Genomic DNA, 58,390 nt, shown 5'->3' with positions numbered 1-58,390 from the left:
CAGCGCACTCGTTTACAGAATGACACCTCACCAGAGAGAAGCATCAGGGAGTGTTTTTTGTTTGTTTTTGTGTTGGAGTTGCAGGTCCGGGTGTCAGAACCGGAGCTACCTGGGAGGCCTCAGCCGGTTTGTCGGATTCCCATGCCTCGGCGGGTTCAACGGGTTCCCCTGCCTCAGCTGGCTTGACGGGTTTCCGTATCTCAGCGGGATCGATAGGCTCCCATGCCTCAGCTGGCTCGATAGGCTCCGATGCCTCAGCGGGTTCGATAGGCTCCCATGCCTCAGCTGGCTTGATAGGCTCCCATGCCTCAGCTGGCTTGATAGGCTCCCATGCCTCAGCTGGCTTGATAGGCTCCCATGCCTCAGCTGGCTTGACGGGTTTCCGTATCTCAGCGGGATCGATAGGCTCCCATGCCTCAGCTGGCTCAACAGGCTCCCATGCCTCAGCTGGCTCAACAGGCTCCGATGCCTCAGCGGGTTCGATAGGCTCCCATGCCTCAGCTGGCTTGATAGGCTCCCATGCCTCAGCTGGCTCGATAGGCTCCCATGCCTCAGCTGACTCGACAGGCTCCGATGCCTCAGCTGGCTCAACAGGCTCCGATGCCTCAGCTGGCTCAACAGGCTCCGATGCCTCAGCTGGCTCAACAGGCTCCGATGCCTCAGCTGGCTCAACAGGCTCCGATGCCTTAGCTGGGTGAACAGGTTCCCGTGCTTCGACCGAGGCAACCGGGGAGGTCTCAGTCGGCTCATCAGGCTCTCACGCCTCAGCCAGTTTGTCAGGTTTCTGCGCCTCAGCGGAGGTGACTGGTCCGCTCCTGGTCCCCGGGATCGTCCCTTTGGTTGGTGTCCTGCGGCTGGAGCCGAACGCACCAGGGAGGGGGGTACCGTCATGTATGCTCTCTCTCCGGCACTCTAGGTCACCAGGCTGCTCGTTATGGCGCACACCTGACACCATCGTTACGCACACAGGCGCGTCATTAGACTCACCTAGACTCCATCACCTCCCTGATTACCTTCCCTGTATATGTCACTCCCTTCGGTTCCTTCCCCAGGCGTCATTGTTTCTGTTTCTGTGTCTTATCTGTGCGTTGTTCGTGACTTCTTGTTTTGCATTATGCTACGTTTATTTATTAAAACACTCACTCCCTGAACTTGCTTCCCGACTCTCAGCGCACTCGTTGCAGTGCAACATATCAAGTTCCGACATACAGTAGCATGTTGGAACTCCACATAGGCCTCATTTGTCAGGGCAGCATACAAGTCTCTTACCTGAAATGAATGAACAGTCACTTAAAGGCACTCTGATTCATTACTGCATTCCATCAGAGTAGGCCATCAACACGTACAGCAAATGCATCTTCACATACAAGTAGGATGTGGTTTCTATGACAGATCTGTTTATCAAAACAGGAATTTGGTTATGAACTTTTGCAGACAAAGTAGACACATTATAGAATCAGAATATAAAAATTATTACTTACTGTCCTATGAGGATAATTGAATGACAGGTAGGTACATGGCCCTCAGTGAAACACCACTCTCAAGCTGCAGGCTGGTTATCTGCTTGAGTAATGAGCAGACCACTGTAGTCTGAGGCTGGCGGGGTGTGCAAGACCAGAGCATGTACCTGACCAATGACACTGCTTACGGGTCATACTGGCGCATCATGCACTCGGCCTGAAAGAAGAAAAGAGTTAGTCATAAAAAGTTCCATTAAAAATACACAATTAATCTGTTAACAGAATGGAGCAAAAGCTACACATTTTCTAATGCAAATATAAATTGTTTTCTTTGACATATCTGTGATGCGTATCGCAGTGCCTTACCCTGAATCCATTGGCTGCCAAGCAGAGATGCATTGGGTCCCGCTTTTTAAAGTCTTTGGTATGACTAAACTGGGGATCGAACCAAACCTTCCAATCTCAGGGCCGACAGTAACCCCAAGGCCACTGAGTTGATGGGTGCATTATGCATTAAATAAACAACTTCCACTGCGGTTTTGTCAGCTGCTGTAACTCAAAACTGAGGATTTAGGTTTTCTTCTTGATATCACCTTGAAACGAGTTGTTTGAGGGCAATCGCTTACTGAAACTGTCTTTTTCACTTTTAATATCTGCAAAACCATGCCTTCCGAGTTGTAAAAGGGTGGCCAGCCACATAATTTGTTTTAAAAGTCTCCCATGACAACATAAACTATCCCAAAGACTATATCCAGTAATAGTTTATTATTGTTCTAGTTATGATATCATAACACACTTACATTACTACAATTAAGGCATAAGCCATAATCAAGGGGTATACACTGAGTATACCAGACATTAGGAACATCTTCCAAATATTGAGTTGAACCCCCCACCTTCTGTCCTCAGAACAGCCTCAAGTCGTTGGGGCAATGACTCTACAAGGTGTCAAAAGCGTTCCACAGGGATGCTGGCCCATTTTGACTCCAATTCTTCTCACAAATGGATGTCCTTTGTGTGGTGGACCATCCTTGATACCGGTGCGTCTGGCACCTACTACCAAAGGCACTTACATTTTTTGTCTTGCCCATTCACCCTCTGAATGGCACACATACACAATTCATGTCTCAATTGTCTCAAGGCTTAAAAATCCTTTAACCTGTCTCCTCCCCTTCATTTACACTGATTGAAGTGGATTTATCAATAAGGGATCAGAGATTTCACATTGATTCACCTGGTCAGTCAATTTAAAAAATATGTCACGCCCTGACCTTAGAGAGCTGTTTTATTTATCTATTTGGTTAGGTCAGGGTGTGATGTGGTGTGGGCATTCTATGTTTTGTGGTTCTATGTTTTGGCCGGGTATGGTTCTCAATCAGGGACAGCTGTCTATCGATGTCTCTGATTGGGAATCATACTTAGGCAGCCTGTTTTGCCACCTTAGGTTGTAGGATGTTGTTTTTTGTTAGCTCTGTGAAGCCTACGTAACGTGACGTTCGTTATCCTTTTGTTGTTTTGTTTGGTGTTCTGAGAAATAAAGAATCATGAACACGTACCACGCTGCACCTTGGTCTACTTCATACAACGAGCGTTACAAAATATATATATTTAACCTTTATTTAACTAGGCAAGTCAGTTAAGAATACATTCTTTTTTACAATGACGGCCTCCCCCAGCCAAACCCGGACGACTATGTCATGGAAAAGACAGTTGTTCTTAATGTTTTGTAAGTAGGTTAAGAACAAATTCTTATTACAGTGACGGACTACCAAAAGGCAAAAGGCCTCCTGCGGGGATGGAGGCTGGGATTTTTTTTTTTACCCCTCCAAAAATAATAATTTGAAAATACAGAACTTGTTCTGTAATAACAACATTTTGAAAAACACGAAAAAAATTATGTAGAGATCAAGTTGAGAGGTTTATGTTTACTGTAAGATATTACTAACAAATGCTTTATTACTTACCAAAGTCATCAAAAACCCTCAGAGGTCTACTGTGGAGTGAGCACTTTTGGCTATTTCTCCGCCTCCAGTGCCATTCAAAACCAAAGGGAAGGGTCCTTTTAAATAGACCATCCTAAAGAGGAAGAGTATTGGTTAAGAGTTTGGGCTTGGTTTCAATGATTTAGCCATGGCTAAAAAGCATGACCTGGTGAAAATAAGTAAGTTGTGGGTGGAAATATGTATCAGAGAGAAACAGAGAGAGTGCAACTGAAAATAGTACAAACGCTTGGTTTTAAGGTGATGACAGTGATCCTTCTTAGGATAAACTTCCGTGAAGGCCTTCGACACTAACAATTTAATTAAACTTATGCTTGAGAAATACAGTTTATTTGTCAATTGGGCACATGATCAAACTTTGTAACTGATAACTACCTGCCACATCTCCAGGTAGTGGACAATGTTTTTGTCTTTATGGGTGGTAACCACACAGTCAGAGCAAAATATTGTCTCAGCCTCACAGTCAGTGCACAGCCATATTATCTCTGACTCGATCCCACACGGAGCAGATGGATTCTCCACAAGAATGTTGTGCAGCTGCTCCCTCATCTCCCTCCATGCAGCCACTGCTTCCTCTTTCCTCCTCTGAGCACTGGTAGTCTGGGTATCACTTGCAGCTGGACTATGGTCATCCCTTTGGGCCTGAGAAGGTTCAGAGCCGGAGGTGCAGCACTGAGGGACAATGTGCTTCTTTCGCCTTGCCCAAAAATCTTTTGAAATTCCATTGAGAGGCATTGTTGCATAATTCTGAAACAAGGACAGTTATGAAGAATCTGATAAAATATATACAGTGCCTTCAGAAAGTATTCAGACCCCTTGACTTTTTTCACATTTTGTTACGTTACAGCCTTATTCTAAAATTGATTACATCGTTTTTTTCCCCTCATCAATCAAACACAATACCCTATAATGACAAAGCAAGAACAGCTTTTTAGAAATATTTACTAATTTATTTAAAAAATTAAGAACTGAAATATCACATTTACATAAGTATTCAGACCCTTTACTCAGTACTTTGAGCTCGTGCTACTAGGTGACCTAAACTGGGACATGCTTAACACCCCGGCCATCCTACAATCTAAGCTTGATGCCCTCAATCTCACACAAATTATCCATGAACCTACCAGGTACAACTCCAAATCCGTAAACACGGGCACCCTCATAGATGTCATCCTAACTCGCCCTCCAAATACACCTCTGCTGTTTTCAATCAAGATCTCAGCGATCACTGCCTCATTGCCTGCTTCCGTAATGGGTCTGCGACCAAACAACCACCCCTCATCACTGTTAAACACTCCCTAAAACACTTCTGCGAGCAGGCCTTTTTAATCGACCTGGCCGGGGTGTCCTGGAATGACATTGACCTCATCCCGTCAGTAGATGATGCCTGGCTATTCTTTAAAAGTGCCTTCCTCACCATCTTAAATAAGCATGCCCCATTCAAAAAATGTAGAACTAGGAATAGATATAGTCCTTGGTTCACTCCAGACCTGTCTGCCCTTGACCAGCACAAAAACATCCTGTGGCGTTCTGCATTAGCATCAAATAGTGCCCGTGATATGCAACTTTTCAGGGAAGTTAGGAACAAATATACACAGGCAGTTAGGAAAGCTAAGGCTAGCTTTTTCAAACAGAAATTTGCATCCTGTAGTACTAACTCAAAAAAGTTCTGGGACACTGTAAAGTCCATGGAGAATAAGAGCACCTCCTCCCAGCTGCCCACTGCTCTGAGGCTAGGAAACACTGTCACCACCGATAAATCCACTATAATTGAGAATTTCAATAAGCATTTTTCTACGGCTGGCCATGCTTTCCACCTGGCTACCCCTACCCCGGTCAACTGCCTGGCACCCTCCACAGCAACCCGCCAAAGCCCCCACCATTTCTCCTTCACCCAAATCCAGATAGCTGATGTTCTGAAAGAGCTGCAAAATCTGGACCCCTACAAATCAGCCGGGCTAGACAATCTGGACCCTCTCTTTCCAAAATTATCTGCCGAAATTGTTGCAACCCCTATTACTAGCCTGTTCAACCTCTCTTTCGTATCGTCTGAGATTCCCATAGATTGGAAAGCTGCCGCGGTCATCCCCCTCTTCAAAGGGGGTGACACTCTAGACCCAAACTGCTACAGACCTATATCTATCCTACCCTGTCTTTCTAAGGTCTTCGAAAGCCAAGTTAACAAACAGATTACCGACCATTTCGAATCCCACCGTACCTTCTCCGCTATGCAATCTGGTTTCAGAGCTGGTCATGGGTGCACCTCAGCCACGCTCAAGGTCCTAAACGACATCATAACCGCCATCGATAAAAGACAATACTGTGCAGCCGTATTCATCGACCTGGCCAAGACTTTCGACTCTGTCAATCACAGCATTCTTATCGGCAGACACAACAGCCTTGGTTTCTCAAATGACTGCCTCGCCTGGTTCGCCAACTACTTCTCAGACAGAGTTCAGTGTGTCAAATCGAGGGCCTGTTGTCCGGACCTCTGGCAGTCTCTATGGGGGTGCCACAGGGTTCAATCCTCGGGCCGACTCTCTTCTCTGTACACATCAATGATGTTGCTCTTGCTGCTGGTGATTCTCTGATACACCTCTACGCAGACGACACCATTCTGTGTACTTCTGGCCCCTCTTTGGACACTGTGTTAACTAACCTCCAGACGAGCTTCAATGCCATACAACTCTCCTTCCGTGGCCTCCAACTGCTCTTAAACGCAAGTAAAACTAAATGCATGATATTCAACCGATCACTGCCCGCACCTGCTCGCCCGTCCAGCATCACCACTCTGGACGGCTCTGACTTAGAATACGTGGACAACTACAAATACCTAGGGGTCTGGTTAGACTGTAAACTCTCATTCCAGACTCACATTAAGCATCTCCAATCCAAAATTAAATATAGAATCGGCTTCCTATATCCCAACAAAGCATCCTTCACTCATGCTGCCAAACATACCCTCGTAAAACTGACCATCCTCGACTTCGGTGATGTCATCTATAAAATAGCCTCCAACACTCTACTCAACAAACTGGGTGCAAACACACTGGCTACAGGTTATCTACAAGTCTCTGCTAGGTAAAGCCCCGCCTTATCTCAGCTCACTGGTCACCATAGCAGCACCCACTCGTAGCACGCGCTCCAGCAGATATATCTCACTGGTCACCCCCAAAGCCAATTCCTCCTTTGGTCGTCTTTCCTTCCAGTTCTCTGCTGCCAATGACTGGAACGAACTGCAAAAATCTCTGAAGTTGGAAACACTTATCTCCCTCACTAGCTTTAAGCACCAGCTGTCAGAGCAGCTCACAGATTACTGCACCTGTACATAGCCCATCTATAATTTAGCCCAAACAACTACCGCTTCCCCTACTGTATTTATTTATTTATTTTGCTCCTTTGCACCCCATTATTTATATTTCTACTTTGCACATTCTTCCACTGCAAATCTACCATTCTAGTGTTTTACTTGCTATATTGTATTTACCTCGCCACCATGGCCTTTTTTGCCTTTACCTCCCTTATCTCACCTCATTTGCTCACATTGTATATAGACTTATTTTTCTACTGTATTATTGACTGTATGTTTTATTTATTCCATGTGTAACTCTGTGTTGTTGTATGTGTCGAATTGCTGTGCTTTATCTTGGCCAGGTCGCGGTTGCAAATGAGAACTTGTTCTCAACTAGCCTACCTGGTGAAATAAAAATAAAAAATAAAAATTGTTGAAGCACTTTTGGCAGCGATTACAGCATCGAGTCTTCTTGGGTATGACGCTACAAGCTTGGCACATCTGTATTTGGAAGGTTTCTCCCATTCTTCTCTGCAGATCCTCTCAAGCTCTGTCAGGTTGGATGGGGAGTGTTGCTGCACAGCTATTTTCAGGTCTCTCCAGAGATGTTCGATCGGGTTCAAGTGCGGGCTCTGGTTGGGCCACTCAAAGACATTCAGAGACTTGTCCCGAAGCCACTCCTGTGTTGTCATGGCTGTGTGCTTTGGGTTGTTGTCCTGTTGGAAGGTGAACCTTCGCCCCAGTCTGAGGTCCTGAGCGCTCTGGTGCAGGTTTTGATCAAGGATCTCTATGTAATTTGCTCCATTCATCTTTCCCTTGATCCTGACTCCCTTGATCCTGACCTGATCCCAGTCCCTGCTGCCGAAAAACATCCGCACAGCATGATGCTGCCACCACCATGCCTCACCGTAGGGATGGTGCCAGGTTTCCTCCAGATGTGACACTTGGCATTCAGGCCAAAGCGTTCAATCTTGGTTTCATCAGACCAGATCATCTTGTTTCTCATGGTCTGAGAGTCTTTAGGTGCCTTTTGGCAAACTCCAAGCGGGCTGTCATGTGCCTTTTACTGAGGAGTGGCTTCCGTCTGACCACTCTACCATTAAGGGCTGATTGGTGGAGTGCTGCAGAGATGGTTGTCCTTCTGAAAGTTTTTCCCATCTCCACAGAGGAACTCTGGAGATCTGTCAGAGTGACCATTAGGTTCTTGGTCACCTCTCTGACCAAGGCCCTTCTCGCCAGATTGCTCAGCTCTAGGAAGAGCCTTAGTGGTTCCAAACTTCTTCCATTTGTCACGTTCGTTATAGCGATGAGACCAAAGCGCAGCGTGATTAGAATGCATCTTCTTTAATCAAGAAAGGACACAGGACGAACTATACAAAAACAACAAAACGAACGTGAAGCTATATAATCATAGTGCTGACACCAGCAACTAAACATAGGACATAGATAATCACCCACAAAATACTCAAGGAATATGGCTGCCTAAATATGGTTCCCAATCAGAGACAACGATAAACAGCTGCCTCTAATTGAGAATCAATCTAGGCAACCATAGACATACAAAACCCCTAGACTGGTAACAACCCCATAAACATACAAAAACCCTAGACAGGCCAAAAACATATAATCACCCATGTCACACCCTGACCTAACCAAAATAATAAAGAAAACAAAGAATACTAAGGTCAGGGCGTGACACCATTTAAGAATGATGGAGGCCACTGTGTTCTCGGGGACCCTTCCCCAGATCCGTGCCTCGACACAATACTGTGTCGAACATCTACGGGCAATTCCTTCAACATCATGGCTTGGTTTTTGCTCTGACATGCACTGTCAGCTGTGGAACCTTATAGTTGAAGTCGGAAGTTTAAAAACATCTTAGCCAAATACATGTCAACTCGGTTTTTCACAATTCCTGACAATTAATCCTCGTAAAAATTCCCTGTCTTAGGTCAGTTAGGATCACCACTTTATTTTAAAAATGTGAAATGTCAGAATAATAGCAGAGAAAATTATTTATTTTTGCTTTTATTTCTTTCATCACATTCCCAGTCGGTCAAAAGTTTACAGACAGTCAATTCGTATTTGGTAGCATTGCCTTTAAATTGTTTAACTTGGGTCAAACATTGCGGGTAGCCTTCCACAAGCTTCCCACAATAAGTTGGGTGAATTTTGGCCCATTCCTCCTGACAGAGCTGGTGTAACTGTGTCAGGTTTGTAGGCCTCCTTGCTCGCACACACTTTTTCAGTTCTGCCCACAAATTTTCAATAGGATTGAGGTCAGGGCTTTGTGATGGCCACTCTAATACCTTGACTTTGTTATCCTTAAGCCATTTTGCCATACATTTGGAAGTATGCTTGGGGTGTTTGTCCATTTGGAAGACCAATTTGCAACCAAGCTTTAACTTCCTGACTGATGTCTCGAGATGTTGCTTCAATATATCCACATAATTATCCTTCCTCGTGATGCCGTCTATTTTGTGAAGAGCACCAGGCCCTCCTGCAGCAATGCACCCCCACAACATGATGCTGCCACCCCCGTGCTTCACGGGTTTTTCCTCCAAACATAACGATGGTCATTATTTCCAAACAGTTCTATTTTTGTTTCATCAGACCAGAGGACATTTCTTCAAAAAGTACGGTCTTTGTCCCCATGTGCAGTTGCAAACCATACTCTAAAGCAGTGGCTTCTTCCTTGCTGAGCGGCCTTTCAGGTTATGTCGATATAGGACTTGTTTTACTGTGGATATAGATACTTTTGTACCTGTTTCCTCCAGCATCTTCACAAGGTCCTTTGCTGTTGTTCTGGGAAAGACTTGCACTTTTCGCACCAAAGTACGTTCACCTCTAGAAGACAGAACGCGTCTCCTTCCTGAGCAGTATGACGGCTGCGTGGTCCCATGGTGTTAATACTCGCGTACTATTGTTTGTACAGATGAACGTGGTACCTTCAGGCGTTTGGAAATTACTCCCAAGGATGAACCAGACTTGTGGAGGTCTACAAATATTTTTCTGAGGTCTTGGCTGATTTCTTTTGATTTTCCCATGATGTCAAGCAAAGAGGCACTGAGTTTGAAGGTAGGCCTTGAAATACATCCACAGGTACACCTCCAATTGACTCAAATGATGTCAATTAGCCTATCAGAAGCTTCTAAAGCCATGACATAATTTTCTTGAATTTTCCAAGCTGTTTAAAGCCACAGTCAACTTAGTGTATGTAAACTTCTGACCCACTGGAATTGTGATACAGTGAATTATAAGTGAAATAATCTGTCTGTAAACAATTGTTGGAAAAATTACTTATGTCATGCACAAAGTAGATGTCCTAACCGACTAGCCAAAACTGTAGTTTGTTAACAAGAAATTTGTGGAATGGTTGAAAAACGAGTTCTAATGACACCAACCTAAGTGTTTGTAAACTTCTGACTTCAACTGTATATACTGAAATCATGTGACAAATCAAGTGACACTTAGATTGCACACAGGTGGACTTTATATAACTAATTATGTGACTTCTGAAGGTAATTCGTTGCATCAGATCTTATTTAGGGGCTTCATAGCAAAGGGGGTGAATACATAAGCACGCACCACTTTTCCGTTCTAAATTTTTTATAATTTTTTGAAACAAGCAATTTTTTTCATTTCACATCACCAATTTGGACTATTTTGTGTATGTCCATTACATGAAATCCAAATAGAAATCCATTTCAATTACAGGTTGTAATGCAACAAAATAGGAAAAACGCCAAGGAAGCTGAATACTTTTGTAAGGCACTGTACCGCTTTAGAGTGGCTGCAGTTAACTTCAATGGAGTCAGTGAATTCAGTAGAGCCTGCGCAGCAGTTGAGGTTATCGAGAAAATTGGTGAGTTAGGAGCAGTAGCCTAGCCTATGGAATAGGAATTATTCTGCATTACCACTAGAACTCCTCCCACAAACTAACAAAATCGTAGCCTACACATTCACATTTTTCCTTCATTCGTTTTTTATTTAGTTTGAAAGATGAATAATTGCCTGTCTTTTACCACAGAAACTCCTGATATTGAGCTTCATGATGATATGACCAAGACCATTTGCCTGAGAGCTGGAGGTTCTCTTCGTCTCTTAGGCACGGTCACTGGACGACCAATTCCTGCAATTACCTGGAGCAAACCTGGCGTCAACCTCAACAACCGTGGCTTCATTGAAGTCACTTAAACTTCCACACAAATCATTGTTGACAAAGTGCACTGCTATGATGCTGTAAAATATTCCACTATTCCAAACTCGTGATGTCATTTTGGTGCGCGAGGTACCTATGCCGTCAGCGACACTGGAGGTTGTGGATATCACCAAGACCACAGTAATACTTGGATGGGAGAAACCAGAGCATGACGGTGTAAGCAGACTCACAGGCTACATCATTGAAGCTTGCAAATTTGGCACAGACACATGGATGAAGGTGACAACAGTGAAGACAACTGGATTTGAGTTCACTATGACTTCTCTGACTGAGAACGACCAGTTTATGTTCAGAGTCAGAGCTATTAACAGCAGGGGAGCCGGTGCACCAAAGGAGATTGTCGCAGCCGTAACAGTCCAAGAACAAAGAGGTATCACATTTTTTTACTTTATACGTGCTTCATATACATCTATCTATAGTACGTCCAACCAGCCTCACAACCGCAGACCACGTGTAACCACGCCTGCCCAGGACCTCCACATCCGGCTTCTACACCTGTGGGATCATCTGAGACCAGCCACCCGGACAGCTGATGAAACTGAGGAGTATTTCAGTCTGTAATAAGTGGGTGGGCCTATGCACTCCCAGGCCCACCTATGGCTGTGCCCCTGCCCAATCATGTGAAATTCATAGATTAAGGCCTAATGAATTTATTTCAATTGACTGATTTCCTTATATGAACTGTAACTCAGTAAAATTGTTGAAATTGTTGCATGTTGCGTTTATTTTTTTGTTCAGTATAGTTAAACTAACGCATCAGTTATACAAGCACATGTCTACATAACATATCTTTCTGTTTTACAGTTCTAGCATCTGTCTAGCATTCCACAGAAGTTTGTCAATGTGTTGGCTGGTAAACCACTTGAGCTGTATTTGCCAATAGTTGGTAGACCTCCACCAGTTTGCTCATGGTACTTCAATTGTAAGAAGCTGAAGATCACTGAGCGTACAAAGATTCAGACCACTGGAAAGTTCTCTCAGCTAACTGTGCTTGATACAACCATCGATGACAGCTGTAACTACACTCTCGAAGTGAAGAACATCACAGGAGAGAACTCCGAGATCATTAAAGTGATCGTACTTGGTACGGACCTTCTAACATAACACAAACTGAGGTTGTCACGTACAGTTATGAATATAAGACAATGACAATAACGTTCCTCTCTTTTTTTCCCAGACAAACCTGATGGGCCTAAAGGACCAGTCAGGCTCGATGGGGTTGATGCCACCTCAGTGACCATCAGCTGGGATCCCCCAGAGAGAAATGGCGGTACCCCTGTCAGCGGCTACATTGTTGAGCAGCTTGATGCCTACCACGCTGGATGGCTGGCAGTGTCTGACTCTGTCAGCAGATCAACATTCGCCTTCGTCAAACTGACAGGAGATGAATACGTGTTCCGTGCCGCAGCAGTCAATCGCTACAGTGTTGGCAACTGGCTGCAGACTGAAGTTGTGATGTGCAAGAGCGCAACGAGTAAGACATGTTTTAAACTATATCATGTATCATAATTGAGTCATTGTTCTTTATTTGAAAAACATAAAGAAACAGGAATGAATATCATATGTATATTGTTCTTTGTTTAAAGACATCCCTGGACGTCCAGGCAGACCGACGTGTCTCGTAATGGCATGACCATCGCATGGCTGGAACCAGAGGATGATGGTGGATCCGAGGTGTCTGGATACATCATTGAGCGCAAGCAGGTCAGATCTGGCAGATGGGTGTGTGCTAATAAGAACCCAGTCACCATGACCAGATACAGATCAACAGGTCTGATAGAAGGCATTGAGAGTGGACATAGAGCAATCAACAGAGGTGTTGGAAAACCAAGTGTTGTCTCTGCAATGGCAGTGGAAACCGATCCCGTTGGTAAGTACCATTTAATGGATTTAATTCCACCTGGTGAAAACTCTATCCCACAAAAACAGGCTGAAATTTCAAGCAGTCTTTTCAAACAGCTCTTACACTAAAAGGGCATTATCACATTTTTTAAAAGTCTGTCACACCCTGGCCTTAGTATTCTTTGTTTCCTTTATTATTTTAGTTAGGTCAGGGTGTGACATGGGGAAGGTATGTGTTTTTGTATTGTCTAGGGTGGTTGTATGGTTTAGGGGGTTAAGTAGAGTAGATGGGTTTGTGTTTAGTGTAGGTGTCTAGCTGTGTCTATGGTTGCCTGAATGGTTCTCAATCAGAGACAGATGTCATTAATTGTCTCTGATTGGGAGCCATATTTAAGACAGCCATAGGCACTAGGTTAATGTGGGTAATTGTCTATGTTGTACATTTGTAGCTTGTGTGTGCACTTACGTCTATAGCTTCATGATCGTTTGTTGTTTTGTTTCAGTTTGTTAAAGTGTTCGTTGCGTGTTTTTCCTTTCTCTAAAATAAAAGAGAATGTATTTTGCACACGCTGCGCCTTGGTCCACTCTCTCTCAGCAAGACGATCGTGACAAAGTCAAATCAAATTGTATTTGTCACATGTTTTGTGAACAACAGGTGTAGACTAACAGTGAAATGCTTACTTATGGGCCATTCCCAACAATGCAGAGAGAAAAAAAGAGAAATAATTGAAAAATATTGAAATAATAATACAAGGAATAAATACACAATATAAGGGCACAAGGCGAGACCCAAATGCAGACACAGGAGGCTGATGGTTGATATTTATTATAGCAAAAGAAGTAGGAAAAAGGCAGGTCGGGTACAGGCGAGAGTTCATAAACCAGGTCAGAGTCAAAACGGTACAAGACGATAGGCATGCTCGAGGTCAGGGGCAGGCAGAGTGGTCAGGCAGGCGGGCTCAGAGTCAGGACATGCAAGGGGTCAAAACCAGGAGGGCGAGAAAAGAGACACTGGAAAAAGCAGGCACTGAGACACAAACTAACTTGGCTATATACACTCGGTACTAGTACCGAGTGCAAGTGGACAAAGGAATGCAAGTGGACAAAGGAAGGTGCCGACGTGCCTGAGAAAGCAATGATCGGTTCCAATGACGATTGCACTAAGCTGGTGATCAAGGGTGCAGAAAGAGCCGACTCTGGCACTTATGACCTGCTGCTTGAGAACAAGTGTGGCAAGAAGAACGTTCACATCAAGGTGAAGTTTATCGGCCGTCCAACTGCTCCAGAGGGACCACTTGGATGTTTACATATCTGGCATTACTCATCTCATGTGTATATACAGTTTTCTTTACTATTCTACGGTATCTCATTCACTTAATAATGCTTACATATCTTGCATTACTCGTCTCATATGTATATACTGTTTTTCTATACTATTCTGCTGTATCTTAGTCCGTTCTGCTCTGACATCACTCGTCCATATGTATATAGTCTTAATTCATTCCTACTCAGATTTGTGTGTATTGGGTATATGTTGTGTAATTTGTTAGAAATTACTTGTTAGATATTACTGCACTGTCGGAGATAGAAGCACAAGCATTTCACTACACTTGCAATAACATCTGCTAATCACGTGTATGTGACCAATACAATTTGATTTGGATTCAAAGACGTCCAGGCACAATCTGTTACGTTGACCTGGAAGGGTCCTTCAGATGACGGTGGCTCTGAAATCCTTGGATACATTGTTGAGAGACAGCAGCTTCCCAAGACAGCCTGGTGCACTGTAGACACCAGGGTGGTGGACACATCTCTGGTTGTGAAGGGACTGGAGGAGGGACAAGAGTATCACTTCAAGGTGACAGCTGAAAACACATTCGGTATCAGCGGATCTCTGAAGTCAACAGAACCCCTCATCCCAAAGACTCCTCTTTGTAAGTATTACTTTATTGATTCCTCATTGAACTGAGTGATTTCATAAGTTTGCAAACATATACACTCACTGGACAGTTTATTAGGTACACCCATCTAGTACCGGGTCAGACCCTTTGCCTCCAAAACAGCCTGAATTATTTGTGGGCATGGATTCTACAAGTTGGAAACATTCCACAGGGATGTTGGTCCATGCTGATGTAATGGCATCACGCAGTTGCTGTAGATTGTATGACGGTACACCACCACCACCAGCCTGTACCGTTGACACCAGGCTGGATGGGTCCATGGACTCATGTTGCTTATGCCAAACCCTGACTCTACCATCACCATGACGCAACAGGAACTGGGATTGGTCGGACCAGGCAATGTCCAGTGTTGGTGATCGCATGCCCACTGGTGCCGCTTCTTGTTGTTTTTAGCTGATAGGAGTGGAACCTGGTGTGGTCGGCTGCAGCAATAGCCCATCTGTGACAAGGATTGACGAGTTGTGCGTTCCGAAATGCCGTTCTGCACCATTATTTATCTGTTTGTCACCCGCCTGTTAGCAAGTACGATTCTTGCCATTGTCCTTCGACCTCTCGCATCAACAAGCTGTTTTCGCCCACACAACTGCCGCTGACTGGATGTTTTTTGTTTGTTGCACCGTTCTTAGGAAACCCTAATAAACTGTCCGGTGAGTGTATACCTGTATTATGAATATATACTCTAATTCATGCTTTTTCCCTGATTAAAACAGGTCCCCCAGAGACATCAAGCATCCCGCCAGAGGTTATGGATGTCACTAAGAGCTCGTCCTCTCTGTCTTGGTCGAGACCTAAGGATGACGATGGCTCTGCCATTACTGGATATTTTATTGAGTACAAAGAAGTGTCCTCTGACACATGGGTCCGTCATGAGAAGAAGGTAGTTTCAATCCAGTTTGCCCTCCCTAGACCGACTGCTGACACCGAGTATCAGTTCCGTGTTATTAATCAAAATGATATTCCAGACAGTGAACCTGGATCTGTATCTGAACCAGTCACATACAAAGATCCATTTGGTGAGTTTGAAACAGATAACCATGTCTGATGTCATGTCATGATTGATGCCTTAGATAACCATGTCATTATTGATGACTTAGATATACATTTAACTGCTAAGTTTTTACATTTGCCCTACTCTATTCTTCCAGACAAACCAAGTAAACCAGGTGAGATCGACACAGTAACTGTCACAAAGGACGCTGTCGCCATTAAGTGTGCGGCGCCAGAATGTGATGGTGGAAAGAGGGTCCTTGGTTACTGGATTGAATACAGGAAGTCTGCAGAAGCTACCTGGAAGAAATGAAACAAGAGGCGCACCAAGGAGAAACAGTTCACCATTACAGGTCTGGACGAGGCGACTGAGTATGAGTTCAGAGTGATGGCTGAGAATGAGACCGGAATCAGCAGACTACGCAGAACAGCCACATGCATCAAGACCAAACTGGGTGGTAAGTAACTGAAACATTTAATTATTTCACAATTGTATGGATGAACACTACAATGCCTTTATTTATTACTTGTTTATAACACCTTGAGAAAGCAAGGTGATACAATTCCAACTGTTGTTTTTTCCAACAGCTGGAACTTAACCAAGCCTGAGGAAAGAAATGGATGAAGTTACCACTAAATTATACCAACCAGGAGTGATAAAATGCCAGATTATTGGTAGACCTCTTCCCGATAACAAATCGTATAAATCTGGCAAGGAGATCATCTCGTAAATATGAGATGAGCTCTGATGGCCGTAACCATTCACTGATCATTATGACAGACCAGCAAGAGGATGAAGGAGAATACACATGCAAGGCTATCAACGATGCAGGGGAAGCAGAGACCAGTGGCATTCCATTTTTGTTAGCTGCTCCCCAGTTCAATCCTGACTTCCCATTGAAGAATATCTACTATGCCGAAAGCGGCACCACTCTGTGTCTGCATGTTGCCTACATCGGACGCCCTGAGCCTAAGATCCTGTGTCTTTATGGAGCTACAACTGTGGTGGCTTCTGAGAATATCAGCATTGAAAACACAGAGCATTACACACACCTGGTGATCAAGAATGTGCAACACATGGTACATGGAGGAAAATACAGAGTAAGACTGCACAATCACTTTGGCAAAGTTGACACACTCATCAATGTTGAAATCCAAGGTACTTTTACACTGAATTCGAACAAATCTACAAATTGTTTATGATCTACAATTTGTTTTACAATTTGACTACAAACTAAGTGTGGCTAATGTACTTATTGTTTTCAAGTAAACCTGCAATGCCTGAAGGTCCCATCATACTTGATGCCCTTTTGAAGAACTCTTTGATTATTAGCTGGAAACCACCAAAAGATGATGGTGGATCAATGATCACAAACTACATTGTGGAGAAGCGTGAAGACAAGGAGTGCGATTACTGGACACTCGTTTTCTCATCCATCACAGGCACAAATTGCCGTATTGCCAACCTTGTTGTAAATGCTGGGTACTTCTTCCGTGTGTATGCTCAAAATCGTTATGGAAACAGTGAGCCACTGGAGATCCCCACTCGCATCTTTATCAAGAGTTCAATGGGTAAGTTGAGTCTCACAATATAGTTACAGTACAAGATCATGTATTTGCACAAATATGAGATTAACAAAGTTTTGGATCCCTACTAACGTTATGATGTTATATTTACAGATAAACCTTCACCACCACTGCTGGCAGTCGTCTCTGGTGTGACTAACCTTTCCTGTGTCGTGTCCTGGACACCTCCTCTCACTGATGGTGGCTCCAAGATCAAGAGCTACTGCCTTGACAAGAAGGAGAAGAAGGGTGAATGGACACCTGGCACTACTGATGAAATCAAATCCACCATCTTCTCTGTCAAACGCCTCACTGAGGGAAGCGAATACATCTTCCACGTGAACTGTGAAAACCTTGCTGGAGTGAGTGAATGGAGTGTGGAATCTGAACCAGTCATTCCAAAAATGCCTGTTGATGTCCGTGCTCCCGCCTTCAAAGAGGAACTGAGTGTCAAATAAAAATGCAACGCCACCTTCATTTGCAAGATCACAGGACAACCCAAGCCTGTTATTAAATGGTTCAGACGTGGCAAGGAGATCCAGTCTGATGGAAAGAAACTGAAGATTCAAGAACTCAAGGGAGTCTATCACCAACTGGTTATCTCTGCTGCTGATGAGGAAGACTCTACTGTCTACCATATCAGAGCAACCAACCTGGGAGGATCCTTCTGCACCACTGTCTCTCTGGATGTTGAAGGTAAGATCACTAATGTGTATGCAATAATACTTACATAGTATACAGTACATGTAGAGTTGTACATTTACATGAATACAATTCCATGTATTTGTTCCACCTACAAAGAATATTATCAGTACATTTATAATACTTATTTGTTTGGTATTTATGATGTGAAATCATAAGAGGCAATCCCTGCCCTCAGTGGAGAGATTTTGAATATCAAGATTCCATTCAGTGGCAAACCCGATCCTGTCATCACCTGGCAGAAGGGACAAGATCTCATCGATAACAACGGATACTACCAAGTCATCGTCACAAGGTCATTCACATCGCTCGTGTTCCCCAACGGAGTTGATAGGAAGGATGCTGGTTTCTACATCGTTTGTGCCAAGAACAGATTTGGCATTGACCAACAGACAGTTGAACTGGATGTTGCAGACGTGCCCGACCCACCATCAAAGTAAGTGATGTTTCAAGAGACTCAGTATCTCTGAGTTGGAAAGTACCTGCTAATGATGGTGGAAGCAGAGGAACCAGCTACGTTGTGGAGAAGTGTCCCACAACAGCTGACCGATGGGAACGTGTTGCCCAGGCTCGTGATACTCGCTACACTGTCACCTGTTCAGAGGAACCAGGTACCAGTTCAGAGTCATAGCCTAAAACAAATTTAATCAAAGTCAACCATGTGAACCAAGCGGTCCCGTTACAACAAAGGAGTCCTTGGCTATGGCAGCGAGGTTAGTGACAGAGATGTTCCCAAGCAAAAGGCTCCCCATTCAAGTGCCAAGAATGTGCATAACAAGTACATGATTGCTGAGAAACTGGGACGTGGCCAGTTTGGTATTGTTCACCGTTGTGTTGAGACCAGCTCTGAGAGGACATACATGGCTAAATTCGTCAAGGTGAGGGGTGCAGATCAAGCATTCATCAAGAAAGAAATTGCAACACTGAACCTGGCAAGACACAACAACTTCTTGTGTCTTCATGAGTCCTTCGACAGAACTGAGGAATTAGTCATGATCTACGACTTCGTCTCAGGTCAAGACATCTTTGAATGGTTTGGCACAGGAGACTTCGAGCTGAATGAGCGTGAAATCGGCAACTACATCAGACAAGTATGTGAAGCTCTTGAGTTCTTCCACGACAAGAGTCATTGTCACTGACATCAGGCCTGAGAATATTGTGTACACCACAAGAAAGGGCAGTAAAGTCAAGATCATTGAGCTAGGACAGGCCAGACACCTGACTCCTGGGGACCAGATCAAGGTTCAGTATACTACAGCTGAGTACGCTGCTCCTGAGATCCACCAGAATGACATGGTCAGCAGTGTTACAGATGTGGCCAGTTGGTGTTCTAGTCTATGTCCTACTCAGTGGACTCAATCCATTTAGTGCTGAGACTCCTCAGCAGATGATTGACAACATCTCAAATGCTGAGTACAGTTACGATAAACGAAACCTTCAAGGTGCCTACTGTTGAAGCATTAGACTTCATCAAGAGTGAACTGAAACGCATTGAGTTTGAAGAAAAAACTAGAACCGTGAGGAAAGAGAGAACTACAACTTATCATGTGGCAGGTAGCCTAGAGGTTAGAGTGTTGGGCCAGTAATCGAAAGGTTGCTAGATCGAATCCCTGAGCTGACAAGGTAAAGATCTGTCGTTCTGCCACTGAACAAGGCAGTTAACCCACTGTTCCTAGGCCATCATTGTAAATAAGAATTTGTTCTTAACTGACTTGCCTAGTTAAATAAAGGTTAAATAAAAAATAAAAAAATGTGGCAACTAAGGGGAGAAGGTCACCCACCCCTGAAAAAACCTGTCCACGTTCCCCTAGACCTGTTGCTACGGCCAGATCAGCCTCCAGGTGGAGACTGTGCAGGTGGCCAAAGTTGACTACCTGGCAAAGTATGGGTCAAGAAAAGCCATTCTGAGATCCGAGAGGAGATCAGTAGAAAGGAAGGAGGGTGTAAGTATCCCTTCAGCCTTGACCATACCCCATGAGTCACTGTGAGGTTGCGTTCCCACTGTGTGCCATGCGGTCAGCATGCCAAAGTTACACTGAATGTCCAATCAAAGCCAACCGCTGAGGTGAAGTGGTACCATAATGGAAAATTGATAACAGAGAGCAGGAGGTACTGTATGTCCAACCTGAGTGGAGTTCTGTATCTTCAAATTCTTGACTGCACCACAGAGGACAGTGGCACTTACCGTGTCGTCTGCACTAATGCAGTGGGAGAATGCTCAGACTACGCCACTTTCGATGTCGCAGGCATGGGAGAGTATTCTAGCTATATGGCACCTTGGGAAGATGAGGAACCACCAGCTCTTCCTGTGCCAAATATCCTCCTCCAAGACAGTTGAAACACATGAAACACACATGGAGGAGTCCAGCACCTTTGTAAGTAAGAAGACTACTCTACCCTCAACAATCCTGAAAAAAACACAGTCCCTTACCTTTAACGAGGGAGAGACTGACAGATTTGCCTGTGATGTTGATGGTGAACCGGTGCCAACTGTGACCTGGATGCACGAGGGACAAATTATTGGATCATCTGTTCGTCACTACAGAACAGTACAAGTCTACTTTTGAAATCACTTCTGGTGAGGTGTCAGACGAAGGCAGCTACTCAATCGTGGTGGAGAACTCTGAGGGCAGCCAAGAGGTGCACTTCAGTCTAACCATCTGCTGACTGGAAGCCAAAGAGGAGGCCTCTTCTACAGTGACATACTCAGACAAAGAGCCCACAATGAAATCCCGTAGTCCAGTCATGTCTCCACCAAGAGTGAAGTCTCCTGAATCAATCAGCTCTCCATAGAGAATCATGTCTCCTACAAGCCCTACACCTAAATCACCCACTGAGAAAGTCACCCTAAAAACAAAGCCCTCCATCTCATCTGGTCTTCAGGACATGACTGCATCTGCAGAGTCCATCATCAAGCTGACAGTGAAAATGACTGGAGATCCTAAACCTGAGATCTCATGGATGAAGGATGGAAAGGTCATTTCATTTAGTCACATTTGATTTATTAGTCACACTTACTACATTTTGAATTTACATTTGAAAGGAAATAAATATAGGTTGAAATATAACCTTTTCACTTTCTTTCTTTTTTCATTTGCAGACTCATTCACGGTGGAAAATATAACATTTATGAAGAACATGATTTGGCACACCTTGAAATCTATGAATCTGGGGCCTCTGATAGTGGAGTTTACAAATGCACATTTACTGATAGGTCTGGGTCACCATTCACAAGCCGCATTGTCTCTATTCAAGGTATTATTACTCTATATTACCCAATGTAGGAATGATTTATCATAATTGAAGTCCCGTTCTGGTGATAGTATTATCTTTGTATTATGTATTCAATCAATGTATCTCTTGTCCTGTATCTATAAACCTTATAATTCTGCATATGACATAATATGTAATCAACGTATCTCTTTATCTGTCTTAGCTTCAAACAAAACTAAAGCACTTGCAACAAAAACAGAATTCTCAGAGCAAGTTATGAAAAAGGAAATTGTCTACGGAGAGGTTGAGTCTGACACAGAAATCAAGGCGCCCCATACTCAAATGGTCATGCCTGAAAGCCAGTCTCTCACCCTGAGAGCCAACATCCATGGAGCTTCAGATGGATCGTGAACGGAATGGAACTGGCCAACTCAGAGGACTACAGATATGGTGTGTCTGGAAACAACCATACAATGTTCATCAAGAAGGTCAGCCAATACGAGCAGGGGGTCATCACATGTGAAGCCAAAACCGAGCATGTGCTGGTCAAGTGCCAGTCTGACACCACTGTCACTGAAGCACAATCTGATGCACCATCATTCCTTGTGCAGCCACGCTCTCAGAATGTCAACGAAGGACAGAACATCAAGTTCACATGTGAGATTGCAGGAGAACTTGCCCCTGAAATTGAGTGTCTTAAAGACAACATCATGGTGAGTAAGCTAAAAAGAGTTTTGTAAATAATGTTTGATTTGATTTCTTCAATTCAATACAACAGAACTGTATTCATCCCATCAGGGGCAATCAGAAAAAGCAAGTCCGGTTACAAATATCACTAGATACTTGAATAATAAAAAACACAAACTAATACTTTAATTCGTTCTCTCTACTTACAGGTATCTACGACCTTAAACAGGAAACTGAGCTGTTCAAAAAATGTATACACTCTGGAGATTATTGAGGCCACAGTTGCAGACAGTGGCAAATAGACCATCAAAGCCAAAAACAAATATGGACAGTACTCTGGAACATCATCTCTCAACATCACCAGTAAGTTATCAATCCTTTATCAATCCATTGTTTAATTAAAAGCTTACAGTACATTGTGATAATGCAAAGCTTTCCCAAGTTTTATGAAAACTTTAACTTGAGTCGCTAAATTTTACTAATAGCTTAAATTAAAGACTAAGATTTAATTTTCCTAACCAGTATTTTCCATGTGTTATTTGTTTATATTCATACAGATGGTCTTGAGTATCTCCATTGAGAATTGACCATTTAGCCATGCACTTCATCATTTGCGTTATTCGCACAGCTCTTGTTCAAGAACCTGCCAAAATGGTTATAAAGGAGCAAAGTGCTGCTGCTGCCAGCTTGCACAGTGACAGTTTCTCAGCCACATCAGTCCATATGGCTGGAGCATCAATGACGCAAGAAGGCTCTTTCCAAAGCCAATTTGAAAGCATGTCTGCTGCTAGCGTGTCCGCCATAACATCTGAATCAATGGTATCCATGAGCTCCAGCAGTATCACGGAAATGTCAAGTGAAATGATATCAAGTCATGCTATTTCAACTCATGGCTCCTCAATGAGCGCCCTTATTCATGGTGGCGGCAAAGGTGAGATGCATTTCCCTTGCCCATATAGTATACTGTATCTAGAATTAGTATAGTCTTGAGTTTGTTGTTCTTCTGCTTTAAATGACAAGTAGAGAAGATGACATGTTAATTAATTCCTTTATTTTTTTATCATTGCTTCTAGCTCCCAAAATCCAATCTCTCCCAGAGGATATCAGCATTGAGCCAAGAAAGACTTTGAGCGTGTCCTGTGCTTTCTCTGAACACCCAACACCTGAGTTTGAGTGGGTCCGCTCAGGGAAACAGTGTGATGAAGAGCGTGGCAGGTGTCACATTGAGGCCACCATGGACCTCACTACCCTTGTCATCCCCTGTGTGAAGGAAAACGATGCCGGAGCGTACACCCTCAAACTGTCCAACGGGCTTGGATCTGCCATGGCAACTGTCAACATTCATATTCGATCCATGTAAAAAAAATACTTTAATAATTTCTATCCTCCATTTTCCCCCCTCCAGTACCTTTTTATTTATTGAATTAGCAAAAGTAATCTTTACTTGATAAAGACCTGGATTTATGTTCTTGTAAAAAACATTTTTATATATACCAAACTTGACTAAGTCTAAAGTTGTTATAAAATGTGCCATATTGGATAATTATGACTCAGATTGTTTTTACCACTTTTCTGTGACATGTACATAATGTATATAGCTGAATTTAACGGTTTTGGAAAATGTATGCATTGCTATTTATGACAATATTAACTGAAAAAATAATAATGTTTTAACATGAGAAAGTTTCACATTAAACGAATACCCTGTTAAACCTGAAACTAAACTCTGTGCCTCAACAAAAAGTTGATGTCTTAAGATTGCCTCAACAGGTAGAGAGGCTCCCTGTTGAAGTTGACTAAATCAGAGAGATGAGATGTTAGACACTGTATGTTATTACCTGCAGTGTTATTATCAAACTCCTATGAATTGTAACATGATCATAAGACCCTGAGTGCTGTTTGCATAAACCCTCATGTAAGCAGCACAACTAGGCCTTGTGTTCTGACTGACTCATAACCACCATTTTAATGACATGTTCAACATGTGAGCAGCCTGCACTTTGTGTGCTATTTTTAAGTGCACTGTTTCTGGCAATGGACAGTTGAATTGGCTTTTTAAAACGTAACATAACCTGGCCATTAAAAAACAAAAGTAAATTCAAGTACTTCACTGCAGAAGCAGTGCCACCTCTAGGAGGATTGCTAGGTAATATTTTGTGTGTGTTTTAGTTTTAGAATTTCACCTTGTCAGTAGTCAGGGTAACCATCAAGTGAATGTACCACGGTGATACCATCTACCGTGAAACAAAGAAAGCAAAACACATTACTAATTATGCCCTGCACTTTGATTTAACTGAGTCTATTGATGTAGAATCACTACTATATTCATCCTTGAGTTTTATGTCACCGATTTAATAAAGCAGTATTTCAGCACTAGTGAATTACTGTTTCTTTATTTGCCTCAATTACGTGTGTTGTTCGGTTTCCTTTCCTTATCAATGATTACACCACTTTTACATTTTCAAATATAACAAATAATCACTAAGGTAAACGGGGAAATAATAACTAAAGTATGTAACAATCTATAAGGGTCAATGTCATATATGTTGCGAATCCCGCCGAAGATGGTGCCTCTTCCCGTTCGGGCGGCGCTCAGCGGTCGTCGTCTCCGGCCTACTAGCTGCCACCGATCCCCTTTTCTGTTTCATTTAGTTTTGTCTGATTTGTTGCACCTGTTTCGTGTTTAGGTTTGATTGTGGGCTATTTAAACCCAGTTGGCCCGCCGACTTTTGTGCGGGCTTGTTTTTCTGTTTGTGGTGTTGTATTTTCTTGTGGTGTCTGTTCCATGTGGATTTTGTCCTGTTTGTTTTGGACTGTACTTGACGCGCCCTTGTATGTGTGGCGTAGCCGTCTCGTTATATTCTTTTGGAATATTAAATCCACTTGCTTCTCACTATCCTGCTCTCTGCGCCTGACTCCTTCATCACCACTTTTGGAATTGTGACAATATACAACTGTGATTGATTGTTTCATCCACACAAATGAAGTAACTTTACAGCGTTGAGCCAAATATCAGCTGCCCTCTGTCTGAACAAAGACTGACCAAATACCCAGGTTAAAAAGGCAAAGTGCAGTTCAAACAATAACAAAGCAACAACCCGCCACTTGTTTTGGTAAACAGCTGAGGGATGGAGCTGGAGAAATGTTACTATTCTCAAATTCATAGACAAGAGCTATGGATGCAAGGACTGACCATCCATGAGGTCATCAAAATTATAGTTTTAACATTGACATTGTTTACAAACATTGGAGTAAAACAAGCTTATATTTTGAGTTCTGATGGGGTGCGACAGTTTAACTAAGCTCACAAGACAATAAGTTATATTCTTAAAGAATCAATAGCTATATATCATTAATTTAACTGTCAATAAATGGATGTAGCAGCAACTGAAGATTGCAAATGCGGATGATGCAGCTGCAGGAATAGCATACAACAGATGTACAGTACGAGTCAAAAGTTTAGACACACCTATTCATTCAAGGGTCTTTCTTTATTTTTACTATTTTCTACATTGTAGAATAATAGCGAAGACATCAAAACTATGAAATAACACATATGGAATCTTGTAGTAACTAAAAAACTGTTAAACAAATCTAAATATATTTGATATTTGATATTCTTCAAAGTAGCCACCCTTCACATTGATGACAGCTTTGCACACTCTTGGCATTCTCTCAATATGCTTCATGAGGTAGTTGTTACCTGGAATGCATTTCAATTAACAGCTGTGCCTTGTCAAAAGTTAATTTGTGGAATTTCTTTCCTTCTTAATGCGTTCGAGCCAATCAGTTGTGTTGTGACAAGGTAGGGGTGGTATACAGAAGATAGCCCATATTTGGTAAAAGACCAAGTCCATATTATGGCAAGAACAGCTCAAATAAGCAAAGAGAAATGACAGTCCATCATTACTTTAAGATATGCAGTTCAGTCAATAGGAAAATTTCAAGAACTTTGAACGTTTCTTCAAGTGCAGTCGCAAAAACCATCAAGCGCTATGATGAAACTGGCTCTCATGAGTACTGCCACAGGAAAGGAGACCCAGAGTTACCTCTGCTGCAGAGGATAAGTTCATTAGAGTTACCAGCCTCAGAAATTGCAGCCCAAATAAATGCTTCACAGAGTTCAAGTAACAGACACATCTCAACATCAACTGTTCAGAGGAGACTGTGTGGAATCAGGACTTCATGGTCGAAAAGCTGCAAAGAAACCACTACTAAAGGACACCAATGAGAAGAGACTTGCTTGGGCAAGAAACATGAGCAATGGACATTAGACCGGTGGAAATCTGTTCTTTAGTCCAAATTTGAGATTTTTGTTTCCAACCTCTGTGTCTTTGTGAGACACAGAGTAGGTGAACGGATGATCTCCGCATGTGTGGTTTACACCGTGAAGCATGGAGAAGGAGGTGTGATGGTGTGGGGGTGCTTTGCTGGTGACTGTCTGATTTATTTGGAATTCAAGGCACACTTAACCAGCATGGCTACCACAGCATTCTGCAGCAACACGCCATCCCACCTGGTTTGCGCTTAGTGGGACTATCATTTGTTTTTCAACAGGACAATGACCCAACACACCTCCAGGCCGTATAAGGGCTATTTGACCAAGAAGGAGAGTGATCGAATGCTGCATCAGATGACCTGGCCTCCACAATCACCCGACCTCAACCCAATTGAGATGGTTTGGGATGAGTTGGACCGCAGAGTGAAGGAAAAGCAGCCAACAAGTTCTCAGTGTTTGTGGGAACTCCTTCAAGATGGTTGGAAAAGCATTCCAGGTGAAGCTGGTTGAGAGAATGCCAAGAGCGTGCAAAGCTGTCATCAAGGCAAATGGTGGCTACTTGGAAGAATCTGAAATATAAAATATATTTTGATTTGTTTAACATGATTCCATATGTGTTATTTCATAGTTTTGATGTCTTCACTATTATTCTACAATGTAGAAAATAGTAAAAATAAAGAAAAACTTTTGAATGAGAAGGTGTGTCCAAACTTTTTACTGGTACTGTGTGTGTGTATATATATATATAATATATATATATATGTGTATGTATGTATTTACTGACAAACAAAATATATCAATCCAAACTGTGTAGCAGCCATTTCATGACTGGAAAGAGACATCTGAAACAAAACATCAAAAGGTTTAATGACATTTGGAGATTGTCAAGCCAAGCCTTCAATACTGGGTAGGTTTATAATGTAGGGAGGAATGTATTTTCTGTTTGTCAAGATTGACCTAGTCTATTTATTGTGGTGTTGAAAACGCAAACCATGATATGGAAGCGCTCGAAGTCGGTATGGTTTGTTTATTGGTTTACAGTACAAAGGGCGGGTTCATGTGAAAATATTTTTAACATTGGGAAGGTGGGTTTTATAATAATACCTTGAGTTGGTCCAGCCCCCCAGTAAATGTCGAGCATGCAGCTCCCCATGTATTGTTAAGATTGCAAACTTTTGTTGTGAAGCTTTTTTCAGGGAAATCTGACGACCCGGAAGTGATGATGTAAGACTAAGCACTAGCAGCTAAACTAAAGGCTAAAGCTAGCAACACACGGGCAAATTGCATTGGTTTCGCCGGCCTAATAAGATATATACCTATCAATAACATAGTGGTGGAGGGGCATCGTTCTCTCTGTGCGCTGTGATTATGAAACAGGAGTTCAATCACTACTGGTGTCAGCTTCGCTGGACATAAGATGGCGACAGAGCTGATACGCTTTTGGAAGCTTGGGTCATTGAGCCGTATCTGCACCTTCTCTCTTCTATTTCTGTTTGTGCATTGTCATACGTGTAAACATCAAGTTCCATCTCCGTCGGAGGTGAGTGCTTACCAGTTATTTTCTCGTAAGGAATTGATACATAGCTGAGGTACTTTGCGTGGGGCGCTCGAGCCATGGCAATAGGGGCGTATTAGGTAGATTGTTAAAAAGTACCGAGTAGGGGTGATGGGTATTTTGGGGGCTGGGCCCTGTTGAAAATGTTACATTACACAAAGGTTAACTTTTTTAAATACAAATGTTAATTTATTGCATGCAATTACATTTATTATTTACAAGAAGAGCGCTGTATCAAATTAAAGCTAGTATAACACCGACCTCAAATTCTTTCTACATGATAATACATTACTACCGCTACTTTTCTTTCAACAATGTTTCTTGTAGGTTGTCCATAAAGTGTACCTGAAGTCTGAAAGATTAACCAAAAGAAGCTCTGATCAACAATTGAAGATAACGATAATTTATGATTCAAGTGTGGACAAGTAAGTACATTTTTTCTTACTATAGAGTTGTCAGTTTGTAATGTAAGTGTGTGCCAGGCTTTACTGTAAGCTGGTTATTATAAATACATGTTGTCTTCTTCCAAAGGTTAACTTCAAATAAAAGAAGACTTGTGAAGGTATGTTTGTGTGAATGAGGTCAGATATATTTTCCATTGACATACAGGACAATAGGTATATTGTCATGTCTATCATGGCTATGACAATGCTACCTTTGTGAAGTTTTGTTGCTGCTGGCTAATATTATGTTGTGTGTCCTTTTTAGCTGGAGGCTGGTTAATAAACACTGCCTTTTTGTTTTCTACAGGATACACTTTTTCCACAAGCAATTGATTATCTACAGAAGGCATTTCAGGTTCGCCGGCAAGCAGGACCTGTATTACTCAGCAGGTAATGTTCTCACCTCCCATCACCCTCCAGCACAGTTCATTAACATGAATACCCTCCAGCACAGGCCATTAACATGATCACCCTCCAGCACAGTTCATTAACATGATCACCCTCCAGCACAGTCCATTAACATGAATACCCTCCAGCACAGTCCATTAACATGAATACCCTCCAGCACAGTCCATTAACATGATCACCCTCCAGCACAGTCCATTAACATGATCACCCTCCAGCACAGTCCATTAACATGATCACCCTCCAGCACAGTTCATTAACATGATCACCCTCCAGCACAGTTCATTAACATGATCACCCTCCAGCACAGTTCATTAACATGATCACCCTCCAGCACAGTTCATTAACATGATCACCCTCCAGCACAGTTCATTAACATGATCACCCTCCAGCACAGTTCATTAACATGATCACCCTCCAGCACAGTTCATTAACATGATCACCCTCCAGCACAGTTCATTAACATGATCACCCTCCAGCACAGTTCATTAACATGATCACCCTCCAGCACAGTTCATTAACACGATCACCCTCCAGCACAGGCCATTAACACGATCACCCTCCAGCACAGGCCATTAACACGATCACCCTCCAGCACAGGCCATTAACACGATCACCCTCCAGCACAGGCCATTAACACGATCACCCTCCAGCACAGGTCATTAACACGATCACCCTCCAGCACAGGCCATTAACACGATCACCCTCCAGCACAGTCCATTAACATGAATACCCTCCAGCACAGGCCATTAACACGATCACCCTCCAGCACAGGCCATTAACACGATCACCCTCCAGCACAGGCCATTAACACGATCACCCTCCAGCACAGTTCATTAACACGATCACCCTCCAACACGGTTCATTAACACGATCACCCTCCAACACGGTTCATTAACACGATCACCCTCCAACACGGTCCAAGATCACGATCACCCTCCAACACGGTCCAAGATCACGATCACCCTCCAACACGGTCCAAGATCACGATCACCCTCCAACACGGTCCAAGATCATGATCACCCTCCAACGCGGTCCAAGATCATGATCACCCTCCAACGCGGTCCAAGATCATGATCACCCTCCAACGCGGTCCAAGATCATGATCACCCTCCAACGCGGTCCAAGATCATGATCACCCTCCAACGCGGTCCAAGATCATGATCACCCTCCAACGCGGCCCATTGACATGGTCACCCTCCAACGCGGTCCATTGACATGGTCACCCTCCAACGCGGTCCATTGACATGGTCACCCTCCAACGCGGTCCATTGACATGGTCACCCTCCAACGCGGTCCATTGACATGGTCACCCTCCAACGCGGTCCACTGACATGGTCACCCTCCAACGCGGTCCACTGGCATGGTCACCCTCCAACGCGGTCCACTGGCATGGTCACCCTCCAACGCGGTCCACTGGCATGGTCACCCTCCAACGCGGTCCACTGGCATGGTCACCCTCCAACGCGGTCCACTGGCATGGTCACCCTCCAACGCGGTCCACTGGCATGGTCACCCTCCAACGCGGTCCACTGGCATGGTCACCCTCCAACGCGGTCCACTGGCATGGTCACCCTCCAACGCGGGCCACTGACATGGTCACCCTCCAACGCGGGCCACTGACATGGTCACCCTCCAACGCGGGCCACTGACATGGTCACCCTCCAACGCGGTCCACTGACATGATCACCCTCCAACGCGGTCCACTGACATGATCACCCTCCAACGCGGTCCACTGACATGATCACCCTCCAACGCGGTCCACTGACATGATCACCCTCCAACGCGGTCCACTGACATGATCACCCTCCAACGCGGTCCACTGACATGATCACCCTCCAACGCGGTCCACTGACATGATCACCCTCCAACGCGGTCCACTGACATGATCACCCTCCAACGCGGTCCACTGACATGATCACCCTCCAACGCGGTCCACTGACATGATCACCCTCCAACGCGGTCCACTGACATGATCACCCTCCAACGCGGTCCACTGACATGATCACCCTCCAACGCGGTCCTGGAACATGATCACCCTCCAACGCGGTCCTGGAACATGATCACCCTCCAACGCGGTCCTGGAACATGATCACATTTCAAGAAGACAATAAAATAGTTTAATGTTTGTAATTCAGTTGAGGTAGTGAGTGTAGCATTTTAAGATGTGTCTAGATAATCTATATTGTTGAATAGGCCAAAAACACTGAATGCTTCTCATATATTGAATATCTAAAGGGCACGCTAAGCTATGTCAAGTCATTAATGCAAGGCTCGATCAGTCAAGAGGTTCAGTTCATGCATCTTTCTCTTGCATTATAAAATGTGTTTCTGTTCAGACAATGTGTGACCAATCAGTATCTGAGGAAGAAAGATGACCCTCACCGCTACTGCCAGGGAGCATGTGCAGACATCACTAAGTGTGGACCCGTCATTGTTCCTGACCATCATCTGCAGGTCAGTCTACGCCACGGAAATTGGAACATGAGGTGTAGTGACAAAGTAGGTTGGTTGATAGACTAGTTATTAGTAATACCAGGTCTCAAGTAACTTACTTAGTCACTGTTATTGGTCGCTGTTATGAACATGTGATTTCTGGTAATGATTTGTTATTAATAAAACATGGAAAGTACATCATCATTATAGGTGCCAGTCCTTCCACTGTTCCTCTACGCATAGGGACAATGTACCACCAGGCACCTGTGGACCATTCTGTAGTTATGGGATTAGCTAATGCAGCTCAGTGAAATTTGAATTATGATAGGGCTTAGGTTGGAGTGCCTATTGTCACACTTTGAGGTTGTGTGCAGAACTGAGGGTGGCCTCACTGACCTGACAGCCTCAAACAAGATTAGCACTTCTGGTTCATGGGTCGTTTAAGACAGTCCAGAAGCTTTTGTCTTCTAAACTACCTCTATTGCTTGTTACTCACCTTTTTAAGCTTGGCCTTTTTAACCAGCGATGTTATTGTTCCTTTAGACATCTATTTAATCACTTTAAATACAGTATTATTTGACTTAGCATGAAGACATAATAGTTAGCCTCCATGCTCCACTCTGTTTCCTCTATATGTTACCTACTCACCTGGCTTGCTACCATTGCCTCCTGCTGCTATCTTCAACAGGGCTCTCTTGTAAAAGAGATTATCTCAATGAGACTAAACAAGGTTAAACTGAAACCGTCCTCAACACGCACATGATCCAACTGTCTGCGTGGGATTTGAATTCCAGCCACATCGGTCTTCACACTCTTCCTCTGTGTCCCCCTGCTCATTCCGTTTAGTCCTAGCAATAAAACATAAAAAAACTCATATACAGTTGAAGTCAGAAGTTTACATACACCTTAGCCAAATACATTTAAACTCAGTTTTTCACAATTCCTGACATTTTATCCTAGTAAAAATTCCCTGTCTTAGGTCAGTTAGGATCATCACTTTATTTTAAGAATGTGAAATGTCAGAATAATAGTAGAGATTTATTTCAGCTTTTATTTCTTTCATCACATTCCCAGTGGGTCAGAGGTGTACATACACTCAATTAGTATTTGGCAGCATTGCCTTTAAATGGTTTAACTTGGGTCAAACGTTTTTGGTAGCCTTCCACAAGCTTCCCACAATAAGTTGGGTGGATTTTGGCCCATTCCTCCTGACAGAGCTGGTGTAACTGAGTCAGGTTTGTAGGCCTCCTTGCTCGCACACGCTTTTTCAGTTCTGCCCACAAATCACACATTTTCAATAGGCTTGAGGTCAGGGCTTTGTGATGGCCACTCCAATACCTTGACTTTGTTGTCCTTAAGCCATTTTGCCACAACTTTGGAAGTATGCTTGGGGTCATTGTCCATTTGGAAGACCCATTTGCGACCAAGCTTTAACTACCTGACTGATGTCTTGAGATGTTGCTTCAATATCCACATAATTTTCCTGCCTCATGATGCCATCTATTTTGTGAAGTGCACCAGTCTCAACTGCAGCAAAGCACCCCCACAACATGATGCTGCTACCCCCGTGCTTCACAGTTGGGATGGTTTTCTTCTGCTTGCAAGCCTCCCCTTTTTCCTCCAAACATAACGATGGTCATTTTGGCCAAATCGTTCTATTTTTGTTTCATCAGACCAGAGGACATTTCTCCAAAAAGTACGATCTTTGTCCCCATGTGCAGTTGCAAACCGTAGTCTGGCTTTTTTATGGCGGTTTTGGAGCAGTGGCTTCTTCCTTGCTGAGCGGCCTTTCAGGTTATGTTGATATAGGACTCGTTTTACTGTGGATATAGATACTTTTGTACCTGTTTCCTCCAGCATCTTCACAAGGTCCTTTGCTGTTGTTCTGGGATTGATTTGCACTTTTCGCACCAAAGTACGTTAATCTCTAGGAGACAGAACGCGTCTCCTTCCTGAGCGGTATGATGGGTATGTGGTCCCATGGTGTTTATACTTGCGTGCTATTGTTTGTACAGAAGAATGTGGTACCTTCAGGCATTTGGAAATTGCTCCCAAGGATGAACCAGACTTGTGGAGGTCTACAATTTTTTTTCTGAGGTCTTGGCTGATTTCTTTTGATTTTCCCATGATGTCAAGCAAAGAGGCACTGAGTTTGAAGGTAGGCCTTGAAATACATCCACAGGTACACCTCCAATTGACTCAAATGATGTCAATTAGCCTATCAGAAGCTTCTAAAGCTATGAGATCATTTTCTGGAATTTTCCAAGCTGTTTAATGGCATAGTCAATTTAGTGTATGTAAGCTTCTGACTCACTGGAATTGTGACAAAGTGAAATAATCTGTCTGTACCCAATTGTTGGAAAAATTACTTGTGTCATGCACAAAGTAGATGTCCTAACCGACTAGCCAAAACTATAGTTTGTTATCAAGAAATTTGTGAAGTGATTGAAAAACAAGTTTTACTGACTCCAACCTAAGTGTATGTACACTTCTGACTTCAACTGTGTGTGTATATATATACACTGCTCAAAAAAATAAAGGGAACACTTAAACAACACAATGTAACTCCAAGTCAATCACACTTCTGTGAAATCAAACTGTCCACTTAGGAAGCAACACTGATTGACAATAAATTTCACATGCTGTTGTGCAAATGGAATAGACAACAGGTGGAAATTATAGGCAATTAGCAAGACACCCCCAATAAAGGAGTGGTTCTGCAGGTGGTGACCACAGACCACTTCTCAGTTCCTATGCTTCCTGGCTGATGTTTTGGTCACTTGAATGCTGGCGGTGCTTTCACTCTAGTGGTAGCATGAGACGGAGTCTACAACCCACACAAGTGGCTCAGGTAGTGCAGCTCATCCAGGATGGCACATCAATGCGAGCTGTGGCAAGAAGGTTTGCTGTGTCTGTCAGCGTAGTGTCCAGAGCATGGAGGCGCTACCAGGAGACAGGCCAGTACATCAGGAGACGTGGAGGAGGCCGTAGGAGGGCAACAACCCAGCAGCAGGACCGCTACCTCCGCCTTTGTGCAAGGAGGAGCAGGAGGAGCACTGCCAGAGCCCTGCAAAATGACCTCCAGCAGGCTACAAATGTGCATGTGTCTGCTCACACGGTCAGAAACAGACTCCATGAGGGTGGTATGAGGGCCCGACGTCCACAGGTGGGGGTTGTGCTTACAGCCCAACACCGTGCAGGACGTTTGGCATTTGCCAGAGAACACCAAGATTGGCAAATTCGTCACTGGCGCCCTGTGCTCTTCACAGATGAAAGCAGGTTCACACTGAGCACATGTGACAGACGTGACAGAGTCTGGAGACGCCGTGGAGAACGTTCTGCTGCCTGCAACATCTTCCAGCATGACCGGTTTGGCGGTGGGTCAGTCATGGTGTGGGGTGGCATTTCTTTGGGGGGCCGCATAGCCCTCCATGTGCTCGCCAGAGGTAGCCTGACTGCCATTAGGTACCGAGATGAAATCCTCAGACCCCTTGTGAGACCATATGCTGATGCGGTTGGCCCTGGGTTCCTCCTAATGCAAGACAATGCTAGACCTCATGTGGCTGGAGTGTGTCAGCAGTTCCTGCAAGAGGAAGGCATTGATGCTATGGACTGGCCCGCCCGTTCCCCAGACCTGAATCCAATTGAGCACATCTGGGACATCATGTCTCGCTCCATCCACCAACGCCACGTTGCACCACAGACTGTCCAGGAGTTGGCGGATGCTTTAGTCCAGGTCTGGGAGGAGATCCCTCAGGAGACCATCCGCCACCTCATCAGGAGCATGCCCAGGTGTTGTAGGGAGGTCATACAGGCACGTGGAGGCCAAACACACTACTGAGCCTCATTTTGACTTGTTTTAAGGACATTACATCAAAGTTGGATCAGCCTGTAGTGTGGTTTTCCACTTTAATTTTGAGTGTGACTCCAAATCCAGACCTCCATGGGTTGATAAATTTGATTTCCATTGATCATTTTTGTGTGATTTTGTTGTCAGCACATTCAACTATGTAATAAAAAAAGTATTTAATAAGAATATTTCATTCATTCAGATCTAGGATGTTATTTTAGTGTTCCCTTTATTTTTTTGAGCAGTGTATATATATATATATATATATATATATATATATATATATATATATATATATATATATATATATATATAGCTCAACTGGTAGGCATATAGAAATGTTGGCTGATGGTGTTCTTGAGTACTGTAGTTTGATGATTTTACTGTATTACGTCCATTGTGTGATTTCCAGCAATGCAAGGTAAAGTATTTCAGGACTTACCTGTAAACGAGAACTGGGCTTCAATGCGATTTTCCTGTTTTAAATAAAAATGCAATTATGTATATATAAATTCCAGCAATGCAAGGTGTGCACCGAGACAGGGAGGTCGTGTGGCTCAGCAGGGACTCCGGACGGGAAGGGGGTGGAGGGGGCTGACTTTGTCCTCTACGTCAGTGGGGTGACTACAGAACGCTGTGGACAGGAGAACATTGTGGCCTATGCTGCATACTGTCAACTGGAGTCTGAGCTGGACAGGTAAGCCTCCAACACTCTTTAAACACACCTGATTTTTGAATATATTTTACAGGATTATAACGGGATCTTAGTCTATTCCAGATTGCCGTAGCTACTGATTGGGTCTGGTAGGTGACATGGAAGCCCATGAATAGGTCTTTTAACCCAATGATATTTTATGTCAGTTTCACTTTCTTTACCTTTTTAGACCCATTGCTGGATATGCCAACCTGTGCCCCAGTATGATATCCACCCAACCTCAGGAGTTTGAGGGTATGCTGTCAACCGTCAAACACGAAGTCATACACGCCCTGGTGAGTGCATTGGAAACAATCTACTTTTTATTCCTATTGGGGTGAAGCTAGTCATGAATGACTTAAGTAAATACCATAATGAATTAAACATGTCCAACACAGATTTCATTATTGATTGAGTAATGTTATTTAATTAATTTCTTTAACGTCTGTCCAACAGGGTTTTTCTGCAGGGCTGTTCGCATTTTATCACGATGATGATGGCAAGCCTCTGACACCTCGGTTTGCAAGTGGACTACCAGCATTCAACGAGAGGTATGTATACTTAATCATTATCCTCCACTGTCAGGCTGTGTTTTTAGAATTGCGCTTTTTGTAATAAGCACCAGGCCTAGATGAAAATACGATGCACAACAGAAAAATTATTATATGTTTCTAAAATCAGGTTGATGTTTGAGAGAACTTTTGCTTTCTATTATAGTTTAGGCCTGTATCAGTGGAGTGATGCAGTGATACGTAAAGTGACTCGATTATGGGACATCCGTGGTGGTGTGATGGTCCGACATGAAGTTCATCTTCTAGTGACACCGCGTGTTGTGGTAAAAAATCCTGCTTTTAAGCTCCTCCCTGTTGAATCATGTATTTACATGTGTTTGTCATTGGTAGATATGTGCCATTGTAGAGGCTGTGTTGTTCTGTGCGGTGTTATGCTAATGTGTTATTGTTGTGCTGCACTGCCCTGTGTTGTCCTGCCCTGTCCTGTAATGTGGTTAATGTTCGCGTCCTGTACCCCTGCATGTGTTTGCAGGAAGAGGCGAGGAGACACTTTGGCTGTCCCATCCTGGAGGGTATGGAGCTGGAGAACCAGGGAGGGATGGGTACTGAGCTAAACCACTGGGAGAAGAGGCTACTAGAGGTAACAGAAGGGCTGCAGTTTGCATTGTACTGTGCTTAGTTTTTACTGTTCTGTACAGTATGTGCAGCCTACATTTGTGTTATAGCTTTACTTAGCCTACTAGAACTGGTGTCTTAACTGGAATTCCTGATATAGACTTAACCACGCCATATCCTTATAGCTCAGTTGGTAGAGCATGGCGCAAGCGCCAGGGTCGTGGGTTCAATTCCCACGGTGGCCAGTATGAAAAATGTATTAAAATTTATGCACTCACTACTGTATGTCTCTGGATAAGAGCATCTGCTAAATGACTAAAATGTAAATCAAATCAAATGTATTTATTTATATAGCCCTTCTTACATCAGCTGATATCTCAAAGTGCTGTACAGAAACCCAGCCTAAAACCCCAAACAGCAAGCAATACAGCACGTAAATGTAATTACCCTTTCACTCAGTTTCATAGTCTGTATAGCTATTGTGAATTCTTCATGTATTTCTTAGCAATAGTTCATTACTCATCATCAGCATTTACACTGAGTGTACAAAGCATTAGGAACACCTGATCTTTCCAAGACATAGACTGACCAGGTGAATCACAGTGAACGCTATGATCCCTTATTGATGTCACCTAGGGTTGCACATTTTGGGGAATATTTAAAGGTGGAAACTTTACATATATTCCTATTAATTCTCACGGGAGTTAACGGAAATATATGCAAATTAATATTAATATCATTTAAATGTAGATGTTTTTTGCATTGGATATATTTACCATATCATATAGAGACAGAAACATAAACCTGTTACCTGATCATAAGTAGACAATTGCAAATGATTAAATCCTGACAATTGAAAAAAAAAAAACATTTGTTACGAATTTAACATTCATTAAATTAGTTGACTCTTCACATGGGATGATTTCACTGAACAACAAAATAAAGGGAATATTGAATGATCCCCAATGATCCATCGCATCTCCCAAAAATGTTTTCAATATACATCTGTAAAATGATAGTCTGGAGACTAAAGCTTTGGTTGTCTTCCTCTCAGGCTTCCATGTCTTCTCCCTGGACCTCCTCAATGTCCACCTCTTGAACATCAGACTCTGAGGCCTCATCTTCACTGTCACTTTCCAACCTTGTTGAGGATGGCTCGTTGTCAGGCTCAAAAAGCCTCAAATTTGCCCGTAGACCACCAATTTTTCAACCCTTGTATTAGTCAGCCTGTTGCGTGCTTTGATGTGTGTGTTCCCAAACAAGGACCAGTTGCACTCTGCGGTGGCTGATATTGGTGGGATTTGGAGGATGATGGAGGCAGCAGGGGAAAGAGCCTCAGATCCACAAAGTCCCTTCCACCAGGTGGCTGTTGAGATATGTTGGCACGACTGACATATTGCATCTCCATCCCAAAGCCCTTGCTTGGAAGTGTACTTCGCCAGACTGCCAAGAACCTTGCCCTAATCCAGGCCAAGGTGGCGAGACACGGTAGTGATGACACCATAGGCTTTGTTGAGCTCTGCACCAGACAGGATGCTCTTGCCAGCATACTTGGGGTCCAACATGTACGCTGCTGCGTGTATGGGTTTCAGGCAGAAGTCTTCACGCTTTTTGATGTATTTCAGAACTGCAGTTTCCTCTGCTTGGAGCAACAGTGAAGTGGGCAGGGCAGTACGGATTTCTTCTTGTACATCTGCAAGCAGAGTCTGAACATCAGACAGGATGGCATTGTCTCCCTCAATCAGTGCAATGGCTACTGCTATACGTTTCAGGAGTTTCAGGCTGCTTACCACTCTCTCCCAAAATACATAATCCAGGAGGATCCTCTTGATGGGGCTGTCCATATTGGCAGACTGTGATATTGCCATTTCTTGGAGACAGACCTTCCCCTCCAGGAGACTGTCAAACATGATGACAACACCACCCCAACAGTTGTTGCTGGGCAGCTTCAATGTGGTGCTCGTATTCTTCTCACTTTGCTTGGTGAGGTAGATTGCTGCTAGAACTTGATGACCCTTCACATACCTAACCATTTCCTTGGCTCTTTTGTAGAGTGTATCCATTGTTTTCAGAGCCATGATGTCCTTGAGGAGCAGATTCAATGCATGAGCAGCACAGCCAATGAGTGTGATGTGAGGGTAGGACTCCTCCACTTTAGACCAAGCAGCCTTCATGTTCGCAGCATTGTCTGTCACTAGTGCAAATACCTTCTGTGGTCCAAGGTCATTGATGACTGCCTTCAGCTCATCTGCAATGTAGAGACCGGTGTGTCTGTTGTCCCTTGTGTCTGTGCTCTTGTAGAATTCTGGTTGAGGAGTGGAGATGATGTAGTTAATTATTCCTTGCCCACGAACATTCGACCACCCATCAGAGATGATTGCAATACAGTCTGCTTTCTCTATGATTTGCTTGACCTTCACTTGAACTCTGTTGAACTCTGCCTCCAGCAAATGAGTAGATAAAGCATGTCTGGTTGGAGGGGTGTATGCTGGGCAAAGAACATTCAGAAATCTCTTCCAATACACATTGCCTGTCAGCATCAGAGGTGAACCAGTTGCATACACAGCTCGAGCAAGACATTCATCAGCATTTCTTTGACTACGTTCCTTCATTGAGTCAAAAAAACTTCTGATTCCAGGAGGACCATGAGCTGTTGCTATCGATAAGGTGTCTGATTCATCATTTTCACCTTGAATAGAAGTAGAGGGACTTTTGTCAGAGGTTGCTTGTTGTGAGCTCTGAGGGAACTTTATGCACTTGGCCAGATGATTCTGCATCTTTGTTGCATTCTTCACATATGATTTGGCACATTTGTAAATGTACACAGCTTTTCCTTCTACATTAGCTGCAGTGAAATGTCTCCAAACATCAGATAGTGCCCGTGGCATTTTCCTGTAAAGATTAGAAAAAAATGAGTAAAAAAAACAAATACAATTCCATGTACAGATAAATAGTTAAGCAGTTAGATTAAACATCTCCTTTTGTAAGCTAAATGTTTTTAAATGAAACATGTATGGAAACAGGTGAATTAACACTCCTCAGTTAGCAGGCTCAACAAGCAAGCTAAAACCCACATTGTAGCAAAAACAAACTAGCAGAAATTGTTAACAAGTTAGAAATTATTTAACCACACTTTGCTCTAGGCTACTATTTACTAGTTAACAAAATGATGTATGTCGTATAAAATATATTCACCCACACAGTATTGTAATCAAAACTTACCAGAAAGCATGTAGTCCTTGGCTCAGACAGTGTAGTAGTGTGGGTTCAATAGCATCTCATTAGTATGCAAGATCTTGAGAATCAGCTGTACATGTGAGGGAAGAATGCACTGTGCATGCAGAGTGTTGCAATTCCATTGAATTGGGGATAGTTTAACCAAAATATGCCACAAGATCTAGAATTGCCGTATGTCAAATTGAATCAAATTTTATTAGTCACATGCGCCGAATACAACAGGTGTAGGTAGACCTTACAGTTGTTATTTACGAGCCCCTAACCAACAGTGCAGTTTCAAAAAATATGGATAAGAGATAAAAGTAAAGAAAGAGCAGCAGTAAAACAATAACAATATATACAAGATGGTGCCAGTACATAGTCATTGTGCGGGTCACCGGTTAGTTGAGGTGGTATGTACATGTAGGTAGAGTTAATTAAAGTGACTATGCATAGATAACAACAGAGAGTGGCAGTGGTGTGGAGGGGGGGCAATGCAAATAGTCTGGGTAACCATTTGACTAGATGTTCAGGAGTCTTATGGCTTGGGAGTTAAAGCTGTTTAGAAGCCTTTTGGACCTAGACTTGGTGCTCTGGTACCGATTGCCGTGTGGTAGTAGAGAGAACAGTCTATGACTAGGGTGGCTGGAGTCTTTGACAATTGTTAGGGCCTTCCTCTGACATCGCCTGGTCCTGGATGGCAGGAAGCTTGGCCCCAGTGTTGTTCTGTGCCGTTTGCACTACCCTCTGTAGTGCCTTGAGGTCGGAGGCCGAGCAGTTGCCATACCAGGCAGTGATGCAACCAGTCAGGATGCTCTCGATGGTGCAGCTGTAGAACCTTTTGAGGATCTGAGGACCCATGCTAAATCTTTTCAGTCTCCTGAGGGGGAATAGGTTTTGTCGTGCCCGCTTCACGATTGTCATGGTGTGCTTGGACCATGTTAGTTTGTTGATGTGGCCACCAAGGAACTTGAAGCTTTCAACCTGCTCCACTGCAGCCCCGTCGATGAGAATGGGGGCGTACTTGGTCCTCTTTTTCCTGTAGTCCACAATCATCTCCTTTGTCTTGATCACGTTGAGGGAGAGGTTGTTGTCCGGAAGTCAGGAAGTCCAGGATCCAGATCCAGCTTAGTGATGAGCTTTGAGGGCGCTATGGTGTTGAACGCTGAGCTGTAGTCAATGAATAGTCAATGAATGGAGTGCAGTTAGAGTCTGTATCATCTGTGGATCTGTTGGGGCAGTATGCAAATTGGAGTGGGTCTAGGGTTTCTGGGATGATGGTGTTGATGTGAGCCATGACTTGCCTTTCAAAGCACTTCATGGCTACAGACGTGAGTGCTACAGGTCGGTAGTCATTTCGGCAGGTTACCTTAGTGTTCTTGGGCACAGGCACTATTGTGGTCTGCTTAAAACATGTTGGTGTTACAGACTCGGACAGGGAGAGGTTGAAAATGTCAGTGAAGACAATTGCTAGTTGGTCAGCGCTTGCTCGCAGTACACGTCCTGGTAATCCATCTGGCCCTGCGGCCTTGTGAATGTTGACCTGTCTTAAGATCTTACTCACGTCGGCTGCGGAGAGCGTGTTCACACGGTCTTCCGGTACAGCTGTTGCTCTCATGCATGTTTCAGTGTTATTTGCCTCGAAGCGAGCATAGAAGTAGTTTAGCTTGTCCGGTAGGATTGTGTCACTGGGCAGCTCTCGGCTGTGCTTCCCTTTTGTAGTCTATAATGGTTTGCAGGCCCTGCCACATCTGACGAGCGTCAGAGCCGGTGTAGTACGACTCGATCTTAGTCCTGTATTGACGCATTGCCTGTTTGATGGTTCGTCGGAAGGGCATAGCGGGATTTCTTATAAGCTTCCGGGTTAGAGTCCCGCTCCTTGAAAGCGGCAGGTCTAGCCTTTAGCTCAGTGCAGATGCTGCCTGTAATCCATGACTTCTGGTTGGGGTATGTACGTACGGTCACTGTGGGGATGACATCATTGGTGCACTTATTGATGAAGCCAGTGATCGATGTGGTGTACTCTTCAATGCCATCGGAGGAATCCCGCAACATATTCCAGCATCTGCTTCATCTGACCACTTTTTATTGATCTAGTTACTGGTGCTTCCTGCTTTAATTTTTGTGTGTAAGCAGGAATCAGGAGGATGGAATTATGGTCAGATTTGCCAAATGGACGGCGAGGGAGAGCTTTGTATGTGTCTCTGTGTTTGGAGTATAGGTGGACCAGAGTTATTTTACCTCTGGTTGCACATTTAACATGCCTATAGAAATTTGGTAAAACTGATTTAGGTTTCCCTGCATTAATGTCCCCGGCTACTAGAAGCGCTGCCTCTGGGTGAGCGTATTTTTGTTTGCTTATGGCGGAATACAGCTCATTCAATGCTATCTTAGTGCTAGCCTCTGACTGTGGTGGTATGTAAACAGCTACAAAGAATATAGATGAACTCTCTCGGTAGGTAATGTGGTCTGCAGCTTATCATGAGAAACTCTACCTCAGGCGAGCAATAGCTCGAGACTTCCTTATATATCGTGCGCCAGCTGTTTACAAAAATACATAGACCACCTTGTCTTACCAGACGCCGCTGTTCTATCCTGCCAGTACATCATATAACCAGCCAGCTGTATGTTGATATTGTTGTCGTGAAGCATAAGATGTTACAGTTTTTAATGTCCCGTTGGTAGTTTAATCTTCCCAATAACTCGTCCATTTTATTGTCCAAAGATTGCATGTTTGCTAGCAGAATTTAGGAAGTGGGGGTTTATTCGATCGCCTCCGACTTCTCAGCAGGCATCCCACTCTCCGGCCTCTCTTTCTGCACCTCCTCTTCACGCAAATCACAGGGCTCGGGGCCTGTTCCCGAGGGAGCCGTATATCCTCGGGCTCGTTATAGTCGTGAAAGAAGAAAAAGGGTTCTGCTAGTCTGTGGTGAGTAATCGCAGTCCTGATGTCTAGAAGTTATTTTCGGTCATAAGAGACGGTAGCGGCAACATTATGTACAAAAAGAGTATCCCACAAAAAAAGTTCAGTAAGCTAACTTTATTTTTTGCAAAATTCCCCAAATTCCCGAGCTTAAATTCCCACGGAAAACTTCCAGAAATTTACCGGAAAGTTTCCGACCCTTTGCAACCCCAATGTTACCTGTTAAATCCACTTAAATCAGTGTAGATGAAGGGGAGGAGACAGTTTAAGGAAGGATTTGTAAGCCTTTAGACAATTGATACATGAATTGTGTATGTGTGCCATTCAGAGGGTGAATGAGCAAGACAAAATATTTAACTACCTTTTGAACGGGCTATGGTAGTAGGTGCCAGGCGCACCAGTTTGAGTGTGTCAAGAATTGCAACGCTGCTGGGTTTTTCATGCTTAAACAGTTTCCTGTGTGTATCAGGAATAGTCCACCACCTAAAGGACATCCAGTTAACTTGGCACAACTTTGGGAAGCATTAGAGTAAACATGGGCCAGCATCCCTTTGGAATGCTTGACACCTTGTAGAGTCCATTAATTGAGGCTGCTCTGAGGGCAAAAAGGAGATGCAACACAATATTATGAAGGTATTATTAATGTTTTGTACAATCAGTGTATGCGCTCATATAGGTTCATTATTAATCTATTCATAATAATAAATACTTATCCTGTTTGTATTGATAACAGAATGAAGCAATGACTGGATCTCACACCCAGAACAGAGTGTTTTCTAGGCTCACCTTGGCCATCATGGAAGACACAGGGTAGGGTTGCAGACTGTTATATGGAATACAAGAAAATAATGACTGACCTTTTATGTAATTTCAAGAGCTTTGACTATTAAACAACATGAAGGCTCTTTTTTATTGGGAATTGGTGTGATTGAAGGTACTTGACTTTGACATATGATTTGTATTGAAGTTCAAGAGTTTACCTGACTTGATGTACAATGTTACCCATCATCTATGTTTTCTTTAGTTGGTACAGAGCCAACTACAGCATGGCAGAGAGGCTGGACTGGGGCAAGGGCCTGGGCTGTGACTTTGTGATGAAGAGCTGTAAATTCTGGATTGAAAGGCAACGTCAGAGGTAAGGGGCTATCTAATCTGAGTTTAGGTTTCTTACTATACACAACTGACTGAAACATCTAAACTTCTAGGAACATAGCATGCCCCTAAACGAATTTAAAGTATTACTAGCCGACACACCCGTGTCTCATATGGGTCATTCCACTTGATTTCAATCACCTTTTGACCGCACCCATTTGATTTGAACGAAACATTCTATACATATTTGCTCATGGTAGAAGTGGGACCTGAATGCTAAAACATTTAGGAGATAGAGGTGCTCAAAGTTGACCCATTTTTGCATACCCCACCCTACCACCAGACATCAATTTCTTCATCACTTGAGAAGATAAACGGTTGATATTATTTAAAAGCTTATAAACAGGGTTGTGAAACTATTTGCTAATTTCTTGAAAAATATATTTTTTAATAAACATTTTCTATTTTCCTTTTTTAACATCAATTATCTAAAAAGGCATGAACTTTTTACATTTTAGCATATCTTGTAGTTTAGACCTTATTTTACATAATCTGAGGTGTTTGTTGTTCGGATAAGACACAGTATGCTTTTGAGTACAGGGTGGGTGTCATGTTTTGGCTGATAAATGTACTAAAATGGGAAAACAACTTTACATTTCAACTTTCAAATGGTAGCACAAAGATGGTTGGAGGCCCACACATCAGAGAATGTTGACTCGAATGGAAATATCAGTTTTAAATTATACTGTCAATCTTCCACAGGAAACCTATTGAAATCATAGAAATATACAGTCACCGACCAGTTTATTAGGTACGCCCATCTAGTACGGAACAGCGTAAATTCTTTGGGGATTGGAATTGTTTTAAAATCATATTTATATATGTACCCCCCTTTTTCTCCCCAGTTTAACACCCACCCGCTTAACTTAGAAACAAGCCGCACCAATGTGTCAGAGGAAAGACCGTTCAACTGACGACTGAATTCAGCCTGCAGGTGCCCGGCCCACCACAAGGAGTCGCTAGATTACAATGAGCCAAGTAAAGCCCCCCCTGGCCAAACCCTCCCCTAACCCGGACGACGCTGGGCCAATTGTGTGCCGCCCTATTGTGTGCCGCCCTCCCTGTCATTGCCAGTTGTGACACAGCCTGGGATCGAACCTGGGTCTGTAGTGACGCCTCAAGCACTGAGATGCAGTGCCTTAGACTGCTTCGCCACTCAGGAGACCAAGGGGGATTGGATTTTACACAGTGTCGGAAACATTCCACAGGGATGTTGGTCCATGCTGACGCGATGGCATAATGCAGTTGCTGCAGATTGGATGGCGGTACATTCATGCTGAGCTCAATTGGTATCAAGAGACCTAACGTGTGCCAGGAAAACATTCCCCACACCATTACACCACCGCCACCAGCCTGTACCATTGACATCAGGCATGATGGGGCCATGGCCTCATGCTGCTATGCCAAATCCTGACTTTGCCCAGTTCCTGTTGCGTCATTCTGATGGCAATCAATCAAATGTATTTATAAAGCCCTTCTTACATCAGCTGATGTCACAAAGTGCTGTACAGAAACCCAGCCTAAAACCCCAAACAGCAAGCAATGCAGGTGTAGAAGCACGGTGGCTAGGAAAAACTCCCTAGAAAGGCCAGAACCTAGGAAGAAACCTAGAGCGGAACCAGGCTATGATGGGTGGCCAGTCCTCTGCTGGCTGGGCCGGGTGGAGATTATAACAGAACATGGCCAAGATGTTCATAGATGACCAGCAGGGTCAAATAATAATAATCACAGTGGTTGTCGAGGGTGCAACAGGTCAGCACCTCAGGAGTAAATGTCAGTTGGCTTTTCATAGCCGATCATTCAGAGTATCTCTACCGCTCCTGCTGTCTCTAGAGAGTTGAAAACAGCAGGTCTGGGACAGGTAGCACGTCCGGTGAACAGGTCAGGGTTCCATAGCCGCAGGCAGAACAGTTGAAATTGGAGCAGCAGCACGGCCAGGTGGACTGGGGACAGCAAGGAGTCATCAGGCCTGGTAGTCCTGAGGCATGGTCCTAGGGCTCAGGTCCTCCGAGACAGAGAAAGAAAAAGGGAGAGAGCGAATTAGAGAGAGCATACTTAAATTCACACAGGACACCGGATAAGACAGGAGAAATACTCCAGATATAACAGACTGACCCTAGCCCCCTGACACAAACTACTGCAGCATAAATACTGGAGGCTGAGACAGGAGGGGTCGGGAGACACTGTGGCCCCATCCGATGATACCCCCGGACAGGGCCAAACAGGAAGGATATAACCCCACCCACTTTGCCAAAGCACAGCCCCCGCACCACTAGAGGGATATCTTCAACCACCAACTTACAATCCTGCGACAAGGCCGAATATAGCCCACAAATATCTCTGCCACAGCACAACCCAAGGGGGGCGTCAACCCGGACAGGAAGATCACGTCAGTGACTCAACCTACTCAAGCGATGCACCCCTCCTAGGGACGGCATGGAAGAGCACCAGTAAGCCAGTGACTCAGCCCCTGTAATAGGGTTAGAGGCAGAGAATCCAAGTGGAGAAATGGGAACCGGCCAGGCAGAGACAGCATGGGCGGTTCGCTGCTCCAGTGCCTTTCCGTTCACCTTCACACTCCTGGGCCAGACTACACTCAATCATAGGACCTACTGAAGAGATGAGTCTTCAATAAAGATTTAAATGTTGAGACCGAGTCTGCGTCTCTCACATGAGTAGGCAGACCCTTCCATAAAAATGGGGCTCTATAGGAGAAAGCCCTGCCTCCGGCTGTTTGCTTAGAAATTCTAGGCACAGTAAGGAGACCTGCGTCTTGTGACCGTAGAGTACATGTAGGTATGTACGGCAGGACCAAATCGGAAAGATGGGTAGGAGCAAGCCCATGTAATGCTTTGTAGGTTAGCAGTAAAACCTTGAAATCAGCCCTTGCCTTAACAGGAAGCCAGTGTAGAGAGGCTAGCACTGGAGTAATGTGATCAAATTTTTGGGATCTAGTCAAGATTCTTGCAGCCGTGTTTAGCACTAACTGAAGTTTATTAAGTGCTTTATCCGGGTAGCCGGAAAGTAGAGCATTGCAGTAGTCTAACCTAGAAGTGACAAAAGCATGGATTCATTTTTCTGCATCATTTTTGGACAGAAAGTTTCAGATTTTTGCAATGTTGCGTAGATGGAAAAACCTGTCCTTGAAACAGTCTTGATATGTTCGTCAAAAGAGAGATCAGGGTCCAGAGTAATGCCGAGGTCCTTCAGTTTTATTTGAGATGACTGTACAACCATCAAGATTAATTGTCAGATTTAACAGAAGATCTCTTTGTTTCTTGGGAACTAGAATAAGCATCTCTGTTTTGTCCGAGTTTAAAAGTAGAACATTTGCAGCCATCCACTTCCTTATGTCTGAAACACAGGCTTCCAGGGAGGGCAATTTTGGGGCTTCACTATGTTTCATCGAAATGTACAGCTGTGTGTCATCCGCATTAGAGGTGTGGCATGTCGGAATGGCCGATTTAATTAGGGCCGATTTCAAGTTTTCATAACAATCGGAAATCGGTAATTTTGGATGCCGATATTATTATTATTATTATTTTTTTTTTATTATTATTTTTTTTAAACCTTTATTTAACTAGGCAAGTCAGGTAAGAACACGGCCTAGGAGCGGTGGGTTAACTGCCTTGTTCAGGGGCAGAACGACAGATTTTTACCTTGTCAGCTCAGGGATTCAATCTTGCAACCTTACGGTTAACTAGTCCAACACACTAACCACCTGCCTCACGAGGAGCACGCCTGTTACGCAAATGCAGTAAGAAGCCAAGGTAAGATGCTAGCTAGCATTAAACTTATCTTATAAAAAACAATCAATCAATCATAATCACTAGTTATAACTACACATGGTCGATGATATTACTAGTTTATCTAGCGTGTCCTGCGTTGCATATAATCGATGCTGTGCGCATTCGCGAAAAAGGACTGTCGTTCCTCCAACGTGCACCTAACCATAAACATCAATGCCTTTCTTAAAATCAATACACCGAAGTATATATTTTAAACCTGTATATTTAGCTAAAAGAAATCCAGGTTAGCAGGCAATATTAACCAGGTGAAATTGTCACTTCTCTTGCGTTCATTGCACGCAGAGTCAGGGTATATGCAACAGTTTGGGCCGCCTGGCTCATTGCGAACTAATATGCTAGAATTTTACGTAATTATGACATTGAAGGTTGTGCAATGTAACAGGAATATTTAGACTGATGGATGCCACCCATTAGATAAAATACGGAACGGTTCCGTATTTCACTGAAAGAATAAACGTTTTGTTTTCGAAATTATAGTTTCCGGATTCGACCATATTAATGACCTAAGGCTCGTATTTGTGTGTTATTATGTTATAATTAAGTCTATGATTTGATAGAGCAGTCTGACTGAGCGATGGTGGGCACCAGCAGGCTCGTAAGCGTTCATTCAAACAGCACTTTCGTGCGTTTTGCCAGCAGCTCTGCTGTTTATGAATTCAAGCCTATCAACTCCCGAGATTAGGCTGGTGTAACCGATGTGAAATGGCTAGCTAGTTAGCGGGGTGCGCGCTAATAGCGTTTCAAACATCACTCGCTCTGAGATTTGGAGTAGTTGTTCCCCTTGCTCTGCATGGGTAACGCTGCTTCGAGGGTGGCAGTTGTCGATGTGTTCCTGGTTCGAGCCCAGGTAGCGGCGAGGAGAGGGATGGAAGCTATACTGTTACACTGGCAATACTAAAGTGCCTATAAGAACATCCAATAGTCAAAGGTATATGAAATACAAATCGTATAGAGAGAAATAGTCCTATAATTCCTATAATAACTACAACCTAAAACTTCTTACCTGGGAATATTGAAGACACATGTTAAAAGGAACCACCAGCTTTCATATGTTCTCATGTTCTGAGCAAGGAACTTAAACGTTAGCTTTCTTACATGGCACATATTGCACCTTTACTTTCTTCTCCAACACTTTGTTTTTGCATTATTTAAACCAAATTGAACATGTTTCATTATTTATTTGAGGCTAAATTGATTTATTATATTAAGTTAAAATAAGTGTTCATTCAGTATTGTTGTAATTGTCATTATTACAAATACATTTAAAAAATCGTCCGGTTTAATCGGTATCGGCTTTTTTGGGTCTTCCAATAATCGGTATTGGCGTTGAAAAATCATAATCGGTCAACCTCTAATCCGCATAACATAATGTTAACTTTCATTGCTTCCGAATGACATCACCAAGATATAAAATATATAGTGAAAACAATAGTGGTCCTAAAACGGAACCTTGAGGAACACCGAAATGTACAGTTGATTTGTCAGAGGACAAACCATCCAAAGAGACAAACATATCTTTCCGACAGATAAGATCTAAACCAGGCCAGAACTTGTCTGTGTAGACCAATTTGGGTTTCCAATCTCTCCAAAAGAATGTGGTGATCGATGGTATCAAAAACAGCACTAAGGTCTAGGAGCACGAGGACAGATGCAGAGCCTCGGTCTGACGCCATTAAACGGTAATTTACCACCTTCACAAGTGCAGTCTCAGTGCTATGATGGGGTCTAAAACAAGACTGAAGCGTTTCGCATACATTGTTTGTCTTCAGGAAGGCAGTGAGTTGCTGCGCAACAGCTTTTTCTAACATTTTTGAGAGGAATGGGAGATTCAATATAGGCCGATTTTTAGTTTTTTATATTTTGTGGGTCAATGTTTGGCTTTTTCAAGAGAGGCTTTATTACTGCCACTTTTATTGAGTTTGGTACGCATCCAGTGGATAGAGAGCCGTTTATTATGTTCAACATAGGAGGGCCAAGCACAGGAAGCAGCTTTCAGTAGTTTAGTTGGAATAGGGCCAAGTATCTTTTCCTCAAAAAAGTTCATGAATTTATCACTGCTGAAGTGAAAGCCAAACTTTCTTGGGGAATGCTGCTTTTTAGTTAGCTTTGCGACAGTATCAAAAATACATTTTGGATTGTTCTTAATTTCCTCAATTAAGTTGGAAAAATAGGATGATCGAGCAGCAGGCTCTTCGATACTGCACGGTACTGCCTTTCCAAGCTAGTCGGAAGACTTCCAGTTTGGTGTGGTGCCATTTTTAGGGGTGCGACTGCATCTAGGGTATTGCGCAAGGTTAAATTGAGTTCCTCAGTTAGGTGGTTAACTGATTTTTGTACTCTGACGTCCTTGGGTAGGCAGAGGGAGTCTGGAAGGGCATCTCGGAATCTTTGGGTTGTCCGAGAATTTATAGCACGGCTTTTGATGATCCTTGGTTGGGGTCTGAGCAGATTATTTGTTGCGATTGCAAACATAATAAAATGGTGGTCCGATAGTCCAGGATTAGGAGGAAAAACATTAAAATCCACAACATATTAATTCCACTGGACAAAACTAGGTCCAGAGTATGACTGTGGCAGTGAGTAGGTCCGGAGACATGTTGGACAAAACCCACTGAGTCGACGATGGCTCCGAAAGCCTTTTGGAGTGGGTCTGTGGACTTTTCCATGTGAATATTAAAGTCACCAAAAATGTGAATATTATCTGCCATGACTACAAGGTCCGATAGGAATTCAGGGAACTCTGTGAAGAACGCTGTATATGGCCCAGGAGGCCTGTAAACAGTAGCTATAAAAAGTGATTGAGTAGGCTGCATAGATTTCATGACTAGAAGCTCAAAAGACGAAAACGTAGTTATAATTTTTTTTTGTCCATTTTAATTTGCTATCATAAATGTTAGCAACACCTCTGCCTTTGCGAGATGCGCGGGGGATATGGTCACTAGTGTAACCTGGAGGTGAGGCCTCATTTAACACAGTAAATTCATCAGGCTTAAGCCATCTTTCAGTCAGGCCAATCACATCAAGATTATGATCAGTGATTAGTTCATTGACTATAACTGCCTTGGAAGTGAGGGATCTAACATTAAGTAGCCCTATTTTGAGATGTGAGGTATCACAATCTCTTTCAATAATGGCAGGAATGGAGGAGGTCTTTATTCCAGTGAGATTGCTAAGGCGAATGTTTTTCCACTCCTCAATTGTCCAGTGTTGGTGATCGCATGCCCACTGGAGCTGCTCCTTCTTAATTTTAGCTGATAACCCGGTGTGGTCATCTGCTGCAATAGCCCATTCATGACAAAGATCAACGAGTTTTGCGTTCCAAGATGCCGTTCTGCACACCACTGTTGTACTGCGCTGTTATTTGTTTGTGGCCCGCCTGTTAGCTTACATTATTCTTGCCATTCTCCTTCGACATCTCTCATCAACAAGTTGTTTTTGGCCACAGCACTGCCGCTGACTGGATACTTGTTTGTTTGTCTCACCATTCTCGGTAAACCCTAGACACTGTCATGCTTGAAAAGTCCAGGAGGGCGGCCGTTTCTTAGATACTGAATTCTGCCAAATAGCACCGACGTTCATACCATGCTCAAAGTCGCTTAGGTCACTCGTTTGGCCAATTCTAACATTCAATCAAACAGTAACTGGATGCCTGTCTGCCTGCGTTATATAGCAAGCCACGGCCGAGCGTAGTTTACGCATTTTGTGACAATTGACGTTAAAGGATAAAAAATTACTTTAATAATTTTTTTTATCAAGAAATGTAAAATAGTTTGACAACCCTGTTTTTATAAGCTTTTAAATGATATCAAACTACACCGTTTATCTTTTCCATTGATAAAGATGTGGATGTCTCATGGTAGAGTGGGGAATTCAAAATGGATCAACTTTGAGCACCTCTGTCTCCTAAATGTTTTTTGCATTCGGGTCCCCCAAAGTCCCTTTCTGACCATTTCTACCATGGGCAAATGTGTATGGAAAGTTTTGTTCCAATCAAAAGGCATGCAGTCTAAAAGTGACTGAAATCAAATGGAACAACCCATATGTCAACATTTCTGTGAACCCAAACAGCAAGCCATTTGACACTTAAACTCGATTAGAAATTCACTGTAACCAACAGCAACAACAATAAAAACATTTTAAATGAGAAACTGTGGCTCAACCTGACCTAACGCTCATGAGTTATTGATTTTCAGTCGTAAAGTGGTGACCCTTTACTGTGACACAGTGCGAGCCACACCCCTCCAGCTCACCTGCAGGCAGGACCAGCTGGCTGTGGCCGTCTGCAACCTGCAGAAGTACCCTCAGGACCTACCCCTGGACTACCAGGTAAAATGCAAGTCCCGCAATGCCATCCTTCATAGTCACAAAGCCTAGAAATCGAGGCTATGACAATACACCCAGTGATGATAACATGACGTGAGCAAGAGTCTGTGTCAGAAACCTATTGGACCACTACAGAGGACATAAATATTACAAGTGTATGTCAAGGATTTACTAAGCACATGCACCCAAGCAAAGTTTGTACCTATTAGACAAAAAAGGCAACAAAAACAAATTTGAAATGGTCTTTATTTAAGATGTTGTTGACCAATTGTGACCAGCATAGTGTTAAGTACACCCCATACAGTAAATCTCTTCCACCTCCTCTCCGGCAGTACTTTGACCATATCCCTGAAGTCTCTGTGATGGATCTGGCCTCCTACGGTGGAGCTGTGGAGATCGCTGACTACTGTCCCTTCAGCCAGGAGTTTAGCTGGCACCTGAGTGGAGAGTACCAACGCAACTCCTACTGCAGGGTCCAGGAGAACCAGCCCGGTAATATCCCTTCCCTTCTTGCATTGTTGTTGCCTCTTGGTTCCTCAGGCCTTGGTTCATGTACTCAGGCTGTTAACTCACTTGAAGGTTTGCAAAATTCCCAGATACTTTCCCAGGTTTTCCAGAAATCCCATTTGGAGAATTCCCTGTTCCCTTTCTGCTTATTCCATCCCAATCCTGGGAATCTTCCAACTGGGATTTCTGGAAAATCTGAGAATTTTGTTTCAGGAAAGTTTCAAAAATGTTGCAACCCTACTTACTAGTATGCTACCTGACACACTGTTTCCAGATTGGTGGAGGAACTACGGAGCTGAGCAGTATGGTCCAGACTCAGTGTGTTTGTACCAGAAGACTGCCTTCGTCATGGAGCAGTGTACCAGACGCATGACCTACCCTGACTGGGGAAGTGGCTGCTATAAGGTAATGCAGAATAAGTAACAATCTTTAGATATCTCTGTAATCTATGTTTTGTCGCTTCATCCATTTAATACAAGTCTTCTTAATAACATTTACCACCGTTAAGTCTCATGCTTTTATCATATGAGCTTACAAAATCACAAATTCAGTTCAATTACATTTTTGTGTTTTGGGTTAATGTAACCCTATTATAGATGTGTGACAGGCAGATATATACATTTTGAAGTGACCCATACAACAAAAAACTAATACTTAAATGTTATATTGCTGATGTTTCCAGATCTCTTGCTCTACCCAGGGTCTGACGGTGTGGGTGGAGGACACTGCGTACCAGTGTGTGCGTACGGGTCAGCTGCTGAGCGTCAGTGTGCGTGTTAATGACTGGGTATACAATGGAGTTCTCGTCTGTCCTGCCTGCTCAGACTTCTGTAGCGCCTGCCCTATACCACAACAGCTCCCGCCCCTCAATACCACCAAGAGAATTCCTATTGGTGAGTTCCCCTGCCTGTCTTTCCTACCTTGTCCTTTCCACATACATGCACACACATAGGCGCACACTCACATTATATAACTATGTACATTATATAGACCTCTTGGTACTAAGGAAGCGTTTTGCCTCTCTTCCAGACCCTTGCTCCAGTTCCTCCAGCTTAGTGGTAACTCTGTGGCTTCTACTGTTCAACTTCATCCCTGTGTGTGTGGAACTAACTGACTGGCTGGCTGACTGGCTGATTGGCTGTCTGACTAACTAACTGTAAGCTTCTCTCTCTGGGACTGCGGCCCAAATGGAACCCTATTCCTTAAATGGGTCTATGGCCATAGGTCCTGGCCAAAAGAAGTGCTCTATGTAGGGAATAGGGTGCCATCTGGGACGCAATCTGGCAGCCCGTTTTGTAGTCGACCATACTTGGCCATCCCACAACCTCAGGCATCCCATTCCAGGGTTCCACAGTCCAGTTGGAAAGGATTTGATCCTTGGAAAATCATCAAGGAAAAGTCAGGAAAGTTGTTTAGGAATCAATCACATTAACCCCATCGAAGTCAGGGAAATTTGTGATACTTTTGAACAAATGTTGTTTCGTAAAACAAAATTCAGTGCAAAATATGTATTTTACATATGTATTGTAAGTTTAAATGCCTGAAAGAAGGATATCTTACCACAATACCTTATCTGTCCAGTTTAGACACATTTGTACAACCTAGAACTTATTTTAATGTTGCAGTTTTGGAACAGACAAGAAAGACCGTGGCCCATTGTGAATGACGTTCATGAAATTGCTAGATACTTTCAGAAAAGGGGAAAAAAAGCCATTGATTGCACTTTTCTTTTTGTTAAACTAACAAACGAGGCACCAGTAAGCTGTAAGCAAAATCCGAAGAAGCCATACCCCAAGGGTAGCTAGATGATCACGGTGAGGTGCCGGTGCTACTTTATATATGACCCCCTATCCTAACACTAAGACATACTATATTCCCCTCAGGGGACTGTAGCATATTCAGTTTCCTAGTGTTGTCATGTAAGGTTTGTTACATTCTTAGAATGCACATGAAACCATATACATTTTCAGTTAGCATTTTTATAGCAAGTTGTCAGATGATTCAACGCCAATCAATGTAACAATGCGGTATTTAACATTCTGACAGCAGATTGTTATTAGCGTGTATTTGTTTCCTGGTGAAAGGTCCATATCTGGCGAACTCGGAAGGTGCTCTAAAAGTTTGATTGTCTTAGTTAGGCCCTTAAAATATCAATTTTGGTGGGATATTAGATGCTTTTGATGATTTTGTAGATGCATGCGTGAAAATAAAGGTATCTGAAATTAAAATGGCACTAAGACTAGTTCACAGTGCAGTAAAGTTAGGCAGGCTAGTAGTCATGATACTTTATTTTTTATGATTTTCATAAATAATGGACTAATATATATTTTTTAATAACATTTTACTGGTGAGGGAGGGAACAAGGCTTTTTATATTAATAATTGTTTGTTTGATGCCTTTAAATCCCCTATGACGAGCCAGAGATGATGTGGAATTCACCCTGTACGTATTATGTGTCTGTCATATGGGAAAATGAATTGTGAACAGCCCTATTGTACACCTTCTGAAGTGAATAGGGACTTCCCAGTTTCAGATACTCTTTCAGCTTTATTCCATAGTACCTATAATGGCATATATTTAGTAATGCAATTATATAGTACTTACACACAGTTGGACTTACAGCTATATATTCAATTTAAAGTTAAAGGGTTAAAAAGCATCAAGTACTATATGATGGTTATATGCCTCTAGTATTCCAGTGAATCTGGTATAAGCCCACTGTAATGTAGGGTTGACATATTTGACTCGAGTGACTTGTTATTTTGTAAGGTTGTCTAATTTCAGTTGATATGGTATGCTTTTACCAAATTTTAATGTTCCTCTATTAGTGAAGTAACATCAGTTAATTTAGCTATTTAACTTGAATCTTGTAAGTTTCATGGTGTAGGGTATGGTTTTTATAAATATGGCATTCAAATTGCCCCTCTTCTCTAAGCACTCCACTGAATATTGAGTAATTAATTGAGCATATACACTTGGTATGAAACAATTTGGCAACCTTACATTTTATTGTTAGGTTAATAATAGCATTATGGTTTTTATGCTACTGCTGTTTCTGAAGATATGAAAAAGTGATTGCAATAACTGTGATAAACAAATGAGCAGCTACTGATTTTTGCCCATTAGTTTAAATATATATTAATTATTTTCCTATATAGTAGGCCTAGATCTTAAGAAACTTGTTGTTTTTAAGTTTAATTATGGATCCAGTTGTATTTGTATTGTGGGTCATTTTGCAGCTGCTTCTAGATGTTTACTTTTCTGTATGGTTGCCCACAGGGTCTACATCAATTATGGGAACATTTGTATTTCATCATGAGAAGGAACAAAACTGTAATGTGTTGATGAGGTGGATTGAGACCATAAAATGGCTGAGTGTGATTGTTGGTGTATCTGTTGAGATTACTGTACCAGAATGCTGCTTAAGGGGATAGTTTAATATTTATGGAAAAGACAAGTTAGATTATTAACCTTTTTGTAATTTGTACCCATGCAATTGTCTGTATTAGAATGACTTGTTTGGTTTTTGTTTTTTAGTTACATTCCAGGGCTACAAGTGAAGGATGGCAGTGCTTTCATTTGTGATCTTTTTTTATGTTTTATGTTATGTTTTCTTTTTCTTACAGCTTACTGGTGGCAATCTTCTGATAGTCATTGTGAGTGAATATGAAAAGAAAATTAACATTTGTAAATGTCATATTCTCAACATGAAGAAACATGTGACGTTTGTTTGAAACAGTACAAATAAAGAACATGCATATATAGTTGAAGTCAGAAGTTTACATACACCTTAGCCAAATACATTTAAACTCAGTTTTTCACAATTCCTGACATTTTATCCCTGTAAAAATTCCCTGTCTTGGATCAGTTAGGATCACCACTTTATTTTAAGAATGTGAAATGTCAGAATAACAGAGAATAATTTATTTCAGCTTTTGTATTTTTCATCACATTCCCAGAGGGTCAGAAGTTTACATACACTCAATTAGTATTTGGTAGCATTGCCTTTAAATTGTTTAACTTGGGTCAAACATTTCGGGTAGCCTTCCACAAGCTTCCCGCAATAAGTTCTGACAGAGCTGGTGTAACCGAGTCAGGTTTGTAGGCCTCCTTGCTCGCACACGCTTTTTCAGTTCTGCCCACAAATTTTCTATAGGATTGAGGTCATGGCTTTGTGATGGCCACTCTAATACCTTGACTTTGTTGTCCTTAAGCCATTTTGCCACAACTTTGGAAGTATGCTTGGGGTCATTGTCCATTTGGAAGACCCATTTGCGACTAAGCTTTAACTACCTGACTGATGTCTTGAGATGTTGCTTCAATATCCACATAATTTTCCTCCCTCATGATGCCATCTATTTTGTGAAATGCACCAGTCCCTCCTGCAGCAAAGTACCCCCACAACATGATGCTGCCACCCCCGCGCTTCACGGTTGGGATGGTTTTCTTCGGCTTGCAAGCCTCCCCCTTTTTCCTCCAAACATAACGATGGTCATTATGGCCAAACAGTTATATTTTTATTTCATCAGAACAGAGGACATTTCTCCAAAAAGTACGATATTTGTCACCATGTGCAGTTGCAAACCGTCTGCCTTTTTTGGGCGTTTTTTTCCAGCAGTGGCTTCTTCCTTGCTGGGCGGCCTTTCAGGTTATGTCGATATAGGACTCGTTTTACTGTGGATATAGATACTTTTGTACCTGTTTCCTCCAGCATCTTCACAAGGTCCTTTGCTGTTATTCTGGGATTGATTTGCACTTTTCGCACCAAAGTGCGTTCATCTCTAGGAGACAGAACGCGTCTTCTTCCTGAGCGGTATGACGGCCCATGGTGGTCCCATGGTGTTTATACTTGCATACTATTGTTTGTACAGATGAACGTGGTACCTTCAGGCTTTTGGAAATTGCTCACAAGGATGAACCAGACTTGTGGAGGTCTACAATTTATTTTCTGAGATCTTGGCTGATTTTATTTTCCCATGATGTCAAGCAAAGCGGCACTGAGTTTGAAGGTAGGCCTTGAAATACATCCACAGATACACCTCCAATTGACTCAAATGATGTCAATTAGCCTTTCAGCTTCTAAAGCCATGACAATTTTCTGGAATTTTCCAAGCTGTTTAAAGGCACAGTCAACTTAGTGTATGTAAACTTCTTACCCACTGGAATTGTGATACAGTGAAATAATCTGTCTGTAAACAATTGTTGGAAAAATTACTTGTGTCATGCACAAAGTAGATGTCCTAACCAACTTGCCAAAACTATAGTTTGTTTACAAGAAATTTGTGGAGTGATTGAAAAACAAGTTTTAATGACTCTAACCTAAGTGTATGTAAACTTCTGACTTCAACTGTACCTAAAATATTTGCTTAAAGTTCAGAGACCAAAGATATTTTTATGCAGAAATCTAGGGTTTTCTATTGTACATAAATTAAAAATTGCTATTAAAAAAAATCCTGTTAACAATGAGTGTACAAAACATTAGGAACACTTTCCTAATATTGAGTTGCACCCTTTTTAGCCCTCAACAGCCTCAGTTCGTTGTATGGACTACACGGTGTCGAAAGCTTCCTATGTTGACTCCGAGGCTTCCCACAGTTGTCAAGTTTTCTGGAATTTCCATTGGGTGGTGGACCATTCTTGGTACCATTCTTGGGTGTGAAAAAACAGCAGTGTTGCAGTTCTTGACACACTCAAACTGGTGCGCCTGGCACCTACTACCATACCCCGTTCAAAAGCACT

General features: G+C 43.0%; 1 protein-coding gene and 2 pseudogenes across 2 annotated transcripts; all 3 read left to right on the top strand.

The window, feature by feature from the left end:
- The first annotated feature begins 11,049 nt into the window (after positions 1–11,049).
- Positions 11,050–20,020, top strand: LOC120058047 (annotated as a pseudogene).
- Positions 20,021–20,756: 736 nt separating this feature from the next.
- LOC120058046 lies at positions 20,757–23,292 on the top strand (annotated as a pseudogene).
- Positions 23,293–27,447: 4,155 nt separating this feature from the next.
- Positions 27,448–56,475, top strand: LOC120058361 (leishmanolysin-like peptidase). 2 transcript variants are annotated; one of them, XM_039006969.1, is made up of 17 exons: positions 27,448–27,751; positions 28,094–28,191; positions 28,298–28,328; positions 28,517–28,599; positions 30,954–31,071; positions 35,419–35,597; positions 35,785–35,890; positions 36,051–36,145; positions 36,312–36,429; positions 36,639–36,746; positions 43,594–43,670; positions 43,885–43,995; positions 52,015–52,147; positions 52,477–52,636; positions 52,926–53,056; positions 53,352–53,544; positions 53,681–56,475. In XM_039006969.1, the coding sequence occupies exons 1-17, from the start codon at positions 27,629–27,631 to the stop codon at positions 53,803–53,805; spliced, it is 1,989 nt and encodes a 662-aa protein (XP_038862897.1). In that variant the 5' UTR covers positions 27,448–27,628; the 3' UTR covers positions 53,806–56,475. The 2 variants fall into 2 exon arrangements, with proteins under 2 accessions (XP_038862897.1, XP_038862896.1); XM_039006968.1 differs by having other exon boundaries at positions 53,334–53,544.
- The last annotated feature ends 1,915 nt before the right edge of the window (positions 56,476–58,390 follow it).

The sequence above is a fragment of the Salvelinus namaycush genome, chromosome 13, assembly GCF_016432855.1.
Source record: "Salvelinus namaycush isolate Seneca chromosome 13, SaNama_1.0, whole genome shotgun sequence".
Lineage (NCBI taxonomy): Eukaryota > Metazoa > Chordata > Actinopteri > Salmoniformes > Salmonidae > Salvelinus > Salvelinus namaycush.
Note: the sequence above shows the minus strand (reverse complement) of the source record. Positions and strands in the feature narration are given on the sequence as shown.

Coding starts and splice junctions, on each gene's coding strand:
- LOC120058361 (XM_039006968.1), top strand. CDS start 27,629: ATGGCGACAGAGCTGATACGCTTTTGGAAGCTTGGGTCATTGAGCCGT. Junction 36,430..36,638: donor TAGTGACACCGCGTGTTGTG/GTAAAAAATCCT, acceptor ATGTGTTTGCAG/GAAGAGGCGAGGAGACACTT. Junction 52,148..52,476: donor ACCTACCCCTGGACTACCAG/GTAAAATGCAAG, acceptor CCTCTCCGGCAG/TACTTTGACCATATCCCTGA.